We start from the raw sequence: 60,948 nt of genomic DNA on the forward strand, positions 1-60,948 counted from the left end.
GCTCCCTCAACTGGTACTGCTGCACCACACTCTTGAACTTCTCAGTGATGGTGATATTGTCCTCTCGGAGCTTGGCATTCTTCTCGTTGTTCTGTTGCAGCAGGGCCGTGATCTCAGTAAGCGTGTTTTGGAACTTTGCCTGAGTTTCCTTCCGCCGTTCCTCCTCCTCACGAATCTTGGCCAGAGATTCATCCTGGGAAAATTCATACAATGAGACTTTAAAATTTTGATGAATAAGCAGGCCATTTTTAACCAAGACTTTGTTTAGTTTCTTTATAGAATCACCAATCAAATTGTACGGCGTATTGGCGTTTCTATAATGAAGCGATAAAGAATACATCATGGCTAAAGGCTCAAGTATATTGCCAACTTAGGCATAGAAAATATCATACAGTTATAGAGCCTCGGTAATCCGGAATCCCGCTTGTGCTAGCCCGCTATGAACTTGACTTTCGGCATCATGCATACCGAAATTTCTAAGAAATTCATTCTTATGTTTACAAATTAGGATTGCTTGCACGTGTACACTGTTTTTTTTTTAACATAAAAAGTATCTAAACATTATCATATTCTCCGTTGCCTTTAAACTTCCAAACAGTAAATATGGTTAGCGAAACAAAAATCACTGTATATTGACAGAAATTCTTTGATTTCACTACTCTCCATTTAACGACTACTCTCTATAACGTCATAAAATGCAGGGTCCCTTCAGTGATTTTATATAGAGCTTACACTATATGCACAAAAAGATAGCTTATAATTTTTTTTATTCTAAATAAATTTCCTATGGGATAAATACAGGTAAACATAAAACAGGAAGGCACATGCTTGCTCCCCATACTTTGCTTCTCATGTGTAAAAAAAATTACCTTAATAGACTTATTCTGTTTCTGCAATTCCCGACACAGGTTCTCCAGCTTGGACTTAACAAGCACTGTTTTATTGTACTCATGCTGCAATTGCTCCTTCTCCTTCAACAACAGAGCATACCGTTTGTCCGATTGTTTTATATAGAACTGCAACTTCTTATTATCGTCTGTCGCTTGGACATACTTCTTGCATACATGGGAAAGTTTCTCATCAGGATTAGGTATTGAGTTCAATGATTTCATAAACTGGTCCAAATTCTTGTCGTCTCTTTTTGACTTGTCATTCTTTTTCTTTGGTGCCTCCTGAGGCTGAGGCATTGGAGACTTCTCCTAGAAAAAATTAATGTAACATGTAACATTACAGAAATTATACAATAAACACTGAAAAAAACCATAGAGATATACCATGTTCATAGTAATGACGTAATGTAAATAGAAGTTACAGTTAAATTTTATGGTGCTACAAAAATATCAAACAATTTACAAAGTGGGGTTGCTATGTTACTTATTTATCAATTTTTTCTATTGATTACATGGATAATTGACGAAAGGTTATGGCTTCCAAAAGGTAAGAAACACGTGAATTTCTGTTCCGGCCAAATATATCGTAAACAGTTTCTTAATTTTGGCTCTTAGCCAGCAACTTATGAGGTTATTTACTGCCTAAAAGCCTAACCCAACTTCATATCTTTAAAGCATGGGGAAACACTAATTTGATTAGTATTACGATGTCTAGCAATCATCTATTTTTATAATTATAAAAAGGAGAAATTTAAATGCTATGTAAAAGCGATATTTGATACAGTAAATCTATTTTTGTAACAGTTTACTTACTTCAGTTACATTTTCTGGTGCGGGGGTACTATTTGGAATTTCTTTTGGCGCTGCATCTGTTTCAACTTCCATTATTATTAACTCCGGAACTACAGTAGATTTTAATTATTAATAATCTTTATTCTATTTATTCGGCTGTTTTGTACAAATCGTACGAATTACAAAATACAAATTGAAATCGAAATAGAAACGTCAAAAAATTAAAATGTCAAAAGAGTAAAGACGGGAACTCAGTGTTGCCAACACGACTCATACAAAATTTGCTAAACTGCTGTTAATATTTTGTCAAAATTAAAATTATGCTAAAATTTTCAGTCCAAAACGTTGTTTAATTTTAAATCTTTAATAATCAACAAAATCTCAATTTATTTTATGTTTTAATCAATTACGTTATCGAATAAAATATTTATATCTTGTTCTTCATCGATAGCTGATGCTGCTGATGAACATGTAAACTCTTAACTATCCTTGGTAGTTTCAATACCTATAAGCGCAATACATTATCCGGAACTGCTCGTAAGAATAACAGCATTTCCTTGTCCTCTCTAGGCCAAATTTGATGTACAAAATAGTATAAATTAAAGTTTTTACTGACAAACGGTTGCGAAGTATTATCTACATTCATTTGGCTGAAAACGCGTTCAATTTCGGCGTTAGAATGTGGTAGTCATAATAATGAGTGATAAATACTCAATATTAAATAATTATACACTTTCCTTGCACTTATTCCACTTTATTTTAATATATTTATTACAAAATTGTTAAATACACGACCGGTTTCGAAAAAATCATCATCAGGTGTACTGCAGGTAATTTTAAATTTTTTAAAAAATTTGTAAACAAAAAATGGGTTGTCAGCACCACAAATTTTTCCTACCATTCAGTAAAATTTTTATACCATAAACAATATTTTCTACCAAAAATCACAAATTAAATTTTAAACTATAACATTGATAAACTAAAAACAATAATTACTTTAAAAAATATCAGCAAATCAATTAAATGTCATATAACCATAAGTAATAATACAATAATAATAACAATTCATAAAAATACGTCAATCTTTAAATAAGTCAATAATGTCACAAAATAATAAATTGATAAAAAACATGTCATAGTAATGCCAATGTCAGTTTATAAAATCTCTAATAACTAAATTAATATTCAAAAAGGCAAGCAAAACAGTGTGTTCAACAATTTGTCGCATGAGGCTAGGACACTGCTGCACGCCTGTTTTCTTAGCAAAGATTAGGGTCCGAGATAGCTCCTTATGTGAATGCGGCCTAGACGAGGGCACTCTAGACCATATTTTTTTCTCTTGCCCAAGATACCAACCTTCCTTATACGATTTTCTTCCCCCTACTATTCCTCGCCCTTTCAATTTTACTTCAGTTCTGTCCTCTGTAAATACTCCCTTAGTTGAAACTTTATGTTCATACATTTATACTAACAGTATTAAATTGTAAGGTGTATAGAACTAACCCTAGATTTTTCAACAGTCACCGTACGCGTCTCATCATACCGTAACCTTGTTTCTTCATAAAGCCATCTCATAAAGTAAAGTCTTTGCCAAAACACTCTGATACTGGCAACTCACAAAGGAGCCATTAATAAAAAAGAAGAAGAACTAAATTAATTAATGTCAAATGTAAAATAATGTCCTAAAATAAATTTTAAATGTCTTGTAATAGTACCGAATTTGAGAGGCATGTCTGATCATTTAAAAGGTTCCCATATTTCTTGTGTTTGTTTATTTCCAGTGCTTCTAATGCATCCATCTTCCTGCTTTTCGGCAATACATGTAGATATTCGATGTTTTTATCGGGATCGAAGTGATGTCCATTGGTATTTAAGTGTTCGGCAAATGTGGATCTATCCGTTTTCTTCTTCCATGCTGTTAGATGTTCTTTGATTCTTGTTTTAAATTTTCTACCTGTTTGGCCTATATATACTCCACTACATGTATCGCAGGTAAGTTTGTAAGTTTGTATATACCACTGCTGTCTGTGATATTATATTTGTCTTTATTGTTACACAATAAATTCTTAAGGGAACCTGTGGTGTAAAACGCTACCTTTGTATCTTCGTTTTGCAGAATTCTCTGAAATCTGTAGGATAATGGACCAATGAAAGGAATTTTTACCCATGTTTTTACTGTTTTTTCTTTTTCTTCTCTATGGTTATACAGCATTTTTTCTATCATTCTCTTCTTAGCTCTCTTTAACATCAATTCAATGTCAAGAAGTGACAGTACATTCAATATCATATGATAAATACTCTTTTCAGAGTAATTATTACTCTCTTTTAGAACACACGCTTAGTAATTGAATCGGGTCGTTTGTTTCATGGTTAAATCTTTATATTGAAAAAATATTTATTAAGCTAAAAAATATGCTTGCTAAACAACAAATAATTAATGATGCTAAACAACGTAAAGATATGCCAAATTTAGCATAAAATAAACTAAATTGGCAACACTGGAAACTCTATGGCCTCTCTATGAGGGATTTTCATTTTTATTTTTTAATTTTATTTTTAACAATCTTAACTAGATGGCGTAAGGATAAACACTTCTAGATTTTCTATCGGTTCCTCAATCTTCACCGATCTGAAATTATCTGCAGGTTGGCATCACTGACTACATATGGGTTGTGTTTCCAAAAAATATCAGTGTACTGTCAAGTGTGACATAAATCAAAATATCTTAAACCTAAGCGTTCATTGGCCTAAGCTATTAGGCCAGTATACTGGTAACAGTTTAGGAACACGCTAACATAATAACCTGTCAAACTGAAAACTGACAACTGAAAGAGTTTTGGCGGGCATGTCACTTTCAAACTTCTTCTACTTTTTATTGTTGGTGTGGTTTTTATTATTTTTTCCCAAATTGTATTATTTGGGTTTTTGATGTTAAAATATTAGCCATTACATATCCGTTATCTTGCACAAGTGCAGGTAAGATGTTGTCAAAACCAAAATGTATAATTCCTGTGACATTTGGTGTGAATATCGGTAAATAGGGCTATTTCTTCCGTGAGTTTTAGCTAAAACATCGTTATAATAACTTTATTATCCTATTCATTGGAATATTATTGCGTCTTTTTCAAATTGAAATGTATCCAGTAACTGGATAGATTTCAATTTGAAAAAAAAAGCAATAATATTCCAATTGCGACAAAACTGGGCACAAGAATGTAAAACTGGATTCCAGTTTTACATTCTTGTGCCCAGTTTTGTCGCAATTATTGATAGTATTCCCTGGTATTACCGATAGTTGTCTACCCATACGCCATCTAGTTACTGAAATGGAAACTGTTTGACAATCAAATTAAAAATATAGGAAAATCCATTGAGGTACTATAGACTGGAGAGAGCCTTATATCGGTGTATAAGCGTCAAAAGCGTGTAATGTTATGTCCTACTTACTAGGACATAACAAAGGAGTCGGCCTGCGTATTTCATGTAGTAATAAAAGTGATATTAAAGGTTTTTAGTGAACATTTAATGCTAGATGATAATGAGTTTTGTGGTTCCGCTAAATAATAAACCATAAGAATGGTCAAAGAATGCCTCAAACACGTGGATTAAATACGTAAGTTTTGAACAACATTTTTTGGGCTTTTCAATCGGTATTTTTGTAACCTAAAAAGATAATTTATAAGTTTATTAATCCCTTAATCGTGCTATATAAGGCATTGGTGCTAAAAATGTCACATCAATTAATAATTTGGCTATAAAAATTGCATAGCTTTTTACGTGTGTTTACGGATTCTCATCACTTAAACTATAGTTGATCGATATCATGAACTAATTGACTTTCTTTCCTGTTTCATAATGTTCTTCGAAATAACCGACAAATAGAAATATTCCAGAGAATAAACGCACACTACTTGTATGAAAAGAAACACAAAATGGCCACGCGATGACGGGCTAAGACTACATCTATATTATAATATTATGGGAAAATCGTTATCATTGGAGCAAATGACTCGTTTCCAGCTCCCAATAAATTAAAAAAAAAGAATGGCCTCTCTGTCTCAGTCTTAAAAGGCCCATTCACGGCCTCCGTTTCCGGCCGGCAACACCGGGTGTGGAACAATCAGTGAGGCCTATACACTGCAGGACTGCCATGCAGTCCTGCCGTGAATGGGCCTCTTTAAGCGCTTATTCCACTAAAGCGCTTATTGCACTTATCCTAGCTAGGACGTCCTAGCTAGGATCCTAAAAAATTTAGTCAAGTGGAATAACATTTAGAAAGCTAGGATCCTAGCTAGGTTAGGATCCTAGCTAGAATCCTAGCTTTCTAAATGTTATTCCACTTGAATAAATTTTTTAGGATCCTAGCTAGGATAAGTGGAATAAGCGCTTTATCCTAGCTAGGACTTCCTAGCTAGGCTAGGATAAGTGGAATAAGCGCTTTAGTAAATTTGGGCTATAGACAAAATATAGTAAGGAACAATAGGAGCACCTAAAAAGGCCCATTCACGGTAGGACTGCACGGCAGTCCAGCAGTGAATGGGCCTCACTGATTGGTTCGCACTCGGTGTTTCCGGCCGGTAACACCGAGTGTTAACCAATCAGTGAGTCCCATTGACTGCAGGACTGCCGTGCAGTCCTGCCGTGAATGGGCTCTTTTAAACGGCCATTCATTCGAAAGCTATCATTCATCTTTTGTATTTTTTTAAGTTTGAAAGTATCGTTCAAGTAATTACTGATAATATTTAGTGCATAATGTATGTTCAACGTGGATTTTACTCCTTGTCCTAAACTTCTTTTAGCTTAAGTTTATTACCAAATATCTCTTACGGAATTTTCTTTGTTGTCGTTTGTGTTAAACATGTAAATTATAAAGGTAATATTTCAAAAAACAGATCTCTATGAAAAGCACTGACAGTTAAGGCGCTGTCAATTTCATTTTTGTACCCATTTCCGCGAACCGTCATCCGCATTCATTCGATTTATCAAAAAAGTGAAAGACGTCAGCTTCTAATTTTTAATAACTTATTGGTAAGTTCTTGCATTTTAATTCTTTAAATCGTTAGTTTAATTGACTTTATAATTAATATATTTATCATAAACATAATTAAGTGGATGATAGCTTTAGAACGATGTAAAAGACCCCGAGAAATTTGCAAATTCTCGCCGGCCGGATTCTAGGAGGCCGTTATTTTTCAAGATTGCGAGGTCATTGCGCTTTGTCAAGTCGCAAAGGCGGATTATGACTTTTGAACAGCATATTTAGCGTATTTGCAACATGTTTGCAACCGAAAAAAGAAAAATTTCCCTATAATTTCGTCCGTGAAGAAGTAAATGTGCCAGGTGTGGTCAACCGATGACTCTTTTCACTGTCAACATCTTGCGATTTATAACCGCTCTTTGTTCTGGTTTTTGCACATTACAATGTACTTGTAATCGAAAAACTCATTATATATTCTATTTTCATACATAATTAATGAAAATAGTTCTGAAAAAATTAAGTAAGTACTGATGCTAATTTTAATTGGTAAAATAAATTTGCAACTATAGCAAGTTATGCTTGTAGTTGTAACAAGTGGGTTGTAATGATTATCAATGTTTTACCATCTAGGTAGCTGGTGGGTGGTATTCTTGTTTAGTATCAAACCATTGTAAGGAAATACAAGAGTGAATAAAGCTACATAAATTCACCCATACATGTCCATACAAGAGTTGCGTACAATACAACTTTTATGACAAGTCAAACAATAATTAATACAAAATATATTTTGCCTGAACCAATATCTATCGGGATATTAAAAAATCTAAAAATGTGTATTTAATGCCACATACAACCACGATAACAATAGATAATGCTATTGTGTCTGGTTTTTTCACGATCGAGGTATTAATGATGCTTTATAATTTATAAGAATTATAGTATGTCAAGAAATAATAATATTATATACATAATGTTTTTTTATATATTATATTTACTAAAACAACAGTTTAGATCATTTTAGGTAGGTACTAAACAAAACCCAAATATTTTTATCTTGAATTGTTGGATAAGATTTAAGAATCAAATGGACACATTGTTTACTTAATGAATAATACACTGCTAGAACATTGTATTCCCCATAAAGTGTTGCAATTATTAAAGCTAAATTTTGACATAATCATATTTGAGCTTCTAAAGGTAAGTACCTCAGACTGATTTAGAAACTTTACCCTCATATTATTTGCACAAATCTTCAAGAAAGGTGTTTTCCCTCTTAAAAGGCCGGCAACTCACCTGCAACTCTTCTGATGTTGAGGGTGTCCACGAGTGACAGTACCGTAGTTGATTTTCATTGGGTGACCCGTTTGCTCATTTGACCCCCAATCTTATAATATAGAAATGAATCAATTAAAAAAAGTCATTGCAATTATTGAGAGGATGAACTACATATCTGAATACATTTCTTACAACCCCATTGAATAAATTTCTAGCATTTATTCTAAATTCCAATAATACTGCTATCAACTTACGGCCGTTCCCAATATTTGATCTATCTCTGGTTTTGCCCTACTAGAGATAGGAATAGCTCACATTAGACATTAGAGACAAATATTTTATGTCAATTCAATGTTAGCTGCTATCGGTTGTATGTCAAACCAGAGATAGATTGAATATTGGAATCGGCCGTTCGATATTAACATAATGTCAAGACCCAATTACAATTTTATCTTCCATAAGCCTCTCTCTACACATATCTTTGTCATTGAAATGTCTACAATACAGTGATTAATATGGACAATAATTGTCAATAATAATTATTATTGCTTTGTGTGAGGGCATGGTATGGGGGCAATGAATGACAGATGAGACTGACACCATATTATGTTTTATTTGTTTGTAGAAAGTTTTGTTTGTTAATTTTACTATTTGGTTTGTCTATAACTATGTACTTATTTTATTTGCTATAAGTATTAACTATAAATATAGTATTATTAACTACAAAAAATGCAATTTGTTGTAAATACTGTTAATTATTGTTTAGGTTTCACTGCAATTAATTTTGTACAGTTTTGTTTGATGTAGATAATTATTAATTATGTATATGTATCCTATTGTTACATTTGCAATTACTGATTATAAATATTTTAGAGAATATTTGATATCATCATTGTTGGCCTGAGAAGCCGAAGATAAGATAATAGATTTTCCGATTTACATTCATGTAACTAAGTTACGTTTGTTTGTTCTACTGTAGCACTTTAACTGCTATGAAAAGATTTCTCATAATTCACTCAAAAAAATATTAGTACTTAACTAATAGTTTTGATTGCCTAATTAAAAATATTAACAGATCAAAAATATTATTAGAAACTAGGCATAAGAGACATTACTTGTACGTAAATTTACATGCAATAAACACTATTAAATAGTGTTTACTGGCCTATAGGTTACAAAAAATGTCTGTATGTTATAGGCCACTAAAAATGGAACCTCCAATATTGTTTCATTCACTCGCTATCGCTCCCGCTTCCGCCTGTGACCGTGCCCTAGGTCTCGCCCTGTCTAGACCATTTACCACGTCAATATTGTATGACCGACGTCAGTTACCTTCGTCTGACCGTGTTTGATCGTCACCTTGATAACAATCGTTATTGTATGGAAATTGTCTCGTCAGAATGTCGTTAGAAACCCTTTCAGGTTTTGAGTTTTTGTTCAAGTTTTGTATGTTTTCCAAGTTTGTCTATGGGTTATGTTTGTACAGAGTACAGACCAGCCATAGTGTGCTCCGCGAAGCTTTGGGGCTTCGCAAAAGCCTTGTAGGGAATAATGTATCACTCGCGGAGAGTGATACATTATTCGTTTTAGAAATATCATCATCAGACACGAGCATGGAGACAATTCATTCAAACAAAACATTTTTTGGTGGTCCGGCAAATATGTCACTTCTTTAAAGGGTTCCACCACCAAAAAAATTTTAGAACCGTTGGGCTAGATTAATCTACAAAGTTAATATTTTTCAAGCTCAAATCCGACTATTACATTAACACACAACAATTTGACACGTGGGAGCCATGCTTCGGCACGACTGGGCCGGCTCGACCTGAGAAATACCACATTCTCACAGAAAACCGGCGTGAAACAGCGCTTGCGCTGTGTTTCGCAACGTGAGTGAGTTTACCGGAGGCTTAATCTCCTACCCTATTCCCTTCCCTACCCTCCCCTATTCCCTTCCCTTCCCTAAACTCCCCTATTACCCTATTCCCTCTTAAAAGGCCGGCAACGCACCTGCAGCTCTTCTGATGCTGCGAGTTTCCATGGGCGACAGAAGTTGCTTTCCATCAGGTGGCCCGTTTGCTCGTTTGCCCACTTATTTCATAAAAAAAATATTACTAAAGTAACTTTGGGTACGTGACGTACGTACGTCTTTAGAAATGGATAAGTAAGCTAATTCTAGTTTAAAGAATTCAATGATAAGTGATGACCAGACGACGACAGGAACCAGAAGCGCAAGTGGTTGAATCTAAATCTAACAATAGGACTACGATTCAATAATAGGCCTTTCTTGAACAGAGTTCAATCAGAGAACCAAAATACAATAGGAGTATCTCTCAGGTGGTATATATCTATATTGTCCAAGGTCTAAACCAAGATTCTGGTAACATTATACTATCGATATCCAGTTTTGTGATTCGCCTGTTACGGGAACCATATCAAATGTCAATCACGGAATTAGAACGAAGAACAGAAAAATGTAAATAGCAGAGTTCGAGAGATCTTTGGCATTGAACCTAAATATGCTGGTGCTGCCATTTGCCAAGCGCCACAGCCATAAGAAAAAGGCAAAGGCCATATCCACATGAAAAAGAGGCAGAACTTGTCTGTATTTACCTAATGGATATGTGACTGTAATGGGCTTCCTATGTAAAATATATTTATTCTAAACATTCCGCGCTGCAGGCTGCATCTGGTGATAACTGGTTTTTAACTAATTGAACTGCACCAAGGTTGTGCCGAGGTGAGCGCGAAGATTTCTAGGGTTAAAAGCCTCGTGCCCGTTGAAAATAAATACTAAATGGCAATAAACCTGTACCGTGTGAGACTCCAACAAGTAAACTAAAAGCTTCCAAGAGCGTTAATTTTCATTTACAAGTTTGTGAAAGCGTACAAGCGATTTCAGCTTTATTAGAATCGTTTATTCCGATATTGAACTAAGCTGAACCTTTACATATTTTATCCCCTGAAAATAGAATTTCCGGATAGGATATTGTCACTCGTTTCTTTCAAGACCAAGAACTTTGAAGAGGCGTTCTTTCGACACGCATTACTGTGGGATGGAAATATTTTTATGGTGACAGCAAGCTGTTCACGTCTTTCAACACGGAAGTGTAAAATTACATGAAATGTGCACATAACAGCGGGCTAGAGTTTCGCCCCGCGACTTAGCACACGATGAGGGGTGACAGAGCGGAAATATCAAATATGGCCGAACTAATTACGTAAATTGTTTGCTAATACTTGGATATAGCTAGGTTTTTACCTAGACTAGATACAAACGAATGGGCTCGGTGATTGGAAGAACGCGCTGGAAGATTCTGAAAGTCAATCTTGGATAACCCTGAAAGCAAATTGGATTTAAGATTTTTGAAACTCTCTTAAGTAAGTATGTTTATTTGTTCTTAAAAAAGATGTAGGTAGTGTACGTCTGAAAGTCCAATATTGTTTGTTGGAAATCAAACCAAAAAAGCATAAAGCAAGTATCGTGTGGTTCTCATAACTCAAGGAAAATTGTCAGACAGTGATTGTTGTGCAAGTATTAAACTCTAAACGAACCGTCTGGTACCGATGAATAATATAGAAACATTACCGAGAAGACTATTATTATTACAATGGCTGATTCATCGAGGATTAGCCAACTGCGAAAAGCTGTGAGTTGTGACTAATATTATAGGCATGGCATTTTTCACTTCCTCGAGCTGACAGGAAGCGATGCGTTTGTCTGTGTATAAATAGATCTAGATAAGGAGCTGGATGCAAGTGGGCTTGTAGATAAGAGTTCTCGCCTCTCGGTTCATTAACCCTTTGTCTCGTTTTCCTGTTATTCTGTCGAATTCTGGAGATTACATTATACATACTCCAAGTTTTGTCAAAAAATTGAGCTATTGGTCATTGGTGCATTGAAAACTTTGAACATAATATTTTCGGAATTGCAACGCAGTTGAATTAGCAACAGTGACTGAGAATAATCCGCATATTATCGATTCTTCCCGTTGATATCAAAAATAACATAGTTATCAGGAGACAATTCCACTTGAGTATCGGATGCGCCCGCATTCCACTACAAAAGCTCGATATGATACGCGAAATTGCCAGGCTAATGACCGATACGCGTAAGAGCACAGGTAAGAGCCAGTCCACTCGGCGCGTTGCGTCGACGCAGCGCTGCCGTTGCGTTGTTTTACATACAAATAACCAAGGTGTTTGACACGGCACGCTGCGTCGTCGCAACGCACACATGACGGACAGCAGCCCCCGAGACGAAGCGGGACTGCTGTTCACGTTGACTGCTTCGTAAGAACGCTGCGATGACGCAGCGCCCGTGTGGCCAGCTATGCGTCAAACGGCAGCGCTGCGTTGACGCAACGTGCCGTGTGGACTGGCTCTTATATATACAGCGTGCGTGGGAGGGAGCACAAGAAAGTCGGCTGTGAGAGACGGAGTTTCTTGTCGCATGTTGTCGAAGAAAGCAACACATTCTTGTAGGCCAAGGCCGTGCTCCCACCCAAATTGGACAGTGACCGAGATTTTAGTGACACCAGTTGAGTGACGAATCGGCGAAGAGTTTGCTTATTTTTGCAACGGATTAGGGCTTAGGCATTCCCCTCTGTGTAAGTTACCTAATCTGAATTTGCAACTGTCTGACCTACTTGTGGAAGGTGGGCGGAGGGCCAAATATTGATGCAATATTGAAGGCTTATTGCCCATTTAAACCATTTTAAGAAAAGTGAAAACCCCAAACGTGTTGGTACGCACTACGCAGTATAGACTTCTGAATCTCACTTCGTATGTGACATGTATGGAGCATGAAACAAAAGAAGATCGACTTAAAATACACTACAAATTTATGAATAAAGTTGGTTTTTGAAGACCTTATACTCAAGCTATCACTGGCGCCACTGGGTCCTCTCTGTTGTGGTCGTTTGCATGGACGAGGGTTAGTGATTAGTTTTTTGTTCGCATACCTAACTAGCCGGCGACGTACCGTAATTATCAGCACGTGAACTGTATTGAACTCGCGCGGTGCCGTTACACCCGTCATGTTTTGATGGCTCGCTGTCTGGTTAAATGGTAATATATGCGCTAATAGCAGAATTTATGCTCTAGATTAGTTTTTGGGTGCCAAAATATTCCTTGGCTACTGTAAAAAAGCAAATTTCCATAGATCATGATGATGTTACACAATGCAATGACCAATGGGACGATAAATGACAGTTTTTGGTCGTTATAATGCTCTCTGGTAGTAGTCTATCTGGATTTAAGTTATTTTCTATTATTCCAAGCTTATACAAAATATGATTGTCGTGAATTGCTTTTTTGCTGCATGGCAGTATGCATTAAGATTCCTTGCATCCATTAGCATTAATATTTATTTTTTGAGCAGCAAGAGGATATATAGACGTACGTAATCGTGGTACTCGTGGTTTGAGCCATAATCACAACCAAAATACAAGTAACTGCAATTATTATTAGATTAACCACGAGTTATGTTTAACTGCACAGAGCGCAGGGTTATTTTTAACCAGACTTAGTGCACTTGTAATTTACGACTGTAGTTTGAATTTAGGCTTAAGTGTCTTCTATGGCATGATTAAGTAGAGGAAGGATTAATATTTAACCATTAAAATATCTAATCAACAAGGATCCAAGTCTCAATTTCATACAAAATGACCCAAATTATTTCCATCAGAGTCATTTTCGAGCATAGGTACATTATGTTATACAGATGAAAGTTGTTAGCTATCCAACGCTTTCCAAAAATCTGTGATACTGACCTTAAATAGTACCTTGTTTTATTACCAGACCATATTAAACTGAACATAATACTGACCATATAAATTCTTGTATTGACAGAGCACATACATGGTTGCTGATTCACCAATCGCTATCGTAATAGGTATACATTCCGTGCGTGGATATTAATATTACATTGTTGACAATGACCACATACTAATAATAAATGCATAAAATATTTAAAAGTAACATTTACCCTAAGCAATAGAATACATATGTATTTTGGTAGCAAACTTGGCTGAAAAGAGAATGTAGAAGCATTGAAAGAAAGCGTATTCCGATGACCTTAGATCTCCAAAAAGGGCATACTGCAAGGAGAAATGAAATGCACCATACTCGTGAAGCACGATTCTTTCATTAGACCAATAAGATTTTTAATACTGCTTATTAGCAGGCAGCAGCTACTTAGGCAAAGTTTACTTTTCAAATACAAGTGCTCCTGTAAGTCATATACGAACGTAAAGCCAGAAAATTTGCCGTCACTTGACAGCAAATGGCATTAATAATTTGGTGCCATTGCCAACTGCCAAATGTAGGCAAGGTTTAGCAGTTCTGCTTACATAACTGATCAATTTGTTATGCTTTGTTAGCCAAGGCCTCTCTGGATTAAAGATAATCGGGGATTAATATGATGCTATCCCGCTCGTTCGATGTGTTTATGAAGCGATTAGCAGTAACCTAGAATGGCGCAAGTAGGTCTAATGCTAAGTACTCACATACGGTTTTGCTCGAAAGTTTTACTCCGAATCGAAGGAAATTACATATTTGACATATTTAATTCCATTGAGCCGGCTCGAAGCGAGCCTTCGAGCTGTCAGTTTTGGCGGTCCACACGGTGGTGGAGTAAAACTATCGAGCAAAACCGTATGTGAGTACTTAGCATAACTACTTAAGGCGAGGATAAACCCCAATTTGTTATTCCGTGACTCCCGGTTTACCTAGTTCCAATATAATAACGAAGTGTTAAAAAATATGAGATATAAAGCACAATATTTAAAATATCTTAAACCATAAACATTTTAATAAAACTTAATACTTTGGCAGTAATTAATTTAAAAAATCACCTCCGAAAAAACTCTATTTCATCGAAATATAAGTATTAACTAGGATAATAATTATACATTTTATTTGAATAAATTGTTAGTAAATCTATATTACAATCTCTTTAACCGAACAATTTTGTTTCTTAATATTTATTTCCAAAGATATTAAAAAAAAAACATGAAAAATAGAGAAGATCCGGACGAGTAGTTACAGTTTTATGCTAAGCTAAAATGAATCTTATTGCGATGCGTATACGCTTGGTCTTTGGTTGTGTGCAAGGTTATCGTTTTTGATTGAGATTAATCCCCGCCTTAAGTGGTCTTTCAAGAGCGAAAGATTGCGCCTAGGAAATGTCTTAGCGCACTGCGCAATAGTAACACTGCAGCAACTTGATGTCCTAAATGTTACAAATATCTCGTTGCTGCATTTACCTTAGTCTGTAGAGGCTAATAAACCAATTAACCCCATTAAAATGGGGATAGTTAAACGCTTATAGGGGCCGGATTTGCGACCACTGATCCCTACTAGTTTTGCAGTTAGCTAGTCAAAAGTGGTAAGTGCCGGGCAGTTAGGACTTAGGACGGGCCTACCGCCTACTTGATTGCAAAGACTAAAACGACCCCTTTAATTTCTGTAGTAGTTGGTAAGTTGGTTAACTTTCGATTTGTCGTTCCAGATCCAATATGACTTCGACATCGTTCAACGTCGGTCTGCAAGACAACACGCGGCTGTCGTCGCGCGTGCTGCGGCCCCCGGGCGGCGGCCACACGGACATCTTCGGCGGGGAGCCGGAGCCCACCCGCGGCCGCCGCGCCGGCCCGCCACCCGCCTCGACCAACCACACCGTCGGTGAGTCATGACTGTTAGAGCGCTTACAGACGAACGGCACTTGTCGACGGCAGCCGTGTGTGTCAAAAATATCAAGGAATAAAAATCCAGCGACTGCCGCCGAGAAGTGTCATGACACCACCGACTATAATTAGTGATGTTACATAGTTGCTTAGTTGTAACTTGTAACTCCAATTAAGTTCAAGCAGTAAAGTTTATATTTATCTGTCACTCAAATGGTCATCTTGACATCACTAGGGTGGTGTCATATGGACTAGAGATTCTATACGACACCACCGGTGGTGTCAAGTGGAAGGAACGTGAAGAATGTAGACTAGTGCTGCGTTTCTATCGGTGCTGTCCATCATCAGAGTCGAGTACAGCAGCGATCAACACAACAAATTCTTAACTTTTTTTGTTGAAAATTTAGCCCATAAGCACCATGAACTTATTTAAGCTTCTCCGATCCCGAAGTCATCCCTTACTTCATAGCTTAGCTACTGGCCGGTACTCAAGATGCGACCCGGTCTCAAGACGCGGTTCGGCTCTGTGATCGGTCCAAATTTTGACAGCCAACCAATCACAGAGCCTGAACCGTGTCTTGAGACCGAGATGCATCTTGACTACTGACTATTTATACGGGCCTTAGAATGTTAGGTAACATTTTCTTATTATATGTAAAACAGAAAGTAAGAGCTACATCATCATTATAATCACGTAGGTTCGTCCTAAAAAAAATTAACTTCATTTCGATTTGAAAATGGGCACCTGTATCGCATGACGCAAATGCCAAGTGTACAGTTACAGAGGGTGAGCTATAGTCTGTAGACTGTAGGTAACCTGATATATGATTAAAACCCTCGGCTAATTACCTGTCTGTCTGTCCACTATGTCACCCTTCGTGTTGCGACATCGATCCTAAAATTACTGGAAGTCTAGACAGGTTTTAGCCCCTGTAGAATTTAGACATGACGAAACCTATTTAGGTACATCCTTATTGATTTTGTGAAGCTACTTAGTGATTTGGCTTAGTAAGACCTTAGGGGGGTATTACATTATCATTTATATATGATCATTTCTATGATCATATATAGGATCCAATATATATGATCATTTGATCATATCTGCATATTACATTATCATATTTCATTGATCCTATTTACGTCATATGTGGTTTCAATAGCCAATGGAGAGCGCTAACGCTGACAGGTATTGACGTCAGGGTTACTAGATCTCAGAGAATTCGATTTGTCAAAAGACATCGTCATTTTTAATATGGCTTGTTTTTTGTTATTTCAGCAAGATTATCCAAGTATATAATTTGAAAAATAATTACATTACATTATTTGAAACATATTAACGAACAAGAAATATAAAACTCTTTTTATATTAAATAACTGGCAACACCTGTTTCTATGACCGTATTGGATCCAATCTCTCAGCTTAGACATATGATTCATTATCATATGTCTATATTAAATTATCCAATATCATTGACTCAATAATCTCGGATCCAATATATATGATAATCTAATATCCTCCTTACTAAGGGGGATATTAGATTATCAATATTGTTAATAGGTTTCAAATAATGTAATGTAATTATTTTTCTAATTATATACTTGGATAATCTTGCTGAAATAACAAAAAACAAGCCATATTAAAAATGACGATTTCTTTTGACAAATCGAATTCTCTGAGATCTAGTAACCCAGACGTCAATACCTGTCAGCGTTAGCGCTCTCCATTGGTTATTGAAACCACATATGACGTAAAATAGGATCAATGAAATATGATAATGTAATATGCACATATGATCAAATGATCATATATATTGGATCCTATACATATATGATCATAGAAATGATCATATATAAATGATAATGTAATACCCCCCCTAAGTTATTAAAAGCATAGCTTTGTCGTCAAGCCTAAGCCACTGAATGTATTAGATGAACAGATTTAGACTACGACTTGGGGAAGGATAATATGCCTTTTCAATTTTCATATTTCGGCAAAATCTAGTTTTCGTTAACTTGATACGGATTTCTACCAAAAAAAGTTGCAGGAAACATCAACTAATATTGTAGTAATGAATTATGTTTTTTACTATTTTGGCTTAATGATGTCATTACTAACGCATTAGTAGGTAGTAATAATTGTGGTAGTAGTAAATCAATTTTAGTAAAAAATGTGACACCTATGTACACTTGTCACGCAAATCGTGCCTTTTACCTCGTTTTTATGAGCCCCTAGTAATTATGTGTAATGTAATTACTGCTACTGCTACTACTGTGTTACCGACCAATTTTGACCAATACAATACCTTCAAAACTTCTAAAGCCCTGTTAAATTTGTATATTGTGGCGCCATAATTTGCGTGAAAACTGAAATCTGTCAGTCTGTATCCTCTTCACCCTGTTAAAACCATTTTGAAGAGATTTTAAACCAATAGCTTGTACGGCAACCATGCAATAAAGGAATTTCGGCGCAACAAAGTTGCAGGCAACGTCTAGTACCTACTATACTGCGTGACTGGTGAGACAAGTTCAATACTCGAGGACGTGATATTTGGCTATTATATTAGATAAAAAATAAATAAAACAATAATATCCCTTGATCACTGAGTAAATGTAGCTTAAAGTTAAATAATTATTATTTACCCAACGCCGCGCACGGGAAGGGTAGTGGCGCGGTTTTTCTTTGATCCGGCGCGCCGGCCGCATAGTATGCCTACTTGCCTAGCCGCGTAATTTACTTAGTGGTCAATTATTCATTTATAAGGGAAAAATTAATTACGGTCTAATTTTATTACATAATTATAATGAGAACCGAGTACAGAGTACTCTCCTTAACCCTCCGTGCACCACGTGGGGTCTGACAAACCCCAGACGTACTAACACTTTCATAACTTTTTACAAATTCGTGTGATTTTATTGACGCTTTAAGTAGATGGAGTTAAGACGTTGTCCTAGCGTTTGATGGCAGTGGTTTAGCATTTGTGTCGGCGATGCAAAGAACAGACATGCACAAAGTGCGCTGGGGTCCCCACAAACCCCACGTAGTTCAGGACGTCGTCAAAAAGTTACGTAGACGTAGTATTGTGGAATATGAAAAAATCTATATTTTAGGGATATTTTAATTTGTTTCGACTTAATTAGCATTTCTGGACAGGTTTAAGAACAAATTAAGTATGACTTTAATAGAAGAAGGTTTGAAAATCGCAAAGTTATAATCCATGGATACTGAGAGGTTCTCATAAGCGCTTTCACGAATTTCTTGGCAAAACAGCTCCTGGACCACCAAAAATGTTATCAAGATCCATGAAGAAGTATTCAAATTGTATCAGGAATATAAATTAAAAACTCAAATATGGTTGTGAGCAGAATAATGTACCTATTTGCTTACACAAACCGTGCCCACTTTCATTGTAAAAAATGTACTAATTTCAACTTGCCTGAATATCGTGTAGACTGATTATATCAAGTTAATATTATTAAATTTGTATTCTTTATAAAGTTACTTTTAAAATTTTAAGCAGAATGGGAAATAAAAGATAACTTTTTAATTGTAGGAGCTCACCCAAATAAGTGTCTATGTTTTACTTGGTAAAAGATTACTAAATTTTCATTTGGCTGTAAGAGATAAAAAATGGAAGATATTTAACTTTAATATCGTTTTATACTACAATTAAAAAGACAAAAAATTGTTATTTGAAATAAAATAAAATAATAAATACAAATTACGTATTCCTTGCCCAGATAAGTCCTGGGGTTTGACAAACCCCACGTGGTGCGCGGTGTAACTTTTATCCACGTGGTGCACGGAGGGTTAAGTATTGAACATGTCTCACCAGTCATGTTGTAGGTATAATATGTTTGATATTATTGCAGTGTGATCCCTGTTTGCAACCTTGACATTGGTAGCTAACCACAAAGAATCTTGAAAGACTTGAAACCAACCTTCTAGTTGAAATGAAATAATTTTTGTGATCTGCTCTTACAGGCCAAGGTGATATTCCCGCGAAGCCGATGAACGGTGCCGAAGCGCCAACCCAGAACGGTCAGGAAGCTAAAGAGCAGCCTCAGCCTCAAGCCCAACCCCAAGCGGAGCAGCCCCAGCCGCAGCCCCAAGCGGAGCAGCCCCAAGCCAAGATCACCCCGGAAGCACCCAAAGCCTCCCCAGCGGTGACCCCAACCGAAAAGACTGAGCCACCCAAGAGAGTCAGAGTGCCCCCAGGCGGTTTCTCATCGGGCCTGTGGTAAGGCGTGGACTCGGGACCAGTAGTTTATTTAAGTGCCTTTGATGTGCTAAGCTTCTGTGTACATATCGGGCTAGAATTGGATTTGTGACACTGGTATAGTGCAACTGTGTCTTTTGGGAACTAGTGTTGAAGTTTCCTGAAAGATTTGATTAACCTTCTTACTAACAAAGATATTTACGCATTGTGGTCAAGCTGTCTGTCTTTGTCAGCCATTAGACATTTCTAATAGGCCAGAAAAAGACAACCATATAATGTAGTTACTTGCAATGCTATATTTTTATTAGTAAGAGGATATTAGTTGTGCTGTAGCCGTGTAATGTTTTAGGTAAGGTTGACAAAATATCTAAGGGTAGTAACTGGCATCCTATAGTGCTGCTGTGTGTGCCCAAGGATAGTGCAGGGAAAATTAATTTTGACCAGTCACAGAATGTCTGTTACAGTTTATGAGCATGTGTATGCAGAAGTTAAATGTTTGTTTCGCTGGTCCCTTTGCTAGTTTTTATGTTTGATGGAATTTTTTATTTCCTCGCAAGGTAATTTTATTTACTCAATTCTACATATTATGTATTCACATGAGCTATTTACTTATTTTACTTGGGTATTTTTACTCCGCTTGTGTCAAAATGACAATGTTTAGCTCGGAAGTCACAAAGGTAGGACTAATTTTAGTGTGTAGGTTGTATGGTCCATTCTGGGGTGAGTATGAGTCCTTGTCACTTGCAGTGAGAAAGTGTCTATAATTTGTATGGTATAGAAACTCAATGTTATACAAATTATAGTTAACTGTATTCTTGAAAAGTGTCATTAGCTCACACTTTCATATTTTACCTTGGGTTTCTACGTTGAGATTTCTCATGTTTATGACGTAAAAGATCCTTTCATAGGTGAAACTCAGATGTATGGATATTGTTGGACTTTTGGCGAGATTCGATCTCTAAGCGTTTTTCTTGCAAATGGATGCTGATTTTATTTAGGACTGACATGTGCATATTAATGTGTACTTAAACCTAGTTGTACTGCATTTAGCATTTTTTAAACTAAATTTAATAATTTTGTACGCCTTCTCTAGTTGCGATTATGTATATTCAAAATGATTGTATTTTTATATAAATTAAAATACTGAAAATGCTAGGTATGTTTTATTTATTGAGTAGTTAACCATTATCCAATGGTTTATAAATTATATCACAGCCATACTGATGCTCGTTAATATTTTAATCTTTGCAGTAATATATAAGTATAAACTTCACTCATTTTTGCAAATAAAAATGAGAATATAAACAGCCGAAACATAGAATCTCCTCCTTTTCTGGAAAGCAGTTAAAAATATTGTCGTGTAGGTACTATCTGTAGGAAGGTCGTACTTGACCAAGTTTGAAGTAGGCAATGGTAATTTACGTACCTATCTATCAAAGTAGGTGACTTCGATAGATATATTATAAGAAATTACCATTCATATTATAAAAGTATTGTGTGTTTTCCAATTGCAGAGCATATTGATGGAACGTTAATTAGTTTGAGAGTGCTTGATTGTGCTAAGCGTTGCTCGTTCATGGTTGTACTAAAGCAAAGTTTCGAAACTTAAAAAATTGATTGAAGAAAAATATATTACGTCAAAACAATAGGCCACTTATAATTTTTCGTTTTTGCACTTGTTTGCAAAGAGAATATAATCACTACGTTTTACTTGTTTGCTTGTTTGACAGAAATAACAGAAATATGGAGCCACAATGATTTGGTTAATTTAAACAAAATACATTTTAACACTACACAGAAACCAGTAAAATGCCACCATATTATACAAAATAAAAGTAAGTATGCCGAGACATTATTATTTATTTCTATAATATTTTTTTTCTGCTCATAATTTTGGTGATAGCAGTGAAATGGAACCTGGAACTCCCAAACAATCGCGTCTACTGACAAGACTCCTGGGGCGGCTGCGAGGGGACCGCTCAGCTATGACCAGAAACATACTATCCTTCTCATCGACCGGGTAAAACCATAAAAGTTATACATTTGTGGAAACAGCAAGGCGCTGTACGCTCAGTCATAATAATATTATAAAATAAAAATAACATTTATTAGATACTTCATAATAATCAAGTTCGGTGAAGCGCCTGCTACTTTATAGGTATAGGGTATAGGTTAGAAACCTGTAGGTACCTAGTTAGAGCTAGCAGTCTCTTGTACCCTTAAGACCCAATTTCACCAACCTCTGTTTGTTAAATCCTAACAAGGCATTACTTAACGGACCTTGGAAAATTAAATAGACTGTTAAAATAATTATGTCCCACAGTAAAAATTTAATGGACCTCCATAGCAGGAATTAAATTTAACACCGTGTTAGGTGATCTAACATGATATTACGGCATGGTGGAACGCTCGATAGCTCTAACAGGCCATTAACTGATTTAACAAGCCATTATTTATTTAACATTGCTTGATGAAACTGGGTCTAAATATAGAACTTATAATTTTAATATACATTATACAATATTAGCTTAATATAAACTATTATTTTTTGTTATCGCTGATCCAGCGCTATATTAAGAGGATACACCAGGGGCTAGAGAAATGAAAAAAAAGTACGTGTAATATCTATAGCTGTCTCCCTTACCTCAAGCCTATACCGCAGAACGCGATAGAGACAACTGCAGAAAATCCAGAAAATCAACGATTTGTTGTCCCCTGATTCCTTCTCCAAAACTTAACCGATTTAAATACTTTTTTCATTAAAGATTAAAAAAAGGATTGAGCTGTGTTCCTATGTTTTGCTTTTTTATGTATAATCTAGCCAAATCTGTTTTCTGGACGTTTGAACTCAGCGAAAAATCGGGCCATTTTTTTGGGTTTTTGAATTTGAAATCTTTTTTTTTCATAATTTAATAATTAAATTATGAAAAAAAAAGAAAACATAGGGACATTGTATTAGTGGCCGTAGATATTCAGGAAAAAAATTATAAATTTACTAGCATTATCCAGGGAGGAAACAGGGGACAACGTTTGTATGGAAAAAAGGGCGGTGTGGACTCCTCTTAATACTTACACACCCAAGTGGCCACATGCGGCTGCGAGAACAACAACAGATTTCCAAAAATCCCCGATCGAAGGAAGCTCAGACGCATTAGACAAATAAAATTCTTACCAAGGAAAAATTTGCTTATCTAGCTCATCACGCCATCTTTTGAGCGTCATTAAAAACTAGTTGCAATTTGTTGTGTTTTAAAGTCCTGACTACCGTAATCATTTCACAATAGGACCACCGAAAGCGTCGGATGCGGAAGTACTTACGATGAAGAGGAGTCTCCCAAATACCAGTCACATAATTCCAGCGTTCACTTAGCCGCGAACATTGATATGAGGTGTGCTAACATTAATGCTTACTTATTTCCCATTTTATTTCCTGTTTATTTTTAAGACCCTATGCTGCCCCACTGCTGGAGTCTGGACAAGGCCTCCTTCAAGTTTTTCCATTCAACTCGCTCCAACGCCACCGTGGGTCAACCAAGGCCCCTACCACGAAACGGTTTTGAGACTCAAACAATCGAATAGTTCTTGCAATCTACGAGGGCGCGTAGCCTTTATATTTTGTAGTTGTAATAATTGTAAATAGACATTTTTGTAAGTGTAGGTACGCACACTAACGAGATACTTTGAGTACCGGGAAAGGATACATTTTAACAGAGATAAATGCACGTTTCCCGCGGATTTATCTCTGATAAAATGTATCCTTTATTATTATTTTGGCCCCTCATAAGGCTAGAGTACGTGTTGAAATGTGCACTCATCGTAAGGTACGCTGGCCAGTACCTGACTCCGGAGCAGCTGCCGGAGTTCTGCAGGCAGCTGGGTCTTCTGGTGGACGGTGTACGCAACATACAGTCCTACGGGAGGGTAGTCGGCGAGTATCCCCGGTATAAACCTTGAGATTTTGATAAAAAAATGATAGAACTACAGATTACTAGTTTCTTTTGATTACAAGTTCTTCTCACTAAATAAGAAAAGTATGTCTTAATATGTGCTCGCGAACAAGAATTTTATGACTGCAATTTCACAAAAACGCAACACGAATATCGTCAAAAAAATATATTTCAATTTTCATTATTCAGCGCCATCTGTTATGCAATTAGGAAAGGTTGATTATGAATTATGATTTGAAAATGAGGGATTTTCATTTATATTTTTTAATTTTAACAATCTTAACTAGATGGCGTAAGGATAGACACTTCTAGATTTTCTATTGGTTCCTCACCGATCTGAAATTATCTGCAGGTTGGCATATCACTACATATATGGGTTGTGTTTCCAAAATATATCAGTGTACTGTCAAGTTTGACATAAATCAAAATATCTTAGGGAAGTGTCTAGCGTGCCGCTAGTGGTCCTTTAGAGATGTCCATTAAAATACCGTTGTCAGCATAATAAGGAGGAAATCGCTAGTATGCCGCTAGTGGTATTTTAGTAATGTGCGCTAATAAACCGATGCAGATGGCGGTAAAATATAGTGTTTAGTCTGCCGCTGTAGCCACTCATGCTTAGCATTACAATATTGTTAACCGACTTCAAAAAAAGAGAAATAGAGCTATTTCTTCCGTGAATTTTAGCTAAAACATCGTTATAATAACTTTATTATCCTATTCATTGGAATATTATTGCGTCTTTTTCAAGTTGAAATGTATCAAGTTTTACATTCTTTTGCCCATTTATCTTCAATAACGTTTCCAAGAACGTCACAAAGGACTGAAAGGCAGTGTTTTTGTAGAGATTTAGAACGGCAGTTGGAGCAGGAAGCGAGCGAAGTGGCCGCGCTGGCGAGCGAAGCGCGGTTCGCCCGCGACACTATCACGCGGATGCAACTACAGCGCCGCGCGTTAAAACTGCAGCGTTCACAAATAAATTTGCATCTGAGGAAGCTGCGGGAGTCCGGTGTGTATAAAATTATTAAGCCATACCTAACTAATATAACATCTATGAATATAACAATATGTTATGTCGGCTGTACACTCTCGCCGAGACACAGCGAGGCGGCCCGAGTGCGAGAGTCTAAATGGGTGCGCTCGCCTCGTCTCGCCTGTCTCGGACCCTCTCGGCCCGGAGTCGGCGCGTTTGCGCCCGAAACAAAAGGTCTCGCGAGGAAAGCGAGCGCATTACCGTACACTCTCGCATTTTTCACTACTAGTCGCGCCGCTAGACAGTGCAGAACAGAAAAATAACAATAATAAACGTCATTATCAGTCATTATCTGTAAGAAAAAAAAATTATATATATGATTATAGATCTTTGGATTACAATGATATCTTTCGATGCATGGTGAATGGTGATCAATGATCGTAGATACGTTTTCGCCATTTTTTTATTTTTATTGTGTAAATATTTGGTAATTACTAATTATTTATAATAGCTCATAGCATAGAGAGCTACGGCAGCTGCAAGAGAAGTGTTTTCGTCCATCTCGTAGAAAAAAATAATGGTCCATCTTCTCTGAGTTCATAACTGCGATTGAACTAAGCGAGAATGTACATGATCGCACTCGGGCAAGGGGCTCTCGCACGAGACTCTCGCCCGATAGGCGAGAGCTCTCGGCGAGAGTGTACAGCCGACATTATAATATGGCTATAGTAAAAAAGTGTTTAAAAGTTTTTGAACGCCAACAACAACTGCCAACGGTCAGTGCAGTCAGTAAGTACTAAGTGTAGTTTAGGGAAAAAATATTTTACTGCAAATAACAAAATAATATAGCTATGATATAATATTAGACCTTGAAAAATAGTCTTCAAACGGCCAATCTTTAACTACAGAAATAAATATACCGATAATCACAGGTAGTTCGGGTGAACACCGTTACAGTTCGACAAGGCTGTTAATGAACGTGGCGAAAAAAGGAACTAACGCGTCTATCATACAAAAACGTCATTTTTGACAGTTCTCCTTTACCAGCAGCGCCCATTGACACATTAATTTAGAAGCCTTGGAATACTGTCCGACGACGGGTTTTGCCGGGAATGTGAAAGAGTGATGTTGTGTTTTTGTATTATTTTCCTAAAATTGTGTTATATTTGGGTTTTTAATGTGTAATATTGGTGGGATATTAACCATTAGGTCCATTAGATATTCGTTATCGTGCACTACACTTAGTGTAGGGAAAGTGATACATTAAGCAGAAACGTGCTATTTTGCGTTTCCTCCAAAACTCCGTCAAAAGTTTCAGTAAAGCGTCTACCACTTTACTGAATCAACCGACTTGACTTCTTGACTGTATTGACTTTTACTTAAGACTTTGATTAGGCTTTGCACCTTTATTATTATTATTATTTGGGTCGGGAAAGACTAGACTTTGGACCTGACAATATAGAAAAACGATGCTGAAAATTATTGTATATTTAGAAAATTGTTTTCCCGCCATAATATACTCATATAGCCAAAGTGCCATAATATAAAAAAATCCGACGACTGACATCCGTCGAATGTCAATATCCGTCAAAATATTTTGTAAAATGTAAATTAACTACTATATAGAAGAAGAAATTATTGTAAACATAGGTACTCTGTGATTGTTTTGTAAATATTGTCGAGTTGCTACGGTACTTGCTGTGCATTGAATAATTTGTAAAAATAAAAGAGAATTACTGTGATTTTCCAAACAAAATGTCTTACAAGTGGTGCGCAGTGCCATTGTGTAGGAATACAACAATAAAAACACCAGAGAAACTGTTTGTGAATGTTCCGAAAGATGCTAAAACGCGCAGAACATGGTTGTATCTCGCTCGTAGGGATCCCGGCAAAATGTCACATAATACTGCGATCAACTTCTGTGAAGACCATTTTAATGTAAGTAAATCATTTAAAAAATTATGCCTGTAAAATAAATTACTTACTTTTTAAACTCATTTTGTAAGTACTTTTTTTTCATTGCATGCTTTGTTTGTTTTAGAATGTTTTATTTTATTTCTTAGTCTTATTTTCTTTATAGTTATTATTTGTTAGTTTTCTGTATATTTTATATTATGGTGGTGCTCAGACCAAATAAAAAGTATTTGGTCTGAGTGGTTGTGTTCTTCGTCACTTTTAAAAATGAATAAATTGATTCTTATTTTTAAAAACAGTAAAAAAAAGTATGGTATCCTCTTTTCATTCCATTCATCATGTATGTATATTTTATGATAACTTTTTTACTCTTCAGACCTTCGGTATAAAATGGGTTTCAGCCAGAGGATAAAAATGAAAGAAGGAATTCTGCCTTCTAAGTTCTTCTGTCAGCAGGGTGTAGAGGAAAGATCACCCATATCTGATGAATGGGTGCAAAACATACGCATTGAAGGGTATGAGTCTATAAGTGATCCATTGTTGACTGTCCAAAAAGAAAGAATAGCCACTGATCGAGTAAAAAGAGTTCAGAAAAAACAAATTCAAACTATGCAGTCTTCAAATCTTGAATCAAGAACTAGAGGTGCCCAGGAATGTGAAAGTAATAACCAAAGCATGTTCACGGAAGATGAAGCCAGTTATAAAATGATAGAAGAATTGCCTGTGGAATTTCAGGATCTGAAGAATAGAAACAGTGAGGGTAGTTCACGGACTATATCTATTGAAACCGAACATATTGAAGATGACGATGAGCCAACTGTAACTGTTAAAGAAGAAACAAATGAAGATTTAACAACATACTCCTATACAGAACCCATATCAGTGCAAGAAGTTATGAAATGTGAAGACACTAATACAGGTTCAATTTACCATGAATATAAAAAAGAAAATAAAAATAAAATATTTGCATGGATAATTTATATTTTAACAATTTAATAGAGCTTTCTAAATGTGTATTCATTATAATCATAAGGGGGATATTAGATTATCATATATATTGGATCCGAGATCATTGAGTCAATGATATTGGATAATGTAATATAGACATATGATTCATTTCTTCCTTGATCATAGATTTTTGACATTTGCTGAGAGATTGGATCCAATACGGTCATAGAAATAGGTGTTGCCAGCTATTTAATATAAAAAAAGAGTTTTTAATTTCTTGTTCGTTAATATGTTTCAAATAATGTAATGTAATTATTTTTCTAATTATATACTTGGATAATCTTGCTGAAATGACAAAAAACAAGCCATATAAAATGACAATGTCTTTTGACAAATCGAATTCTCTGAGATCTAGTAACCCTAACGTCAATACCTGTCAGGGTTAGTGCTCTCCATTGGCTATTGAAATCACATATGACGTAAAATAGGATCAATGAAATATGATAATGTAATAAGCAGATATGATCAAATGATCATATATAATGGATCCTATATATGATCATAGAAATGATCCAATATAAATGATAAGAATGATTGTTGAAGACATGAATAAAATGAAATGTTTTATCTTTTCAGAATATAAACAAGTTTGTGACAAAAGCACATCAAAATACTTTACAGCTGATAAATCAGTACAATATCATTACAAACCAAAATTCAGGAGCAAAGCAGTTCAGACAGTGTTTGTAAACACACATCCATCTCCATTAAGAACTAATATGAGTCATTATAATGTAGTGCCACCACCCAAAGATAGGATAAAGATAGGTAAGGTTAGATAATATTATGAAATGAAAAAAATTGAATTTGTGTATTATGTATTTTACAGAATAGAGCCATGCTTCGGCACGAATAGGCCGGATCGACCGGAGAAATACCATGGGCTCACAGAAAACCGGCTTGAAACAGCGCTTGTGCTTGCGCTGTGTTTCGCCGAGTGAGTGAGTTTTCCGGAGGCCCAATTCCCTATCCTTCCCTTCCCTTCTTTACCTCCCCTATCCTGTAATCCTATTCCCTCTTAAAAGGCTGGCAACGCACCTGCAGCTCTTCTGATGTTGCGTGTGTCCAAAGGCGAATGAAGTTGCTTTCCATCAGGTGACCCGTTTACTCGTTTGCCCCCTTATTTCATTAAAAAAAATGCACTCACTTATATATTAAAAAAACAAGAGCTTGAAATTATCCTGCATTTTTTTAACAATTGATAAAAGTTACTATACTTATATCGTTCTTGACATTAATTATAAAAATACTAAAATTGAAGAAGTTGACTCAATAAAATTCTTAGGTTTAATGGTTGACAAACATTGTGACTGGAAAGCGCACATAGAATATATAGGCAACAAACTTGACAGATTCGTATTTGCTATCAAAAAACTACATCTGACGGTGTCTACTGAGGCTGCATTAAATGCTTATCACGGGTACATCGCTTCAACACTTTCATATTATGGGGTAACTCCGTGGATTTTATCAAAGCTTTTTGTGTTAAAAAAAAAATGCCTAAGACTGGTTTATGGTGCTTGGTCGTTGGATAGCTGTAAACCTTTATTCATAAAATCTAACATTCTACCGTTGGTTTGCATGTAAGGTGCATTGGGGCAATATCGTAAAGTTTTTGGAAGAGTGAGTATATTGTGTCATTGTTTCAAGTTTAGAAGACGAATTTGTATATATTGTTACCTATAACTGTAACATTTTAGTTATAATAAACATATTTCCATGTGAATTGTATATTTTTTAGTTCAAAAGTATTTACGGATTCTGATATAACTACCCCTTTAAAATATAACCCTATTTCTACTTTTCATGGGTAATTTCGAATACTCAAGGGGTATTTTCGAATATCAGCCGAAACACGACCTAATGTAATAATACATTTAAGGCACATATTTATTTTTATTCTATTTTACCCCATACAAAAACATTGTGCATACAAGCCATAGAAGACACCAAACTAAGTTTTGTACCGAAAAATTTTCGAAATTACCCCATCGGGGATGCAGATGTCCTCAACATTTGGAGCAAAGAAATAAATAGAATAAGAACAATAAAAAAGCCATTGAAAGTGGTAGCTAACAGAGATAGAACTATTAACCTATCAATATACAGAAAATCAGCTGGTTAGGGGTGCGTTTTAGGGTTCCGTAGTCAACTAAGTTTTGTTGATTAGTGAACTAAAACGACTAAAATGGTCCCCAAATAAGCTGTTTTTTTGTATAATGATAGGTTATTATAGTTATATAATTCAAGAGTAACCTTGTCCTACAAATAGAACAATCCATATTTTAGGACCATCAAATCGGAATATTATATTATGTTGCGCACCCCTGCAAAAGACTATGAAAAAATTTTTGGGGAAATTTCGTTAACAAATTTACCCCACTGGGGTTATTTCGAATGTTTATTAAAAATCATAGCTAGAGCAACATAACCTATTCTTAGGAAAGCAGAAAACGTCAAAGCTTCTTTAAAACAAACAAAATATTACGTAACTTACCTAATTTCTGTGTAAAACAATACGGGGTAATTTCGATAATTTCGATAATCCCAAAAAAATCATAAAATTGCACTTGGCGCGAAAAAATGAACTTAGCGCACATACACTGCCGGCTGACGGCTCGAGGGAAAGGAAGTGGGGGAGGTGATTAAATTGGCGTCTCGGTTAATGTAGCCAGAGCTCAAAATTACTTTCTGTTTGGTAATTATTTGCCATCTTCGGAATATCCCCATTTTTTTTTTCTTCCGAAGTTACCCCAATCAGTGATGCCAGATTGGGGGGAATCCCCCCAAATTTGGGGGTTTTTTTAGGTGATGGGGGGAAAATTGGGGGGAACAATTTTTTGGGGGGATTTTTTGAGGAAAAAATCTGGGAACAGACGGCGAAATCTAAGTACTATGGTCCCGTTTTTACCCTTAGGTTACCACTTACGGAACCATAAAAATGATCAAGGAGCTCGCGAGGATGCTGATTCTGTAAAGATTGGACGCTATTGCAGAAATAGTGTACATTCATCGTATCCATTTGTGAAATTCCCATTCATAATGAACAATAAATTTCTTTTATAATTTGTGGGGGGATTTTTCTTGAAATCCCGAATTTTGGGGGGAATTTCGGGGAACACTTGGGGAGAAACCGAGTTGGCCGTCTGGCAACACTGACCCCAATGCACCTTACATAAAAGACTCTGTACTTTCGTGAAACGAAACCCTGATTTTTCCGCTAAATTGTAATATAATCAACAGAACGGAAGTCACTTCACGGAATAAATTCAAACTTTTTCTACCTCAATGTAAAATGGAAATTTTCAAGCGAAATGTTTACGTAAATACTAGTATAAAGATATACAATATAATAAACTACTTACCTAATAGTCTAAGCAATAAGTTGAGAATGGCGAAATATAGAGATAAGGGTCTTAAAAATACGTGCGATAGCTCATTAGATTCGGGAAGACGTCTACACAGATTACTAGTATATATTTGTAGAGACGTCTAGAAAAATGTATCGGAAGCGTGTATTAGCACACAAAAAATTGCAAAAGTTATAAGCAAATTAGGTTGCAAAAAAAAGGTACTTACTTATTATGTTTTTTATTAAAAACTCCGAAACTAACATTTAAGAAATTTAAAAAAAATATTCTTAAAGAAGAGGAAATTTCCATAAAAAAATCCCAACTCCCGGAATTCTATCTCTATTATTTATAATTTTAATTTAACGCTGAAAGTAAGCCTCCGCATTTTTAGGTAGCGCGCGTGGCTTCAAAACCGAGCACGTTTAAAGAAAACGTTTAAATAATTTTCGTAAATTTTTTCACTTCGTGGAGCCCTTGATATAAACATACATAACAAGATCACGCCATAAAAGTTAAAAAAAATTTAATACTTTGTTTAAAATCATTTTTTAACTTGAACAAAAAACTAGAAATCCACGTAATATTGTCAAAAAAAAAGTTGTTTCATTTATTATCACGTAATTGATTTGATATCAATGAAGGACATGTATTAACTATAAAAAAAAATCCGCCATTTGCTAATAAAAAATTTATAAACCAATGGACTATTTCGATGCTTTTAAAAATTTTTTTTCTTACCTTTATTCTCCTGAAAATATTATGATTTTTAGAAACAAAAATTTTTCTTAATAACAATTTTTTATTGTTTATAATCGTTTTTTAAATATTTCTATTGTTTAAATTATTATTTTAGAAAAAAAAATCCTCTTAGAAATCATGATTGATTGTCCTCAATATGGTTACAAAAACAAACATTTTTTTGAAAAGGTGCAATAAAAAATCGAAAAAAAAATTTTTCTGCACTTTGTTGTACATCGTTGTTTTTGTATTTTTTAGGAGTTTCAGAAAAAGAATATAAAAAGGTTCAGAATTTTTTTATAACAAATTTTTAAGTTAATAAACAATTAAGTAAATTGTTTTCAAGAGAATAAAGGTAAGAAAAAAAATTAAAAGCATCGAAATAGTCCATTGGTTTATAATGTTTTTATTAGCAAATGGCGGAAAAAAAATTTTTTTTAGTTAATACAATATGTCCTTCATTGATCTGAAATCAATTACGTGATAATAAATGAAACATCTTTTTTTTGACAATATTACGTGGATTTCTAGTTTTTTGTTCAAGTTAAAAAATTATTATAAACAAAGTATTATTATTTTTTTTACTTTTATGGCGTGATCTTGTTAAGTATGTTTATAATAAGGGCTCCGCGAAGTGAAAAATTTTACGAAAATTATTTAAACGTTTTCTTTAAAGTACAATGAGGACGGAAGTTCGAAAAAATTTCGTTAGTTAACATTTGTCTAATTTGTTGAAAAATTAACTTTAAGTTAATTTCCCAACGGAAGCAAATTCTTTGAAGTGTTCGGAATACACCATAAGTTTTTGAAAATTTTAAATTAATATTTAATACCTTTAAAAAAATAATCAGTGTGACGTGCTCGGTTTTGAAGCCACGCGCGCTACCTAAAAATGCCGCGCGGAGGCTTACTTTCAGCGTTAAATTAAAATTATAAATAATAGAGATAGAATTCCGGGAGTAGGGATTTTTTAATGGAAATTTTCTCTTCTTTAAGAATCTTTTTTTAAAATTTCTTAAATGTTAATAGTTTCGGAGTTTTTAACAAAAAACATAATACCTTTTTTTTTGCAACCTAATTTGCTTATAACTTTTGCAATTTTTTGTGTGCTAATACACGCTTCCGATACATTTTTCTAGACGTCTTCCCGAATCTAATGAGCTATCGCACGTATTTTTATGACCCTTATCTCTATTTCGCCATTCTCAACTTATCGCTTAGACTATAATAGATTTAAGGAATTACCTACACAATCGTTACACACTATAGCTTGTGATCTTGCGGTGAACCGGCTAAATCCTGCGTTCGCGCGGATGCATATACGTGGGAGAGCCATGCTTCGGCACGAATGGGCCGGCTCGACCGGATAAATACCACTTTCTCACAGAAAACCGGCGTGAAACAGCGCTTGCGCTTGCGCTGTGTTTCGCCGAGTGAGTGAGTTTACCGGAGGCCCAATCCCCTAACCCCTACCCTATTCCCTTCCCTACCCTCAACTATTCCCTACCCTCCCCTATTACCCTATTCCCTCTTAAAAGGCCGGCAACGCACTTGCAGCTCTTCTGATGCTGCGAGTGTCCATGGGCGACGGAAGTTGCTTTCCATCAGGTGACCCGTTTGCTCGTTTGCCCCCTTATTTCATAAAAAAAAAAGTCTAACGGAGTATCGTTGTATTGATATAAGATATTATATTATCATACCTTTACCCCTTTACTACTAAAATAGTTCACAATGGCTACACTACACTCTTTTTCCAATGTAATATCTTTGCACAGTTTATGCACTATTTAAAATATTTTTATTTTTAACGGGTTTGAAAATTATGAAAGTCTTTGCCCAGCTTTGACACCAAAAGCTAATAGTAAGCTATTACAGAGATTCGCGAGCTGGAAACATCGGTACGAATAGCTGACCGCAAGCTGTATAGAAGCTGGGAGGCTATTAGGGACTCCAAGGACCCTGAGGCATACGAGAGTTTACTAGACGAAGTCAAGGTATCAACATAATATGTAATATAAATATTGTTGGAACGAAGTTCATTATCGCGCGTTGCGAAAGGGGGCTAGACGGAAAAAGTTGTAACGACACTTTTGTATTAGATCCTGCGCTGAAAGGGCAAATTATGGCGTTGATAGTATTTCTGGGCGTCAACTAGACGGCGTTTTTGAGAATAAACAGCGACATATACCGGAAGTTATAAATTTTATTACAATTTCCCAAAAGCGTCGTAGTTAGAATTCCTGGGCGTCAACTAGATGGCGTTTTTCTTATAACTTCGTTCTATCCGGGTGTCCCTTGACACCTCGCAAGTTTTTATTGTATTATTAGGGCGATTTTCCTGTTTTGCGTGTTATCGCCCGCGTGCGGATGACGATGACGACGAGACGGCCTTCGATTGATGCTACTTTCGGAGTATGATAATTGAACCCCAAACTCTTTCATTTGGAGATAATCCCGAAAATTTATTATGCCTAAAATCATGGAAGGCACAATAATATTATGTAGGGTAGGCTATTGTTTTTAATGAGGTCGTTTAAAAAAATCCTTATTTTTTTTTCAGAATAAGCAAAAGACGCTGAGTTATATGTTACAACTGATCGAAAATCGCCAAGCTCTATTATTGAGGGAACAGAAAAACGAAGCTGAAGATGGTAATTATTACTATTCATTATCCGCCTACGAAATATAGTTTCTAATGCCACGGTCACATTATAATCTATATAAAAAATAAAAAGGGGATTATAAATTTTGTGAGTCTCGTTAAAACTCGAGAAAGAACCAATTTTCTAATTTTTGTATTGAAATATTCCTCCGAAAGGCTTATACGAAGCTCACGGGTTTAGTTCGTAATATTATTTAGTAAGCAAAATAATATTTTGGTTTTATAGAGAATATTATTACTCAAAGATCGGAGCAGAGGGCGCTACTACCACATATAGTAAATTATATTGTTACGTGCTAGGGTTCGAAGGATTTGGAGAGAAAAGACCTGCTGACTCTCTTGAAGACTATTTACAAACACTAGGTCACACAAAGCACTGAGTCCAAACACTAAGTACTATGATCACTGTCCTAGGTCGTAGCCGAGTCGTAGGTTTCACTGGTTCACTCACTATTGATCACTTGTTTTCACTTCAAAGTCGCCTTGACGATCGTTTGAATTGAACTGAATTACCGGCTCGTCTGTCTGCGCCTATTTATATGGGCCGGATCGAATCTTAGAATATTCCGGAACATTCTTTTACAGAATAAACCCGATTCACGTAAACAAGTGTAGAATATTTCTAGAAGCTTAACGCCATCTAGTATCGAATAGCGAATTTACGCTGACTTTGTTTCTTCAATAAGTTGCGCTGGTTTGACGCTAGATGGCTCTGTGTGTCCGTATCCGTAACAATATGATCACAATCCTACATGCTACACACGTTTATCAGAATATTGACAGAAATGTTGTCAAACATCAAGCAAAACTTTTTGTTTACTGTCTGTGTTGGTGCTGCCGTTTAGCATAAAACAATTCAGTATTTTTTGTTACCCAATTAACACGACCTTGACAAAAAAGATTTTAAAGGTTTGTTGTTACAGATGCAGTAGTGGCCCTGCCTACCCGAAAGAACCAGGATAACCGAAGATGCTTCAAACGCAGAAAAAGAGCTCATGAATCCAAATCAGACCACAAAACACAAGTTGCACCGAAACAAGTAAGTTAAATTAATACTATTTTTATTTATTAATAAGAAAAAAAAAGAAAATGTAAGTTTACGATAAGTATGCAGTTCACACGCAGTGTGAAAATTCAATGGGGGTGTAGACAGTAAACGAAATAAAAGACAAATTGTTGTTTTTCTGAGAGTTTATATTATATAATTACCGAAAATTCTATAATATAAAATCTTATTTTTTTATTTTAATTAATAAAACCTAATAAGTAAATATTTCATCCGTAATATCGTGAACGCAAACAGCCATCACAGAGTGTGACGTCACATTGTGTGTGACAGTCACATTTTGATGTAAACTTACAGATTTTTGTTTCGAGGACCGTGACGTCACAGCGACGCCATAATGAACTTAGCGTTTTTAGCGGGAAAATTTAAAACGGAATATAATAAGTAGTTTTATAACTTAAGGAAGAGTGTAAGTATTTATTTTTTAAATATATTTTTTAGGTGTAACATAAATATATTTTCAAAAAATAGTCTACACCCCTATTACGCTAACCTAACCTAGAACCTTTAACTGGTGACAAGCGGTCTGACTTTTTTTTGTTAAATCACTTACTGATTGTTTTTCATTTTTACAGCTATTATTAACGATGAATGATTCTGTTCCAAACAAGAACCGTAGAAAACAGCTTCTATTACCTGAAATTCATAGAATAGAAGAATGGTAGGCGTAATCTTTTAGATTCAACTGGACCGGAAGCCGAATATATCACCCGAAAGTTATATCCCAGAGCAAAGTGATCACTGATCATGATTCAGGAACCGAAGAGTGTGCCTCTGAAGATGAATGACCGGGGCTACATCGATCAAATCAGGAGTCATGCCTCATGGCAAGAAAATCAGCCTTCAGAATTATTATTAACGTTTGACCATTGTCAGTTTTGTGAAATGATACTGGTGATTAAAAGTTTTCTTTTTTTTCAGTTTAATTTTATGGAAAAAGTGTTATTGTTTCATTTATGTAAAATACTACGTCTACTAACCTAGTTTTTAACATATTATCTAATATCTATTTTACTAACAATTTGGGTCTTAGTAGCTCTCAATAATATATTTATTTATTTATGTTGATTATAATTGGAACGAAGTTCCTTATGGCGCGTTCGGCGTTGCGAAAGGAGGCTATACGGAAAGACACTTGACCTCGACACTTTTTATTAGTACCTGCCTAGTAGGGGCAGAGGGCGTTGATAGTATTCCTGTGCGTCAACTAGATGGCGCTTTTTGGAATAAACAGCGACATCTACCGGACGTTTAAATAAATTATATTACAATTCCACAAAAGTGTCGTTAGTATTAATTGGGCGTCAATAGATGGCGTTTTTTATAACTTCGTTCCATCCGGGTGTCCCTTGACACCTCTCAAGTTTTTTTAATATAATAAGTACATAATTATTGATCACTTTTCAATTTTTATGATTGTAAAGACTGTTCTCATTTTAATATCAAAGTTTGTAATAAAAAAATGATTTGACTATTTCAAAATACTTTTATTTTATCCAAAACTTATTCATCTAACTATTCTTGAATATGGCGGTAAGCCACTATACTTAATTTCTATGCAACCCCTGATACCGTACGGCCTCTCAGACCGCTCGCTCCCTTACGAGTTACGTTACGCAAAATACATGTCACAGTTTAAAATCATATGACACTGAAAGTGCTCGCCGCGCCGCGCCGCTGCCATTCCGGTGTGGCGCGGCTCTAAAGCGCTCGCTAAACGGTAATTCTGCATTACATGCATTACGCGCTGTAATGCACGAATTATCGTTTATTGTAGTGAATGACGCGAATGACATGCAAACTACGTGCTGTACATGATTGACAAGTTGTTTAATTTTTCGTCATGCAATATCTGCATCAAATATCAATGCAGTGGATCGCGCGATCGGCATGTCATGGGACAACTCAGTTCCAGGGTGGTGCTTCCGAACACTTAAAAAATTATGCGTTTCTTTGAACGGGACATACAAACTGTTAATGTGTGCAAAATTAATAAATCAAATAATATATTTTGGCATAATATAATATTTTATTGCTAATAAATAACTTTTGGACGAATATAGGCTGATATTATGATGATGATGAAATAACTTTTTCAATTTAATTTATACAAAAAACTTTGTTGAGTATTTAAAAGAACGTATCGTGGTCTCCGTGGTCCGGTGGTTTAGAGCGTGGCTCTTGACTCGGAGGCCGTGGGTTTGATTCCCGCGTTGGAAACAATATGTTATTTCCAAGTTTGGTTAGGCCAATGCAGGCTGATCACCTAATCGTCTGACAAGTAATGATCCATGCGTGGGATGGGCATGTAAAAAGTCGGTCCTACGCTTGATCTTTCACCAGTCGTGTCGTTTTTCCGTCCCACTGGGCTATGAGAGCGAAAGGAATAGAGAGTATACCTGCTCTTGTGTACTGTGCACACATTTGAGCACTATGAGATTACTCCTGTGGGATGGTTTCAATTAAAGCGGCCACCGTCACCGAAACCGGTTTGGGAAACTATAAAACTAAAAAAAAAAATATTTGTACAATTTTATTCAAGGTGCAATGAATAAGATAAAAAAGATTATTATCATAAAAAACTTAAGAGGTGTCAAGAGACACCCAAATAGAACGAAGTTCCAGTTTACATATTATATCAGTTTATTGTACTTTAACAACTATAGCAAAAATGCTCTCTCTCTCTCTCTCTCGCATTGAACAGTGTGGCGACGAGCGCTGCTCGCAAGGAAATAGTTAGTAAATGATTATTAAAAAAAAAACAATCTTGTGTTTTGTTTTCACTCTTTCCTTTGATTAAGAATAATTGTCACTCTTTCCTTCCTTAAAATACTTTATACCCGAATATAGGGAGGGCCCTTTCAGTGAACTTCGATGTCAAATGTTATCAAATGTTGTTGAACATTGAATGTTTGTTATGATGTCGTAATAAGAATGAAAAACCCAACATTTGGACATTTCTATGAAGTACATTTGTATAGTACAGTATGGGTACGTTTTGGGGTTTAAGATGTTAGGGCGAGTCAAGAGCACATCATGGTAGATATTCAAAACCGAAAAAATCTTCAAATTTAATCTACAAACAATATGGTTTGTTATCTATTGGAGAAATTTGACAGTACCTATGTGGTAACTTCATGTGCTGCTATAGTTCGTCCGGTGGCTTCCGGATAAATGATCCATACTAATGGACTCCTCACCCTTAAGCGGCCGGACCAACTGTACTTGTACCCATACCATAGTATCCATTTCATTTTGACCGCGCGCTTGCTAGGGGGCGCTAGGGTAATGTTGCACACAGGCGCCACATGGGCTAGAGACGGCCCTGCATACCATATCGTGTATTGTCATCCAAACTAAACGTGTATGCAAAATTTCAGCTCACTCGGTTAAATATTATCTGCTTCAAAATTGAGTTCCAAGATTTCACCCGAACATACATACTTTCATACATACAGATCAAGTTAAATTTTTAAAAGGCTTTTTAAAAGCTTTTGTTTTAAAAAAGCCCCGCCACCTGTGTACAGACACCAGCACTAAATTTTAATTATTATTTTTAATAGTTTATAATATAAATTATAATAATTAGTTTATGATATAAATTATAAACTATTGAGAATGATTAAAATTTAGTATTTTTTTGTTTAGTAAATAATATTATTATTATCCTCTTGAATTATCTTCCTGAATTATCATGCTGCATGATGAAAAATGAGCGTTCATCATGCAGCATGTAATTCACGTAAATTAATGGTCATGCTGAATTACCGTCTACGGGGTACTTAAGGTGACGTCATAAATCATAGTCGAGTTATCGAGTAGCATTTTGTATGGAGCGTTTCGGGCAGGTCTAATTTATAAGATGTAAATTGTCATATTTAGCCCCAATTTCACCAAGGACCATTAAAGTTAACGCTCGAATTAGTATCACGTTACCTCTTTCGTTTTTCATATGAATAAAAGAGAAGACATGACATTTTAACAAGCTGTTAACGCTAACAGACGTTGGTGAAATTGGGGCTTAAGCTATCAGTGTCATTCTCTCAGCGATTTTTCTATTTTTGAAAGGTCTTTCAATTACCAATAAGAAAAAAAAATAGTCATCATGCCTGTTCTCACCAGTCACAGGCTCACAGCTGATTAAAGTTTGCAGATTTTTAATGCAATTTATTATTTTTAGGTAACTCTGTACATAACCGGGAGCAGCACAGTTGATGAGACGGAGTCCAGTCGTAGAAGCTCGGAACTACCGTCCATGGAGATGTCACAAGAACCAACGCCGAATATTATGTTTTTTACAACATGTTTACAACCAATTTAACATGACATAAAAAAAGGATTCATAAACAAACAAACCAAACATACTTAATTAAATAAATAATTAAAACAACTATGAACTATCTCGTTTTATCTTGATTGGTCCTTAATTTCCTAAACGAAACTCGAATGTTTAATTTCTAAAATCTAAACTGACAGAAAGTCTATGGTTAATTATTGGTTACGGTACACAATACGGTACAATTGTAGCCCAAAAAACGGACGTCGTCTTTTTATTTGTTAATTCGAAAGAGTACTTCATTACAAATCCCCGAAAAAAACACCCACGCTTTAATAGTTTTTGAATTATCTCGAAAAGAAAATCCCAATCCCGCGTTCATAAAAAAGTGAAAAGTTATTATATTTCAAAATTGGTACAGATTAGAAAAAAAACATGTAATATAATACTTGTAGGACATACAAAAAGCTACATTATTAACTCTTTTTTAGTCGGCTATCCCTTATGGGGGCCATGAAAACGAAGAAAATCGATTTTTAGTTTTTATTTTTTTCTGACTAAACTTAGTCGATGTCGAAAGCGCATGTTACTTTAAAAGAAAGGTAATCATCACCACTACCAATAGTAAAAAAAACCGTGGAACTTTTGAGTTCTATGACTTTAAAAAATCCGGGATTGGCGGGATTCGTGAACTTTGTTTTTTTATTACACCGTTCGATCGTGTTGCTAACAAGGAACAAATTTTGCGAAGTAACTATAGTTATCAAACTCTAAAAAGTATCAATTTTCTAAAAATTTAATTTTTTGACGAAATATCTAAAGAAAATGCGTAAGAAGTTAAAAATTTGTATAGAATTTGTACACAGTGCCTTCTTATTTTTATTTCTAACCAATTAGAAATAAAAATAAGTTTTATTTCTGAGTATTTAACTAATTTTCAGAATGTTACATGATCTACACCGGTTCGGGAACTAACCCGCCGAGAAGAATCAGCGTAAGAATCTAGCACGGGGCCACTTTTTAGCCAAAAATTTAAAATTATTCTTTTAAAAATAGGATTTACAACTTAATCTATAAAATGTAAAAAATTAACATATAATTTAACAGTGTAAGTCACAAAATTATGAAAAATATTATTTTACGGTAGACTTGCTAGCAGCTACCAACTGCTAAGATGTGCCATCGCCCATCGCCTATGAAATCGTTGAATTTATGGTAGGCTTTAGCAAAAATAAAACGTTCTTTTGACTACCTTTTTCAATTTATTAATGGAAAGATTTTGAAATATTTTTCAAGTTTTATTATAAAAATGCATACATTTAACCCATGGAAGAGTTTAAAGGCATAACTTTATTTTTTTTTATGCAAGTATAATAATATTTTTTGCGACAGTCGAAAGTCGTTGTCCAAAATGTTGGCGAACATTGTCGCCAACATTTTGGAAATTGAAGAAAGGCTTGTACATGACTTGAGTACAATTTTACTAACGATTAACAGTGGATTGCCAATAAACACCGAAAATTTAGATTTCTTTTGCAAAACTTTAGCGTACCGATATGTTGCTGAATATGGATGGCATCCCATGACAATAACATTACATGAAATACTAGTCCATGGTTAAAACATAATCAAATTGGAATTAAATTCCTATGGATGTGGCATACGCCTTAAGCATGGTCTATAATAACATCTATTCATCGAAGAAAATTGTGAGGTCCCTAAAGCTAATGAAGTATACAGGAGCGAGAATTCCTAAAACCGATCTAAATACCCTGTATCTTGTCCACACACAAGAGGAGAAAGCAGCCCTCACTAATACAGGCTATGGATCAGGAACGGACTCTCGCGTCCTCACAATCCATGAAGCTCAGGGATTAACGAGTCCCTCGGTGATCATACAGACCAAGTCCCGAAAGCTGGCAATCCATGACAGCGTTCCTCATGCAGTTGTAGCCATATCCCGGCACACTAACACCTGTGTCTATTACACTGACACTGATGGAGACGCTGTGACAAGCTTCATAAAAAGAGCCACGGAGGTGTCAACCGAACACATAAAAGATTATAACATAAAAATGGCTATAAAAGACAGGAATGATAAAGTCCTAAGCCACATGGCGGGTAGATTCGACAGACCGATACCTCTTTAACAAAAAATAAAAAAAGTGTCCATGGCGTGATGGACCACAATTAATTAAAATTCATAATATTATTTCAATTATCCTTGGTGCGAAAAATCTAAATAGTAAAATAACAAAAAAAGGATATGGACGAACAGTCCATAGACGGCCACAATTTTATAATAAAATAAAAAAAAGCATAATCAAATTAGAGCCTTTACCTATAGGATTTATCTCAGAACAGGCTGGTGAGTCGCGCAACAAATATTGGCGTTATCGGGATCGGGAGCATTACACTCGTAAAAATTCCAGGATAAACACTATGACCGATTTGTTCCATCGAGCGCGACCAACCCAATAGTTTCCCATTTAAACCTTGACTCCAGTCAAAAACGCCAAAAACGAGTACCTTATCCACCTGGAGTAATAAACTTATAAATACCTTTAAACCTGCCCCTACGATAATAATTAATAACAATAGCTCAGTGACGATGGTGAAAGTAATTAATTAATTAGCACCGACGCTGACGTCATAACAATTATTTTATCATACTTTAAAACGATAATAACAAGCTTGATGTGCTTGATATCTAAGTTTTGTGGCTAATCCCACATTTTTAAAAACATATTTCTTTGGTATTCGAATTTCACCAGTGGTGAATGTTGACGACAATTAATATTATACATGACGGCAACGGTGATGACGTGACACATGCATTGATTATATTGTTTTTACTTTAATAGCAAGTTTACTTATTTTCCTAAAGCATTTCGTCGAAATGTATGAAATATTTAGTACTTTTTAAGCTTTGACAACTATAGTTACCTACTTCGCAGAATTTGTTCCTTGTTAGCAACACGATCGAATAGTGTAATAAAAAAACAAAGTCCACAAATCCCACCAATCCCAGATTTTTTAAAGTCATAGAACTCAAAAGTTCCACGCGTTAGGGATTTGTTGTTTTTACTATTGGTAGTGGTGATGATTACCTTTCTTTTAAAGTATGCACTCATCATGCACTTTCGACATCGACTTAGTCAGAAAAAAATAAAAACTGAAAATCGATTTTCTTCGTTTTCATGGCCCCCATAAGTGATAGCCGACTAAAAAAGGGTTCATAATGTAGCTTTTTATATGTCCTACAAGTATTATATTACATATTTTTTTCTAATCTCTACCAATTTTGAAATATAATAACTTTTCACTTTTTTATGAATGCGGGATTGGGATTTTCTTTTCGAGATAATTCAAAAACTATTAAAGCGAGACACCTGGGTGTTTTACTCGGGGATTTGTAATTAAGTACTCTTTCGAATCAACAAATAAAAAGACGATGTCCGTTTTTTGGGCTACAATAAACACTGTGCGGTACCGGTAAACCGGGGTGAATAGAATTGAAGGGGGCAAAGAAAAAATCTTAGGATAAGTTTTAATGTTTTTATGGCAAATTCGGTATCCCCAGTAAAAAACCTGCAACTTTATAAATTTGTTGGTAACATTCTCCTTAGTCTGGCAAATTTTTATGTGTGGCTACATCGCTAAAACTGCTAAAATTTAATTTCAAAGTTGACAACAAAACAAGTCGCTGTAGACGAGCGAGTTTGAACCTCCGTATTTCGGTGAATTTTGGTCATAATAGTTTATAGTTTTCTTCAAATTGCGGTCAGGGCTATTATAATATATTTTGATATAGTTATTAAGGTAAGAATATGCAGCAAGTATACAAAATTGTTCTTATTTCGTAAGCCTTATTTTCTTTAAATTTTTGAGGTGATTAGATACACGAAAGGGGTGAATAAACACGCCTGAGAGGTTAAAGAAACCTTCTCAAGTTTGCTTGCTTTTATCCAACAAAGAATAAATAGGGAAACTGTAACGAGGCAGTCCTACGAAATTTTTCCAATCACCCTTCAGGTATGTCTATTGTCCCCTAATAAGTAGTAATTAGAAATTATGTATATTTTGTGCCCTTTTTTCATTAACTACAAACATATTCGAAGAGAAACCAATTTGTATCAATAGTTTGGCCTAAGACTCAATACATACACGACTAAAAAAGTGGGTATCCGTTCTGTAACCTTACGAAAATAATTACCAAAGTTCGAAGACCTATCTATTCACCCCAAACCACTTTACTGAATCGACCGACTTGACTTCTTGACTTGATCTAGACCTGACCACGACCTGACGATATTCTAGAGAAAAACGATGCTGAAAATTTTATTATAGAATATTGTTTTCCCGCCACATCAAACTCGACACTGGCCATGGTTAAATAGTAGAAGTGCCATAATAAGAAAAAAAAATTGGTAGTTGACAGTGACGGCTGGCACCTTGACATTTCTATGACAACAATACTTTAAGGAAGGGGGCGAGTAAAATAAAAAGTATCGATAAAAATATTTTAAAAATTAGCAGATGTTGATTGTTTTAATGATTTTGCACTGCAGGATGTGGAATGCCAATCTAAAATTATTGTATTGGTCGGTGTAAAACTAGTACGTAGATTCAAAACTCTCAAGAGTTATTTAATTGATTAATTTTTGAATATTATAGTCGTAAACACCTGTTTAAAACAAAAATCTTCTATGTAAAATCTAAAAAAAAAAACGTTATTGCAGGTACAACGGATTGCACTGGATTATAAAGGTTTTGTTTGAAACCAGGTTTTATTCGTTTTAAAAAAGAAAGACTGATTTAAATCGGCGCACTGATTTAGTTTTAAATCCGGGAATAGGGCCCGACTTCTAAGACCAAGTTCGAAAGTTGGAACTTCCAACGTGCAACGGGCAATTTATCGGTATTCGAATTTCGATATGATGTCACAACCCTAGTCGAACGTTTCACGTTGGCATTTGTGGCATTTACGTAGCACGATTTTTGGCAGATGGGAATATCAAATAGGATTTATTAATTTTCAGATGCAGTAAAAATACACGATAGTAAACAGGCCGCGTCGAATTAGTGTAATTTAAGGTGCCGTTCACGCTAAGGAATCGTTTGGTAATCAATAAAAATAGAAGTTTATTTATAAAATGGCATCAAGAGGTGGTGTTATGGTTACGGGGACGAACGGGGCTGATTTCGAGCACAGGGAAAAAGTGGCGGCCCATTATCAAATAAGGTGAGTAACGCGTTTATTTTTATATAACTTGACCGCCGAACGTGATCTTGTAATTAAGAATGTGTGACATTAAACTCTTGTCAAGTTCCGTTTTAATTATTTTTAGACAAAAGCGAACCTCTTGGCCTGCGTTTGCCGCCACAAATTTGAATTTCGTTCTATTCGATTTAATCGCTGAAAAACTTGTGAAAAACAATGATAGAAACCAACGTATTTTAGTAATAAAATGTTCAAAACAATAAGAAAGTTGGCCCATATGCTAGTAATTAAAGTTAGTTGGATAATTATTATACTATACTGCTAAAACTATTTCTACTAATAAAAGAAGAGAACTTATTCACAAATTTTTCACAAACTTAATTATAACAAAATATACAACTCAAGGAACTGTAAATATATACATATAAGACTAGCTTTTACTTTTATGAGTCCCTTTTATGTTAAAGCAGAGCCAAGTGCCATGCCTATTCAACAAAAGCTTTGACTTTTATAAAAACTAGCTTTTGTGTTCAAATAGAGGCTATACTACTGTCTACTAACATGCCTTTTGATCAAAATCCTTTCAGTAGTTTCTTGCATGAAGAAGTATTAAACATACACACTTACCTTTTTTTTTACCAACTTCCAAAACTGTTCTACGTTCAGCTGTATACATATTGCAGACTTCAAGCCAGAAGGGTATAAAAAAGTCTTTTTTTAAGAAGAAAATAGATGTAAGTGCAATATTGGTAGTTTTGGAATTGTAAAAATACAAAAGATCATTTCATGTAATTAACCTTCAAGCGGTCGCGCAACGTCGATTCGACACCCTTCAATACATTTTTGTTGATTTTATTGACATTTCTCGTTGAATTCTTATCATTCTCTCAGTACAGCTTTTCATAATATATCTATCTACTAAATAAATCCGCATCCCCTTTGCAGCAAGGAACTCAATAATTGTTTTGGTGTATATATATAAAATTTCAGCTCACTCGGTTAAATATTATCTGCTTCAAAATTGAGTTCCAAGATTTCACCCGAACATACATACTTTCATACATACAGATCAAGTTAAATTTTTAAAAGGCTTTTTAAAAGCTTTTGTTTTAAAAAAGCCCCGCCACCTGTGTACAGACACCAGCACTAAATTTTAATTATTATTTTTAATAGTTTATAATATAAATTATAATAATTAGTTTATGATATAAATTATAAACTATTGAGAATGATTAAAATTTAGTATTTTTTTGTTTAGTAAATAATATTATTATTATCCTCTTGAATTATCTTCCTGAATTATCATGCTGCATGATGAAAAATGAGCGTTCATCATGCAGCATGTAATTCACGTAAATTAATGGTCATGCTGAATTACCGTCTACGGGGTACTTAAGGTGACGTCATAAATCATAGTCGAGTTATCGAGTAGCATTTTGTATGGAGCGTTTCGGGCAGGTCTAATTTATAAGATGTAAATTGTCATATTTAGCCCCAATTTCACCAAGGACCATTAAAGTTAACGCTCGAATTAGTATCACGTTACCTCTTTCGTTTTTCATATGAATAAAAGAGAAGACATGACATTTTAACAAGCTGTTAACGCTAACAGACGTTGGTGAAATTGGGGCTTAAGCTATCAGTGTCATTCTCTCAGCGATTTTTCTATTTTTGAAAGGTCTTTCAATTACCAATAAGAAAAAAAAATAGTCATCATGCCTGTTCTCACCAGTCACAGGCTCACAGCTGATTAAAGTTTGCAGATTTTTAATGCAATTTATTATTTTTAGGTAACTCTGTACATAACCGGGAGCAGCACAGTTGATGAGACGGAGTCCAGTCGTAGAAGCTCGGAACTACCGTCCATGGAGATGTCACAAGAACCAACGCCGAATATTATGTTTTTTACAACATGTTTACAACCAATTTAACATGACATAAAAAAAGGATTCATAAACAAACAAACCAAACATACTTAATTAAATAAATAATTAAAACAACTATGAACTATCTCGTTTTATCTTGATTGGTCCTTAATTTCCTAAACGAAACTCGAATGTTTAATTTCTAAAATCTAAACTGACAGAAAGTCTATGGTTAATTATTGGTTACGGTACACAATACGGTACAATTGTAGCCCAAAAAACGGACGTCGTCTTTTTATTTGTTAATTCGAAAGAGTACTTCATTACAAATCCCCGAAAAAAACACCCACGCTTTAATAGTTTTTGAATTATCTCGAAAAGAAAATCCCAATCCCGCGTTCATAAAAAAGTGAAAAGTTATTATATTTCAAAATTGGTACAGATTAGAAAAAAAACATGTAATATAATACTTGTAGGACATACAAAAAGCTACATTATTAACTCTTTTTTAGTCGGCTATCCCTTATGGGGGCCATGAAAACGAAGAAAATCGATTTTTAGTTTTTATTTTTTTCTGACTAAACTTAGTCGATGTCGAAAGCGCATGTTACTTTAAAAGAAAGGTAATCATCACCACTACCAATAGTAAAAAAAACCGTGGAACTTTTGAGTTCTATGACTTTAAAAAATCCGGGATTGGCGGGATTCGTGAACTTTGTTTTTTTATTACACCGTTCGATCGTGTTGCTAACAAGGAACAAATTTTGCGAAGTAACTATAGTTATCAAACTCTAAAAAGTATCAATTTTCTAAAAATTTAATTTTTTGACGAAATATCTAAAGAAAATGCGTAAGAAGTTAAAAATTTGTATAGAATTTGTACACAGTGCCTTCTTATTTTTATTTCTAACCAATTAGAAATATAAATAAATTTTATTTCTGAGTATTTAACTAATTTTCAGAATGTTACATGATCTACACCGGTTCGGGAACTAACCCGCCGAGAAGAATCAGCGTAAGAATCTAGCACGGGGCCACTTTTTAGCCAAAAATTTAAAATTATTCTTTTAAAAATAGGATTTACAACTTAATCTATAAAATGTAAAAAATTAACATATAATTTAACAGTGTAAGTCACAAAATTATGAAAAATATTATTTTACGGTAGACTTGCTAGCAGCTACCAACTGCTAAGATGTGCCATCGCCCATCGCCTATGAAATCGTTGAATTTATGGTAGGCTTTAGCAAAAATAAAACGTTCTTTTGACTACCTTTTTCAATTTATTAATGGAAAGATTTTGAAATATTTTTCAAGTTTTATTATAAAAATGCATACATTTAACCCATGGAAGAGTTTAAAGGCATAACTTTATTTTTTTTTATGCAAGTATAATAATATTTTTTGCGACAGTCGAAAGTCGTTGTCCAAAATGTTGGCGAACATTGTCGCCAACATTTTGGAAATTGAAGAAAGGCTTGTACATGACTTGAGTACAATTTTACTAACGATTAACAGTGGATTGCCAATAAACACCGAAAATTTAGATTTCTTTTGCAAAACTTTAGCGTACCGATATGTTGCTGAATATGGATGGCATCCCATGACAATAACATTACATGAAATACTAGTCCATGGTTAAAACATAATCAAATTGGAATTAAATTCCTATGGATGTGGCATACGCCTTAAGCATGGTCTATAATAACATCTATTCATCGAAGAAAATTGTGAGGTCCCTAAAGCTAATGAAGTATACAGGAGCGAGAATTCCTAAAACCGATCTAAATACCCTGTATCTTGTCCACACACAAGAGGAGAAAGCAGCCCTCACTAATACAGGCTATGGATCAGGAACGGACTCTCGCGTCCTCACAATCCATGAAGCTCAGGGATTAACGAGTCCCTCGGTGATCATACAGACCAAGTCCCGAAAGCTGGCAATCCATGACAGCGTTCCTCATGCAGTTGTAGCCATATCCCGGCACACTAACACCTGTGTCTATTACACTGACACTGATGGAGACGCTGTGACAAGCTTCATAAAAAGAGCCATGGAGGTGTCAACCGAACACATAAAAGATTATAACATAAAAATGGCTATAAAAGACAGGAATGATAAAGTCCTAAGCCACATGGCGGGTAGATTCGACAGACCGATACCTCTTTAACAAAAAATAAAAAAGTGTCCATGGCGTGATGGACCACAATTAATTAAAATTCATAATATTATTTCAATTATCCTTGGTGCGAAAAATCTAAATAGTAAAATAACAAAAAAAGGATATGGACGAACAGTCCATAGACGGCCACAATTTTATAATAAAATAAAAAAAAGCATAATCAAATTAGAGCCTTTACCTATAGGATTTATCTCAGAACAGGCTGGTGAGTCGCGCAACAAATATTGGCGTTATCGGGATCGGGAGCATTACACTCGTAAAAATTCCAGGATAAACACTATGACCGATTTGTTCCATCGAGCGCGACCAACCCAATAGTTTCCCATTTAAACCTTGACTCCAGTCAAAAACGCCAAAAACGAGTACCTTATCCACCTGGAGTAATAAACTTATAAATACCTTTAAACCTGCCCCTACGATAATAATTAATAACAATAGCTCAGTGACGATGGTGAAAGTAATTAATTAATTAGCACCGACGCTGACGTCATAACAATTATTCTATCATACTTTAAAACGATAATAACAAGCTTGATGTGCTTGATATCTAAGTTTTGTGGCTAATCCCACATTTTTAAAAACATATTTCTTTGGTATTCGAATTTCACCAGTGGTGAATGTTGACGACAATTAATATTATACATGACGGCAACGGTGATGACGTGACACATGCATTGATTATATTGTTTTTACTTTAATAGCAAGTTTACTTATTTTCCTAAAGCATTTCGTCGAAATGTATGAAATATTTAGTACTTTTTAAGCTTTGACAACTATAGTTACCTACTTCGCAGAATTTGTTCCTTGTTAGCAACACGATCGAATAGTGTAATAAAAAAACAAAGTCCACAAATCCCACCAATCCCAGATTTTTTAAAGTCATAGAACTCAAAAGTTCCACGCGTTAGGGATTTGTTATTTTTACTATTGGTAGTGGTGATGATTACCTTTCTTTTAAAGTATGCACTCATCATGCACTTTCGACATCGACTTAGTCAGAAAAAAATAAAAACTGAAAATCGATTTTCTTCGTTTTCATGGCCCCCATAAGTGATAGCCGACTAAAAAAGGGTTCATAATGTAGCTTTTTATATGTCCTACAAGTATTATATTACATATTTTTTTCTAATCTCTACCAATTTTGAAATATAATAACTTTTCACTTTTTTATGAATGCGGGATTGGGATTTTCTTTTCGAGATAATTCAAAAACTATTAAAGCGAGACACCTGGGTGTTTTACTCGGGGATTTGTAATTAAGTACTCTTTCGAATCAACAAATAAAAAGACGATGTCCGTTTTTTGGGCTACAATAAACACTGTGCGGTACCGGTAAACCGGGGTGAATAGAATTGAAGGGGGCAAAGAAAAAATCTTAGGATAAGTTTTAATGTTTTTATGGCAAATTCGGTATCCCCAGTAAAAAACCTGCAACTTTATAAATTTGTTGGTAACATTCTCCTTAGTCTGGCAAATTTTTATGTGTGGCTACATCGCTAAAACTGCTAAAATTTAATTTCAAAGTTGACAACAAAACAAGTCGCTGTAGACGAGCGAGTTTGAACCTCCGTATTTCGGTGAATTTTGGTCATAATAGTTTATAGTTTTCTTCAAATTGCGGTCAGGGCTATTATAATATATTTTGATATAGTTATTAAGGTAAGAATATGCAGCAAGTATACAAAATTGTTCTTATTTCGTAAGCCTTATTTTCTTTAAATTTTTGAGGTGATTAGATACACGAAAGGGGTGAATAAACACGCCTGAGAGGTTAAAGAAACCTTCTCAAGTTTGCTTGCTTTTATCCAACAAAGAATAAATAGGGAAACTGTAACGAGGCAGTCCTACGAAATTTTTCCAATCACCCTTCAGGTATGTCTATTGTCCCCTAATAAGTAGTAATTAGAAATTATGTATATTTTGTGCCCTTTTTTCATTAACTACAAACATATTCGAAGAGAAACCAATTTGTATCAATAGTTTGGCCTAAGACTCAATACATACACGACTAAAAAAGTGGGTATCCGTTCTGTAACCTTACGAAAATAATTACCAAAGTTCGAAGACCTATCTATTCACCCCAAACCACTTTACTGAATCGACCGACTTGACTTCTTGACTTGATCTAGACCTGACCACGACCTGACGATATTCTAGAGAAAAACGATGCTGAAAATTTTATTATAGAATATTGTTTTCCCGCCACATCAAACTCGACACTGGCCATGGTTAAATAGTAGAAGTGCCATAATAAGAAAAAAAAATTGGTAGTTGACAGTGACGGCTGGCACCTTGACATTTCTATGACAACAATACTTTAAGGAAGGGGGCGAGTAAAATAAAAAGTATCGATAAAAATATTTTAAAAATTAGCAGATGTTGATTGTTTTAATGATTTTGCACTGCAGGATGTGGAATGCCAATCTAAAATTATTGTATTGGTCGGTGTAAAACTAGTACGTAGATTCAAAACTCTCAAGAGTTATTTAATTGATTAATTTTTGAATATTATAGTCGTAAACACCTGTTTAAAACAAAAATCTTCTATGTAAAATCTAAAAAAAAAAACGTTATTGCAGGTACAACGGATTGCACTGGATTATAAAGGTTTTGTTTGAAACCAGGTTTTATTCGTTTTAAAAAAGAAAGACTGATTTAAATCGGCGCACTGATTTAGTTTTAAATCCGGGAATAGGGCCCGACTTCTAAGACCAAGTTCGAAAGTTGGAACTTCCAACGTGCAACGGGCAATTTATCGGTATTCGAATTTCGATATGATGTCACAACCCTAGTCGAACGTTTCACGTTGGCATTTGTGGCATTTACGTAGCACGATTTTTGGCAGATGGGAATATCAAATAGGATTTATTAATTTTCAGATGCAGTAAAAATACACGATAGTAAACAGGCCGCGTCGAATTAGTGTAATTTAAGGTGCCGTTCACGCTAAGGAATCGTTTGGTAATCAATAAAAATAGAAGTTTATTTATAAAATGGCATCAAGAGGTGGTGTTATGGTTACGGGGACGAACGGGGCTGATTTCGAGCACAGGGAAAAAGTGGCGGCCCATTATCAAATAAGGTGAGTAACGCGTTTATTTTTATATAACTTGACCGCCGAACGTGATCTTGTAATTAAGAATGTGTGACATTAAACTCTTGTCAAGTTCCGTTTTAATTATTTTTAGACAAAAGCGAACCTCTTGGCCTGCGTTTGCCGCCACAAATTTGAATTTCGTTCTATTCGATTTAATCGCTGAAAAACTTGTGAAAAACAATGATAGAAACCAACGTATTTTAGTAATAAAATGTTCAAAACAATAAGAAAGTTGGCCCATATGCTAGTAATTAAAGTTAGTTGGATAATTATTATACTATACTGCTAAAACTATTTCTACTAATAAAAGAAGAGAACTTATTCACAAATTTTTCACAAACTTAATTATAACAAAATATACAACTCAAGGAACTGTAAATATATACATATAAGACTAGCTTTTACTTTTATGAGTCCCTTTTATGTTAAAGCAGAGCCAAGTGCCATGCCTATTCAACAAAAGCTTTGACTTTTATAAAAACTAGCTTTTGTGTTCAAATAGAGGCTATACTACTGTCTACTAACATGCCTTTTGATCAAAATCCTTTCAGTAGTTTCTTGCATGAAGAAGTATTAAACATACACACTTACCTTTTTTTTTACCAACTTCCAAAACTGTTCTACGTTCAGCTGTATACATATTGCAGACTTCAAGCCAGAAGGGTATAAAAAAGTCTTTTTTTAAGAAGAAAATAGATGTAAGTGCAATATTGGTAGTTTTGGAATTGTAAAAATACAAAAGATCATTTCATGTAATTAACCTTCAAGCGGTCGCGCAACGTCGATTCGACACCCTTCAATACATTTTTGTTGATTTTATTGACATTTCTCGTTGAATTCTTATCATTCTCTCAGTACAGCTTTTCATAATATATCTATCTACTAAATAAATCCGCATCCCCTTTGCAGCAAGGAACTCAATAATTGTTTTGGTGTCGGCGCCGGCGTCGAAAAGGATCCGCGCTCTTTCTTATAATTTTATATGTAGTTTTCATATAACTGAGACAAATTTTATGTTTATTTATAAAACTAAGTCATTGTTGACCGATAATATCGAGTGTAATTGCTAGATAAAGAAAAAACAACAGACACTCGTAGCATAAGAAGAGCTGCAGGTGCGTTGCCGGCCTTTTAAGAGGGAATAGAGTAAAAGGGAAGGGTAGGGAAGGGAAGAGAATAGGGTAGGGGATTGGGCCTCCGGTAAACTCACTCACTCGGCGAAACACAGCGCATGGCTCTCCCACGTTAAAAGGGTCTTTTAGGTTACGTGCGACCACTGCCGTTACAAAATTGCGCGAGCCCGCTGGTTAAGGAAGTACTTTTACAGGCACATACAAAATTTCAGTTGTAGAGATGAATTAAACAAAAACTTATTAAGGCATTGCTTATACAACCTTCTGGTTCGAAGCCCACCCATATATATTTTATGTGTAGATGGAGGAGAACTATCTCTGTATGTAGAAAGTGTCCGCTGAAATGCGTTAAATTAGGGTGGCGCTACAGTAGCAACAAGGTAAATTTTAAATCATTTAGCAGCTATTATTTCAGCTATTTTAGGTCATTTTTTTCAAAATATATTGGTATTAATCCAGTAATTCTGTGACTCGGCTATTCGGCTAACTTCGATTTATATTTTGTCACCAACGGCTACATTCATTCCATACCCTTTTCTAGCTAGCACCACTCTTGGAGGATTTTTCAACTGTTATTTACTACGTACAGCTGGACACTTTTTCAAATATCCCCCATATAAGATAGTTCTCCTCCATCTACCCTCCCTAGTTTCAATGACTTCAAAGTGACGACAAGGTTGTATATTTCAGCGCACTGAACAAGTCACGACTGAAGTACTGTGTCTTTTTCCATCATGTCCTCTTCTTTTTGATGTTGGCTAAACTATCCGCTGATATACTGGACAAGCTCGATATATTTATCCTTGAAATAGAGGAGTTGCAGATACCACAGGTAAGAGTAAATTCTAACCATCTTTTAATAAAAACCTATTACATACAATAACAGATTATTAGTTTCTTCGTTCGACTTTCAAAAAGTGTATCATGATACCCATTTTGAATAAAAAGATATTTTATTTTATTTATTATTTTATTTATTAAATTACTGAAAATGTCTGAAATATTTAATATATTTTGCATTATTTAATTAGTAATTCATTTACTAACAGTCTAAAACTAAAAAAATTAAAAAGAAAAAAATTTTTTTAGGTGGGCTTTGGCATTTTTTATGCATAATAATTATTTTAAATTTTATTAAACTCGTGTTAAATATATTTTTAAAAATAAATTTTCTAATATTTTACATTACAGCCACTATGGTGGGAGTACATCTGGTGTCTCTCGCTGCTGCTGTCATTCCTCGGCTTGTCGGCCATCAAGCGGAACAACATCCGTTACCTGCGGCAGTACATGTACGGCATCATCGCACTGGGGCTCGGCCCGCTGTTGTACTGTGTGCTCCACTACTGCGGGGACGTGTGGACGTATCTGACTGCTGATGAGGATGATATCGATGATATACAGTTGTGGCAGGTAAGCTAAATCCGTACTAATATTATAGATGCTATAGTGTCTGCACTATAGCATCTATAATATTGGCAGGGCGCGTGCGTCGGAGCGCGGACGCCGGCGACGGACTTTCACACGCGCGGTGGACGCGGGCGCGCGCTTTTCGCAGTCGACGTTGTTTCCGTTGACGTCTTTTTGCCAAATAATAAATTAGTAAATAATCCATGGTAATCTACTCGACACAACTTTTTTTTGAATTGTTTATGAATTATTTACTTATTTATTATTTGGCAAAAAGAGGTCAACGAAAACAACGTCGACTGCGAAAAGCGCGCGCCCGCGTCCTGCGCCCGCCGCGCGTGTGACAGTCCATCGCCGGCGTCCGCGCTCCGTCGCACGCGCCTGCGCTGCCCATAAGTTATTTTTCATTATACACACGCGAGCGTGCGCCCGCGCGACTTTTAGCGTTGGCCCTTAAAGCCCAAAGTCCAAACTCCTGAACCTCCAAAATTTGAAATTTGGTATAGATATTTCTTTAACTGTCCTGAGAATTGACATAGAATACTTTTCATCCCGAAAAAAATGTACGGTTCCCACGCGATAAACGTATTGTGATGCAACAGAGGGCGTCTGCTAGCGTCTAATAACGAATTATATAGTTGCAGACGTCATGTAGGTTATAATCATATTCCAGGGCTACCCGTACGGTCTTCTGTGGTACGCGTTCGTCCTGCTGGCGTCCCAGGTCCACTCGTTTCAGCTGTACTTCGGCTACAACCTGCTGCGCGCCTGGCGAGCCCGAGGTGCGCTCAGGAAAGCTGAATAGACGTTATACGATTATGAGTTGTATAGATGTTTGGTTGTGGTGTAAAAGCGCTAAAAGAAGCTATAAGTCACAAAAAAGTTATTTTTGCGACTTATAGTGGCATAGGTTTTTTTTATATAAAATAAGGGGGCAAACGAGCAAACGGGTCACCTGATGGATGGCAACTACCGTCCCTATGGACACTCGTAACGTTAGAAGAGCTGCAGGTGCGTTGCCGGATTTTTAAAGGGAATACTCTCTCTTCTTGAAGGTTTGCAGATCGTATTGGCTCGGAAATACTGCTGGTGAAAATCTAAAAAAAAATCTATATTCACAAAAAGCTATTTTTGTGAGTTATAGGTAGTGTCCGACCGAAGGTGTATTTTTGGCCGAAGCCGAAGCCGATTAATCGGCAATCGCCACAACCTTTGGCCAAAGCCGAAGCCGAAGGTTTAAATCTTAATCTCGACTCTCAGTAATTAATTTTGTTTAAAATTGTCTATATTAGCTACAATGACTATTAAAATTATTTCAAAACTTCAATATTGAAGGTTTACCTCTATATTGACTGTTTCATATAGAAGTTGATTTAGAGATAGTAATAAAAGCTTGTGATTTTGTGATTTATTTATTAATTATTTGTAGTCTGGTTAAGGAATGACTCAAAGGAGGGTATTGAGTGCGTGAGCGGGAACCTAAGCGATTTCTACTGGAACTTATTCAGGGTGCTTAGGGACAAAACATACTAAAAGTCCTGACGTCTAGGAGGTGAGCCGGAGGGAAGGGAAGGGTGACAAATTTTTAGTTTTTGGCAAATACCTTAAAAACGATGCGTTGTGGCAATAAAGTTCTATAACGAAATAAAAGCTTATTCAATTACATATAACTAAGTTTTTCCAAATTCTCATCCGTTTTTTTTAACTACACGCTCTGGAAGTTTCAGAATTGCTCTCAGGCATCTACATTAGCCGCTGTTATAATCCCTGGTGCAGTGACAAAATATAATTATTATTGTTTTAGTGAAGCCTCAGGTATGTTCCAACTGATGGAAGCTGGTTACCGTAATGCCTTGCGTCGTCTGCAACACCAGGGGTGCTACATACTGGTGCGTTGCCGCGTCAAGGGGTGTAATGAGGGGATGGGGGGATGTGCTTACAGCCCTCTCACTTAGTGGACGTTGCATAGAAGCGGTAAAGCTACTTTTCAATCAGAATTAGAAAGGGATATTTAAAAATAAAACACTTTTTATTTTCACTTTTCCTGAGCGTGTAGTATATGTAGTTTTCCTGAGTGAGTGTAGAAAACGGATGAGAATTCGGAAAAAGTGTGTAGAATCAAAATTATAGAGAATTTAATATATTTTTTTCATTTTAGAACATTTTTGCTTCAACACATCGTATATTAGTTATTAGCCAAAAACCAAAAATTTATACTTTTGTCACCCTCCCCTCACCCCTGCTCACCTCCTAGACTTAAGGACTTTAGTATGTTTTATTCCTAAGCACCCTGAATAAGTTCCAGCAGAAATCTCTTAGGTTTCCGCTCAGGCGCTCACGCATTCTACAACTACTTTATTGAATGTACTATTGTATAAAACAATAATTTCTTTATTATTTCACAAATAACAATAATTAGACCAATCAATCAGTCTTTGTTTAACTCGACTAGACCGAAACTAGACTAAAAAATAAAATAAACAAACATTAACTTCTTAATAAAAAATTAAATGATTTATTAAGAAGTTAGTGTTTGTTTATTGTATTTGACAGTGACTCCCAGTGGCCTCCGCATACACGACCGGTCCACCGCTCTCTCACGACTCACTCAGTCTTTCGTTCAATTTCGACGGTTGCTCGGACCTTCGGCAAAGCTTCGGCTTCTTCAGCAAAGCTTCGGCTTCGGCCGGGTTTTAGGCCGAAGCCGAAGGTTTCGCCGAAGGTGGTTTTTTTGGCCGAAGGCTTCGGCCGCCGAAGCCGAAGCCGAAGCTTCGGTCGGACACTAGTTATAGGGCATAGGTTGATCCTGTTAAACAATCTACAACACAGTTTCAATATCCTTTTAATTTAGTCTTGATATAATCAAATTAAAACATGGTGTTTGCATCAAATATCAAATGCAGCGATTGATGTTTCAAAACGCTTTCTTTCTGATTGTTCAAAACTTCAATTACATTCGAAATTATAAAATTTTTGTTACTTAACACCTCCACTAAGTTCTATAACTGCTCTGGTTTTCCTTTTAATGTTTTTACTTTATTCCTTTCAAAGTGAATCTTTCATCCAATCAATCATTATAAGTTCATATCAATTTGATAAAATAATTATTTTCAAATATAGTTTCGTAATTTTATGGGAGTGGGTACTTTAATGTTAAAAAAAATATTTTGCTGTGCAAATATACAAATATCTATACAACTCTAAAGGTGTGTAAATAAGATTTTATTATAATTGTAAGCATCATTATACCATTAGTACCTCGTTTGAGGATAAATATTGTAGATTCTAGAAATCTAGCATCTATATTTAAAAAGACTCTCTATAGTGAATTGGTCTAAATGTCTATTTAGTATATTTAAGATCTGTTTTACAATCTTTTAGGTTTCAAAAAACTAAGCACTAGTTTTGTCTATATCGCTTAAATGAAGTGAGAAAGAGATGAAACTGGGACGCACTCTGTTTAGAAAATAAACATAGACTAAAATGCGACAAAATTTAATGTGTCATGGTATGTATGTGTTGCATAGTAAAAATGATTTAAAATTGGTTAAGTCTGGTCGCTGGATAGTGAGAAATAGAGATATAGTGGTCATTGAACTACAAGAACTTCTCTCTTTTATACGCGTACGAAAATATGAGTATTGATGAAAACAGAAATTTTAACGAGAGTATATTTTTTGTGTGCGAATGAGACAGGTAGCAATTGGCCAATGTCCTAATGTCTTTCTATCTGACGACCCAACTTTACCAAATATAACATTTTATTTTATTTATTAATTGAGGAAAACTTACTGCTAGATGTAAAATGTTGATTAACATAGAGCGATAGCCGATAAGGCAAATTACAAGTTTTCATATTATGTCACTTATTTACTATGCACTAAATAAATACGATGACAATTTATAGTAGGGGAGAGGAAGGTACTAATTTTGTAGTCATTCAAGCGTCATGGAGACTTAGTAGGTTTTTTACATTAGGTAAAACTGATAAAAAAATAATAAGAGCGTTTTTTATTTTAGCGGTGGGTTCAGAAACTGCAGCTATTTTAAAGTTTTGAAAAAGAAAATATATTCAGAAAATTGCTTATTTAGGTAAATTATAAATATATTTTAGACAACAAGGACTAAATCATTAATTAGTTAGTGCAAAATAAAATACCTTAGTAAGGAAAATATGAAGCTTTATTTTTTTATATTTTAAAATGTCCCTACAGGCTTACCTAACCTTTGAATCGTCAGTGCTTTATATGGAAGCTTCTTTGGGGTAAAATAACACATCCGACAGATCCGATGACATTTCAATATTTAAAAAAAATCTTAACCCACCACGTCAGAAATCTGATTTCTATACCATGATAACTAGACACATGTCGGAAGCCTATACAAACTTAATCTGACACGCTCGAGCTTGTCCCGAAATTACCTCTTCCCCTCCCCAACTATTAGTCTTATTAAATTTTAGTTTACATTTTGAATTTTGATTAAATTAAAATTGAAAAACTCAAAAGATTGTAGAACAGGCAATTAAAAATAAATTATATTTTGTACAAAATGATGCATATAATTATTCGTTTGTTATCTTTTGATGAAAAAAGTTGTGGAACTGCCTATGAGTGATTTTGAGAGACTATTTATAATTGTTAGTGTTTTAGTTGTGTGTTAGGATGTGAGGGTGTTATTTGGTAACATAATTTTTGGAACTTTCTTAACCCAAGTTCACAAGTTTCACAAGTTTTTTGGCCAGGTGTTGAATGCGTCTATTTGTGGGTAGTCTCTATTTTTTCCCATAAACAAATGCCTGGTTTCTGAGGCTTTTACATATAAGGTTATTTTTTCTCTAGCGTTTTTGATTGGCTAAAATCAACACATTGACCAATCACAAAGGTTATTGAGAAGATAAACTTCGGTCAGAAAAACTCAGAAACTGGGCTAGTCAAATAATTTAAAATTATGTCCCAGCTGTAAATATTTAGCAGTAGAACATCCTTGCATCCTAATGAGACTACAAATATATAAATGTTTTATACAATACATTGTTTTCTTTGATCTTCAATACCTATTGACTGGAAGCATGAGTAAAGTGTCATTATAAAGACATGATAGTCATGATCATCATTTTAGTGGACTTTCTTCTCTTGCCTATGAAGACTGGTGTAATTTTAAGGTTGGTAAGACAAGTGGTATTACAGGAATTTCGTAGTTGGCATGGTTTTTCTTTACACTAGTGTCTGGCACATTTTTATTTTAGATATTTTTTTGGCACAAGTTTTTATTTTACTCGTATTTTAATTGTTCGTTTTTTTTATAGGATCATAATTTTGATTTCTTAAAGTTTCTTTAGAGAAATACTGAAAAAAAAGTTATAACCTCAAAGTGTTAAACTTTGTTTAAGATGACGATAGATGGCGCTTTTACATAACTTTTGAAGGTTTTAAATCGCAATGTTTTTTCAAGGCTTGCGTTTCGGCGGGCTTATAATGGATCTGGTAAGAGGCATCATCTCATTTTCGAGAAATTTTGTCGCTGCGATGAGGAATATTAAGCCAGACATCAAAATAGCGACCTACAAGCGACCGTCCCAGCCCCAAGTAGTTCCAGAGGTTAAGAACTAGATAACTAAAGGATAAATTGAGGTTTTAATATGAACAGTCTGTCTGTTCATCTGTTGAAAGTGTTGCCATATGAGGGTTTTCGGTTTTGCCACAAGATGGCAGACTCGACAGCGCCACCTGGAGGCTTCATGATTTAAAAAGTTTACTAACTTTCGACTCCAACTGCCACCTCAGGCTTAGCATGGCAGTAAAAAGGCAAAAAAAATATAGACTTACGGCTGCACTCAGAGACACGATGATTAAACTTCAATTTAATCAAGAGTTTGACAGATGATTTGGGGGCCTTATGTCAAAATCTTCATTAACAGTTAGGTAAATAATCAATCTTCGTTTCTGAGTGCAGTAGTGAGAGATTTTAGGTACAAACCATAAAGTTAATATATAGAGAAACAAAGGCCTGAGCAAGTGAGATGTCACTATCAGTAACACTACGTGGTAAAATGAGACGTGTGATACATGACAGCAGCACTCTTTTTTTGACGTCCAGTCGGCACGCGTGCCGCACGTTGACAATTTAATCTCATAGAATTCATGTTCAGTCATGGTACACATTTTTCACACAGATGAAAACCAATTTTGGTTTCGTTTGACAGCTCGAGATTGTTGCTCTATTCCGATATGTATATTAACTTTATGGTACAGACTGATAG

The 60,948-nt window shown here is 35.3% G+C and overlaps 4 protein-coding genes across 9 annotated transcripts in view; 3 read left to right on the plus strand and 1 right to left on the minus strand.

The window, feature by feature from the left end:
• LOC121736278 (gamma-taxilin) overlaps positions 1 to 1,894 on the minus strand; it is a 10,580-nt gene extending 8,686 nt beyond the window's left edge. The window contains exons 1-3 of the mRNA XM_042127370.1: positions 1,704 to 1,894; positions 870 to 1,199; positions 1 to 193 (exon numbers count right to left, since the gene is read on the minus strand). The exon at positions 1 to 193 is cut by the window's left edge and continues 5 nt beyond it. Coding sequence (XP_041983304.1) covers positions 1 to 193; positions 870 to 1,199; positions 1,704 to 1,775 — 595 coding nt within the window. The 5' untranslated portion in view covers positions 1,776 to 1,894. The remainder of the gene's footprint in view (positions 194 to 869; positions 1,200 to 1,703) is intronic.
• Positions 1,895 to 6,625: 4,731 nt separating this feature from the next.
• On the plus strand, positions 6,626 to 20,993 carry LOC121736282 (basic salivary proline-rich protein 4). The gene is made up of 3 exons (XM_042127375.1): positions 6,626 to 6,710; positions 15,449 to 15,621; positions 19,606 to 20,993. The coding sequence occupies exons 2-3, from the start codon at positions 15,456 to 15,458 to the stop codon at positions 19,863 to 19,865; spliced, it is 426 nt and encodes a 141-aa protein (XP_041983309.1). The 5' UTR covers positions 6,626 to 6,710; positions 15,449 to 15,455; the 3' UTR covers positions 19,866 to 20,993.
• A 563-nt stretch (positions 20,994 to 21,556) lies between these two features.
• LOC121735992 lies at positions 21,557 to 39,871 on the plus strand. 4 transcript variants are annotated; one of them, XM_042127007.1, is made up of 9 exons: positions 21,557 to 21,675; positions 21,744 to 21,860; positions 23,125 to 23,229; positions 23,662 to 23,781; positions 24,630 to 24,793; positions 33,646 to 33,764; positions 34,331 to 34,421; positions 35,356 to 35,471; positions 39,679 to 39,871. In XM_042127007.1, the coding sequence occupies exons 2-9, from the start codon at positions 21,751 to 21,753 to the stop codon at positions 39,817 to 39,819; spliced, it is 966 nt and encodes a 321-aa protein (XP_041982941.1). In that variant the 5' UTR covers positions 21,557 to 21,675; positions 21,744 to 21,750; the 3' UTR covers positions 39,820 to 39,871. The 4 variants fall into 4 exon arrangements, 3 of the variants coding, with proteins under 3 accessions (XP_041982941.1, XP_041982942.1, XP_041982940.1); XM_042127008.1 differs by having other exon boundaries at positions 21,747 to 21,860; XR_006036952.1 differs by lacking the exons at positions 21,557 to 21,675; positions 21,744 to 21,860; positions 23,125 to 23,229; positions 23,662 to 23,781; positions 24,630 to 24,793 and adding exons at positions 27,054 to 27,590; positions 28,256 to 28,447; positions 36,074 to 36,402 and having other exon boundaries at positions 39,679 to 39,799.
• Positions 39,872 to 51,848: 11,977 nt separating this feature from the next.
• Positions 51,849 to 60,526, plus strand: LOC121735995 (protein jagunal). Of its 3 annotated transcripts, none has more exons than XM_042127012.1 (5): positions 51,849 to 52,128; positions 53,967 to 54,108; positions 54,468 to 54,689; positions 55,360 to 55,468; positions 60,141 to 60,526. In XM_042127012.1, the coding sequence occupies exons 1-5, from the start codon at positions 52,040 to 52,042 to the stop codon at positions 60,296 to 60,298; spliced, it is 720 nt and encodes a 239-aa protein (XP_041982946.1). In that variant the 5' UTR covers positions 51,849 to 52,039; the 3' UTR covers positions 60,299 to 60,526. The 3 variants fall into 3 exon arrangements, 2 of the variants coding, with proteins under 2 accessions (XP_041982946.1, XP_041982947.1); XR_006036953.1 differs by lacking the exon at positions 60,141 to 60,526 and adding an exon at positions 58,739 to 58,749 and having other exon boundaries at positions 51,851 to 52,128; positions 55,360 to 55,557; XM_042127013.1 differs by lacking the exon at positions 60,141 to 60,526 and having other exon boundaries at positions 51,851 to 52,128; positions 55,360 to 55,596.
• The last annotated feature ends 422 nt before the right edge of the window (positions 60,527 to 60,948 follow it).

The sequence above is a fragment of the Aricia agestis genome, chromosome 18 (assembly GCF_905147365.1).
Source record: "Aricia agestis chromosome 18, ilAriAges1.1, whole genome shotgun sequence".
NCBI classification, from domain to species: domain Eukaryota; kingdom Metazoa; phylum Arthropoda; class Insecta; order Lepidoptera; family Lycaenidae; genus Aricia; species Aricia agestis.

Bases quoted from the DNA above. Each gene is read 5' to 3' on its own strand.
- LOC121735995 (XM_042127012.1), top strand. From the start codon at position 52,040: ATGGCATCAAGAGGTGGTGTTATGGTTACGGGGACGAACGGGGCTGAT. The intron at 52,129-53,966 runs GTGAGTAACGCG...TGTATATTTCAG, and splicing joins GCGGCCCATTATCAAATAAG to CGCACTGAACAAGTCACGAC. The intron at 55,469-60,140 runs GTGCGCTCAGGA...TGTTTTTTCAAG, and splicing joins GCGCGCCTGGCGAGCCCGAG to GCTTGCGTTTCGGCGGGCTT.
- LOC121735992 (XM_042127006.1), top strand. From the start codon at position 27,062: ATGGGTTTCAGCCAGAGGATAAAAATGAAAGAAGGAATTCTGCCTTCT. The intron at 34,422-35,355 runs GTAATTATTACT...TTGTTGTTACAG, and splicing joins GAAAAACGAAGCTGAAGATG to ATGCAGTAGTGGCCCTGCCT. The intron at 35,472-39,678 runs GTAAGTTAAATT...TATTATTTTTAG, and splicing joins CACAAGTTGCACCGAAACAA to GTAACTCTGTACATAACCGG.
- LOC121736282 (XM_042127375.1), top strand. From the start codon at position 15,456: ATGACTTCGACATCGTTCAACGTCGGTCTGCAAGACAACACGCGGCTG. The intron at 15,622-19,605 runs GTGAGTCATGAC...CTGCTCTTACAG, and splicing joins CTCGACCAACCACACCGTCG to GCCAAGGTGATATTCCCGCG.